Source organism: Periplaneta americana, chromosome 7, assembly GCF_040183065.1.
Source record: "Periplaneta americana isolate PAMFEO1 chromosome 7, P.americana_PAMFEO1_priV1, whole genome shotgun sequence".
In the NCBI taxonomy this organism is placed as follows: Eukaryota; Metazoa; Arthropoda; class Insecta; order Blattodea; family Blattidae; genus Periplaneta; species Periplaneta americana.
In genome coordinates, this window is record NC_091123.1 from 72,964,198 (window position 1) to 73,019,332 (window position 55,135).

Consider the following 55,135-nt stretch of genomic DNA (forward strand, 5'->3'; position numbering starts at 1 on the left):
TTGACAGATACTAGATGGCAAAAGCTTCTCAACCGAATAATAACACGCATTTCCCATATTTATTCTGCGTTTAATTTCCTCCCGAGTGTCATTTATATTTATTACTGTTGCTCCAAGATATTTGAATTTTTCCACCTCTTCGAAGGATAAATCTCCAATTTTTATGCTTCCATTTCGTACGATATTCTGGTCACGAGACATAATCAACATTTGGAAAAAATTGGACTTATGAAGTTTTAAAAGTAAGCCAATGATAAAATTTATTTAACATATTAAAACTTAAACATTGTCAAATTATGTACTCTTCCCCAAAGAAAAGATGGACTGACTCTTGGTAATGGAAAGACTATGTTCTCTACAACGCAAATCACATAATAATCACCGCCTGCTTGAATGTATCCATACATCTGATGGCTGCTTGCTCATTCAGTGGTCAAATATGTAACATGAATAGAAAAAAAAATTGTAGCTAGAAGGCAACTCCTAACAGCCAGTGAAGTCACTAATAATATAATATAATAATAATGTAATAATATTTGCTCTTGAAAGAACAAGAAGGTCGGGAAACTCTTTCTGTGTGGAACTTCCCTACATTACTGAGTAGAAGTTTCACGAATTTAGCCAGAAGAGTTTCTGATCAGGCGCGGATACAAGGGGGGGTCTGGGGGGCTATAGACCCCCCTATCATTTCAAAGACTTTTTTTATTTAAAATGTACAAAGCATTATTTTTTCATTCATATAACTTCCATGATTTCTTCACTCTCTAAACTTCATATTATTTTGCTATTTTACTTTGACATACAAACTCTCTTTACAGTTCGCAGTGAATAGATCAGGTAAGTGGTCGCATTCCTTAGGGGTCGTTACCATGGGGTTTAACAATAGCTCGGACTTCGGAACGGAAATCTAACGGTAACCACCTCTACCACACTGTAGCTATGCTGCTACCAATATCTTTGTTATCATACTTTACAATAGCCACTACATTCGACTTCTGAATTGAGACGAGAAGTGATCAGTCTGCACAGGTGAATTATTTAGTGTAACAGTTATGAGAAATTATAAAATGTCGGAACGTAAGTTTTAAACAAATATCTTACAATTTTTCAAGAAGCCGTGTGGTGAAGTGAAAGAAAAGTGCAGTACGGATGACAATGATACAACTGATGAAGAAAAGTGTATCCTGTTAATACCGTAACAGGGAATCGGTTATGTGCGGTGAAAGTGATGACGCTAGTTCGACGACTCATAATGTATTAGATATTGGTTGCTTAGTGGAAAAAGAAATATGCAGTGACGAGATAAAATACAAAGCTCTAACAAATCCATGGGTTCCAGACGAAAAATATCCATTTCCGAGGACACTAGAATCGGGACAGTCTAGACAATTTCAGCATGCGTGGCTTAAAAGATTTCCATGGCTGTCTTACAGTAAGAAGGATGAAGGTGCGTTCTGCCACGTGTGCGTTTTATTCGGAACTAAAGAGGGAGGGCGAAGCAAACTTACGTTACACAATTTAGTTACGAAACCTCTAAGAAAATTAAAAAAGGCCTCTGAAATATTCAGGAGACATTCAGAGAACAGTTATAACAAAACTGCTCTCTTAAAATGTGACAACTTTAAACGAGTGTTTGAAGGTAAGGTAGAGAACGTTCTGGTTCAATTGAATAATGAAGTGTTACAAACAATGCGCGAAAACAGGATGAAACTTGTCCCAATAGTAAAAACAATTATTTTGTGCGGCCGACAAAATATTCCTTTAAGAGGACACAGGGATGATGGTGCGATTGACTTGGAAAGCGAAAATCAAAACGAAGGTAATTCCAAGGAGCTTCTTAAATATCGCGTTGATGCCGGTGATCAGATTCTGCATATTCATCTTAAAAATGCCCCAAAAAAACTCTTCTCTAACAAGTAAAACAACGCAAAACGATCTCATAAACTGTTGTGGCACCATTATTGAAAAGAAAATTGTTGAAGAGGTTAACCAAAGTAAAACATCCCAGACGACTTCAGCTTCGTTAAACTGTAAGTAACATTTAATCGACTTTCTATTCCAGTCACCATTTCCTTTATAATTAGAACTAACTGAAGACTTAGAACCTAAGAGTGACAATATTGTTGTGGTTTATTTATTTGTTTTTAATCCCATTGTTCTGTGTAATGATTATACTACTGTATTCATATGTTAATTGAGGGGTTGGTGCAAGAAAGGCACTTCTCTCAAATGCAAGTTTAGAGAAAATTGATGTCGGAAACTCAAACCGTAATAATGTTATCTATGCATGCCTTTACATTTTGTGTACCGGTACTCCTGACCTCTATGATTACAGTATTGAACTACAACTTTGTGATCATATGCATAACAGATCAGAGATCACAATAAAGCGTTTTACTCAAAAAAGGGCACATCCTCTAAAATGCCCTTCTTGCACCCAGCCCCTCAATTATTATTAGCCCCCCCTATTATTAAATTCTAGATCCGCGCCTGTTTCTGATGGTTATTATTCCTAACACACTTTAATATGTCACACTGGCACAAAATAGATAGAACAACGTTTTTTTTCTTTTTCATGGTGCTGCTACCTACCATTTCAGAGAAAGCACTGTTGGAATAGTCTTATGAACAGGCAGTAAGCAGCCATCGGATGTGTGGACGTGTTGGAGCAGGCAGTGATAATAATATTCTGTTAGTATTTTGGAACAGCACATGCCTGTGGTGAAACCTAAGACTGGATAAATGCTTATCTCTCCATTTCATTTAGGTGTCTCATATACTAAGTACTTAAATGTAGATGTTGTTATTTAAAATTAATTTCTTAATCCTTGACAGACGTCATAACAAATACATAAAAGGAAGCCACAGATTTGTCCTTCCAATTCCACTCTGAAGTTCAGTACTATATAATATAATATGTACAGTGAGTAAGAAGTATGGAACATTGTTTATAACTTTTTAATTTCTACATGTACTGAAAAATGCTGTGTATTTTAAGATTTATTTAGAGTAAATCAACAAATTTTGGGAATGTTTGTAAATACTAGTTTTTAACTTTATATAGCCTGTATAAAAGAAAACTTATTTTTAATCACACCTTATATTTTTTCATTTTTTGTACTCTCCAGGTCTTAAAATGTAAGAATTCATAAATATCTTTATTTCTTGCATGATATTATTGTATGGGTCCAATGAATAAATAAAGAGGAATAATACATCTGAATATCAGTTTATCACTGTTGGGATTTAGGTAGACATGAATCCAATTGAGAACAGTTGAATAATAATGGTTCCTTCTTAAGTCTTTCTAAAGTTTAACAGGCCAAATCTTACAGAAAAGGAAAGAATTGAAATTCTAATGACGATTGGGTATGGTGATAGGAAGTATCTACTTCCAGCAAAATGGTGTCCCTGCATATTCTGGAATCAAGAATTTCCAGAAAGCTGTATTGACAGAAGAGGATCTCCTGATCTGAAAGCATTAGGTTTTTCTTCTGGAGTTATTTGATGGGAAGGGTCTACCGAAACAAGCCAGACGACCTACAAGTTATTTTAGGGGAATTTTCAAAGTAATGTCCATGGCCATCTGAAGTTTCCTTAGGGAGGACAGTATGCCTTTGTCATCATTTGCAATCTTACATTTCTATGTGAAATGCTACAAAGCTATTGAAGTTAAAACATTAAAAATATACAGTCAGAGTAAGAATTATGAATCCATGATTCTGTAATCAGGCACGTGTATAGATTTTGTGAGTGTATGAGGGCAAAATTGACTTTAATCTCCCTCTGTTTTTGGACGAGGTTTCCCTTCATTTTCATACAAATATTCAAAAGAACAGGTATTGGAACTTCATGATCAGTGTATTTCTTATCTGTAACACTTCCTATCGTATGGTTATCAGATTTTCTTCACAATGCCCGTGAACAGATATCCACATATGAAGAAACTACTTTCAACATTTCTTTTAATTTGTATTGTTATTGTTTTCACATACTTTAAAGAACTAAAATACTCATTCTATTTACACACTAAACATGTTCATTCTATCTAACTACTACCCCTGATCACGTATATAACAGATTGGCCATCCCAATGTTAAAAACGGTAGCATGTGGAAGAGAACCATCACCAGGATCACCACTGTCAATTGGTAACGACCGCTAGATGGAAGTACAGTTGCTCCATGCAATTCAAATCGGAGTTATAACATGATTTCTTCTGCAGTTACTAGATGGCAGCATAGTAAAATTGATAAAAGTTGTAGCTTTCAAAGTCCATAAGGTTGATCAATCTATTATATGTGATCTGAGCTACTATTTATACTACCGGTATATTTCAGAAGATAGATTTTTTTTTTAATCAGATCTTCTCTGGATCCCCAATTTTGCAGAAAATTCCTGACAGCTCATGTTGAAGTTGGTTTAAGATAGCAAGCATGATGGCTCAAATAGTTTCTAAATTTATTCTGGATTTTTGAGATGTCAACATAATGTTCATTGAAAAAAAACTCTCCACTGAAGCATTACTTTCAGAAAAAAAAATAGTTCAATTAATTCTGGATTTGTGCACAGAATGTCATTTTCTCAGAGAACAATTTTAAAATGTCACTCCATTTTGAGCAAAAAGTAGCATTTTCTTCATTTCACTTCGCTATTTTCTCTGAAGTCACATGTTTCTTCAAGCAGGAAATTTCATCAAATTATCTTCATCCAGAACAAGTGAATCTACATTTGTACTTATTTTGTGAATGAATACCTCAAGCATTGAGATCATATCAACAGCACTTTCATAAAATTATACTGTAATTGACACTGAAAATTCGGGGATATCTGGAATCAAATTATTACATGTGAGGACGAATTTTGTTCGGAGAGAAAAAGCAAATTTCGGAGACTGTCCCCAGAAAACTGGCAACCTTATCCTATCACCTGGAATTTATTCACAAGCTCATGGATCCAGAAGAAGTCAATCGAAGGATTTGGTATGAGGTGCAACAGATTAGTGAAACAACACTGCTGAAAGTATTACACTATTTCCGAGATAGACTCCAGCATTGTTTGGCAGCAGTTGTTTAGTCAACTGTCCGAAGATTAGGTCTGAATCTCACAAGTGATACCAACATAGCGCCACTTGTGAGGCAACTAGGCCAGAAAATGGGGTAGGGTGGCAAGTTCCTTTCCCCCTCCATTGCATACATTGGCAATTGGCTATGTATTACACCAATCAGACTTCAGATGCATACAAATAATTTTTGTTCGTCTGACACATATAGTCAAGTGAGATATACTGCCTGATCAATCTTCTTAATGTATCCAGCTGTTTGCTGACAACATAAAGTCCATTGTAGTCTATTCAGTTTTTGTTTTTCATGAGAAATGAGGGATTTTTGATCGGTGTTCATTACAGATGCCTGTTGCTAGTAGCCAGAGGTGGGGTATAGTCAATATTTTATGGATGGACAGTATAGAAGAATGTGTTCCAGATCTTCATCATGATTGTTACACCACAGACAAGTAGGATTATCAGAAAGGTGAAATCGGTGTAGGTACAACTGTGTGACAATGTGACCTGTTCAGGCTCTTGTTAAAAATGTTTGAACATATCTGGGCAAGTTTTTGTACATTTCCAGGTCATTTGGTTTCTTTCGTGCGGACTGTAAAATTTTTCCTTTGTCAGAAGAGAGTTGTTGATCCAAAGGTTTATAAAATGAGACTTTACTGAAGCAAAGGCACTGGATAGAGATATCACTTGAAGAGGTCTTGGTTGCAATACTGCCTAACAATAGATGTACATGTCAGCCAGAACCTCAATCAGAGATATGTTTGTCACTAAATGGAGATCATTTTTAACAATGTTCACGATTTTATATATTATTTAAGACCTGGAGAATACAAACATGTTCAAAAGATTTTTATTTACTTCAAACAACTCTTACAAACAACATTAAAAGAAAGTTACACGAAATGTTCCATAACCTTTACTCACTATGTTTCGTTTAATGCATACAGAACAGAATTTGATTTTTTTTTCTTAACTCTATAAATAAGGGACACTTTATTCACGCTCAGAACCATTCTCTCTAGATTGTAAAAGAATTAGAACTGACATTTATACATCCTACCTGTGGTAAGTAGGCCTACTCCTAGTTACAACAGATACGTATTTTAACTGTAAAACCATTCATTTTCACAAGATATAATTGTTAACATCTCAATTAAATTTAATTATGCAACACCCAGAACTACAGAATAACCCAACTTTTACATTATAAATAGAAGTCACATAGGCCTATTTATTCACACAGAACACATTTTTTTATTACTTCATGTAGAACCTTGAGTGACAGAAAACTTTTTCGTATTTACGTTCATTTTAAAAGCACCAACTTTTATAAAGATCACTTAATTATATATTTGTCCAATTTATTTATATTGTTTTCATAATAAACAGAGGCTCAAAGAAGTGCATCTAGAAATCAAATAAATAATACTAACCTGAGTTTTAATGCAATATGTTACGAAAAAGTGAAAATAATAATAAACAATTTACAAATATTTCATTGTTCCTGTGTGCTGTTGAGACAATAAAACTAACTTCACTTTAATTATTGCATTATCATACATGATACTTTCATTCAATTTATCATTCAATCGACTCAATTATTATTAATGTACTTAATTATATAACATACTATGTTTTCCGAGGCTTCACTTTACGTTTAGTTACGTTCATGATTTGTTCAACCATAACTGCATCTGCCACATTGTGATCAGTCGGCATGTTGTTGACTCTAGTAGTGTTGACACCCGTCACCAAGGAATTACTTAATGACTGTGAAACCCAATTAAGGAATGGCAACACTTTCTGCTGATTCAAGTAAACTAGCAGTCCAATTATCATCAAGGGAAGTGCAAAATAAGAGGAATGTCCTAACTCCTGCTCCATAATCTTTTGTTCTGGCTTGAATGAAAGTTTAACAAGTTTAAATGAGGAATTAGCTTTAAAATGAACAGCATGAGTTGTATAGGAATGAGTTGCATGGGATAGTGAGGACTGCAGTTGCAGGAAATATCCACGTCCATCTGCAGGAAGCGAGGGAAACACGAGCATTGCTGAGCTGATGCCTCTGCTGGGTGGAGACTTTCCATTTGTCGGGTCAACTTTCATGATATGAACCGGAGATTCGGGCGAGTCTTCCCTGCACAGTTTAGCACGTAGTGTTCGTAGATGTTCTGGACTTGTTGCTTGGACATGTACAGTCAGATCCATCTGATTAAGTGGGTGGAATACAATAAGTCTCAGACCAGTTACATCACCATCAGCTGCCTGTAAAAAAATACAAATTAAAATTGACACCAACTTGTAATATGGCTTTATAAAAAGTTAAAATATCAAAATATAACATATACACTTTATAATATATCATCCGTTAATGGCAATATATTTTGTTTTCCAGGTATATCTATAACTCAATAAGGTCTTTAGACTAATAAATAGAATTTTACATATAAAACATTATAACATTGAGCAAGGTCATTATATGAAATATATATGAGAGTTCCATCAATTATACATGATACAACATACACCATTTCGTCATCATTTCAGTCGCACACAATGCACAAACTGTATACTTCCACACTGTCTACCGGTCTTCGTGTTCAGTCAACAGCATCAGTCTCCTCTACAACGTCACAATAAATAATCAATACCACTCTCACTTCTCCGATCTTCACTTGTCATCAAAATAAATAGATTTCATCATAGATTTTTTTGATAAAATAATCTCCAGAATGCATGAAATCATTCATTCATAGTGTTCTGTCCAAGAGCAGGTATTTCACTGCAAACCCAGCATTCTTCAGTCTTTCCTATCAATCATAACATTACAGAAATGTATAGTATTTTTAAAGGAAAGGCTCTGAAATAATAATAATAATAATAATAATAATAATAATAATAATAATAATAATAATAATAATAATCCATGATGCTACAGCCCATGAAGGGTCCAGACCAACCAACCAGCTGCTGGCCTCACACCCACATTCCGAAGCAGAGGTGGACGATCATCCAATCAGAAGTATCGTGTAGTTAGCACGATGATCCCCCCCAGCCGTTATAGCTGGCTTTCGCAACCAGATTTCGCTACCTATCGTAGCTCCCCAAGTGCATCACGATGCTGGGTGGGCACCGGTCCCATACACTGGCCAACATTTCATGAGAAAATTTCTTCCCCCATGAGGACTCGAATCAGTGCGCATTCCGTAACGCGAGTCCTAGGCAGGATGCCTTAGACCACGACGCCACAGAGCAGGACAGGCTCTGAAATAGAGTTCTCTTTTTTCACTACAAAACAGCCTTAGTTTTAATCATATTCTGAAATGCCGTACTGATGTATTCCCACTAAAAAAGAGCCTTAGTTCTAATCATGTATCAAACATAAAAAAAAAACACACAAAAACTTTTACAAAGTTATAGCCACTTCCAATATTTCTGTACAACTTTGAGAAATGGACAATAACAAAACATCGGACTAAATGGACTGAATGTTGTTAAACTGAGGTTTCTAAGATACACTGCAGGATATACACCCTTCTAAATTAAAAAGAGAGATATATCCTCACACTGATACGATAATAATAATAATAATAATAACAACAATAATAATAATAACAATAATAATAATAATAATAATAATAACAATAATAATAATTATTATAATAGTAATTATTATAATAGTAATAATAATAATAATAATAATAATAATAATAACAATAATAATTATTATAATAGTAATAATAATAATAATAATAATAATAATAATATCACTTTCATTATAATTTTATTCTTATCATTATTGTTACTATTAAAAAGAATTCTAAATGAGGCAGTAGAGCAAGTGAACAGTTTCAAATACTTGGGATGTACTATAAACAGTAACATGAGCTGCTGCCAGGAAGTCAAAAGGAGAATAGCAATGGCCAAGGAAGCTTTTAATAGAAAAAGGAACATCTTCTGCGGACCTATAGAAAAAGAACTAAGGCAGAGACTAGTGAAGTGCTTTGTATGGAGTGTGGCATTGTATGGGGCAGAAAAGTGGACATTACAACGAAGTGAAGAGAAGTGAATAGAAGCATATGAAATGTGGATTTGGAGGAGAATGGAACGTGTGAAGTGGACAGTCAGAATAAGAAATGAAGCTGTGTTGGAAAGAGTGGGTGAAGAAAGAATGATGCTGAAACTGATCAGGAAGAGGAAAAGGAATTGGTTGGGTCACTGGCTGAGAAGGAACTGCCTACTGAAGGATGCACTGGAAGGAATGATGAAAGGGAGAAGAGTTCGAGACAGAAGAAGATATGAGATGATAGAGGACATTTAAGATATATGGATCATATGAGGAGACAATAGGAAAGATTGGAGAAAGCTGGGTTTGCAGTGAAAGACATGCCCTTGGGAAGAACACTAAATGAAATGGAATGAATGAATTAAAGAGAATATCCCCTACTAAATTCTCATCTCCTGCATGTCATCTCTCATAGGTTGGTAGGCCTGATGTTACATGTGCTCTGCAATTGTCAAGAATGACATAAAACGTTCAGTTCAGTATTCGCCTATATGGCTGAATATTTAGTCGCCTAGTAGGAACTATAGTCCGGCAGCCAATCGCATTGCAGGTCAGCTACATTTAAACATGTGCGTCTTGTGATTCGCTGATTCATTTCTTAAGGCTCGATAAATACTTAATATAATCGCCCGCCATTTTAGCTCTTTCGTTGGCGTTCGCAGAAAGCACATGAAGACGTTATTTGCCGCTCAATTATTTGCTGAATTACATTGCGCTTGATTTATTATCATAGGAGCTACGACATGATAATGTTTAACGGTGTGGCAAATAGATTCCTCGTATGGTAGCTTGGCACGTAAGAACAAAAATGGCGAACGATACTACCTACCTAGACTTTATAGAGCCTTCACTTTCTAAGATGTAAGCAAAGAGGCGGAGTCACGCCAGAAATAACAGCGTCAGGACTATAATTGTAAGGATAATGACACGAGATTCAATAACACAATGTGGATTTAATTGCAATGATAATGAGTTATTTTTGTTGTTAATAATATTATTATTTATTGTTTTCTCACCTTCCTTTTGGTTTGTTGACAATAGAAATTGTTGCATTCAAGAGTTGGTATTTTTCTATCGCTCACTCTTATTGAAGGTAGTACAACAGAATATTGTACACACTGTGAATATAAAAATCACCAGACTGAATGATTTACTGTCATTCCAGGTCTGCAGAGTTGAGGTTTCCTGTTCATGATGGAGTTGGAATACAAGCAGTACAATTGGTGAGTACAAAATCCCTATTTTATACAGATAGGCTGCCTAATAACCATGTTCTTTTATTAATCTAAACACAGTATATTCTCAATTATTCGTGTGCGGTTTATCCAGTTTGCAGATTACTCGATCATGACTTATGCTCGAAAATATTTTATTACTTATTAATATAAAGTGACGAAAAAATTACACTGGACTTCAAATTAAACAGGTTAGTTGTGAACTAAGCTTTGCTGCTTCGAAGTTAATGGTTCCTTTTTGAGAGAGTGGGAATACAAATTTACTTTTGTTTTCTACAATCTTAAATTGTAAGTGCATTTTAATCTTATGTGTAAAATGATATACACCTACTGTGTGTATTGCAGTAAATATGAAGTTAAATACAGATTTAAAGTATTAGTTCATCAAATAGGCCTATATACTACATGGTCCATGTAAAATAAGAAACTTTCGTATTATCAGTTTTTTCGCATTATCCAGTCACTCTTAACAGTCATTAGCCCGGATATCAGAGTATACTGTAGTGTTATCCTCATGCAGTAAACTAAGAAAATTCATCTCATGCAGTAAACTAAGAAAATTTTTTTTTCTTTAAGTAAAACTGTGTCCAACTGTCTGTGACCGCATTTAAAAAAAAACAATGGTTTATTTAACGATGCTCGCAATTGCAGAGGTTATAATATCAGCGCTGCCGGTGTGTCGGAATTTTGTCCCACAGGAGTTCTTTTACATGCCAGTAAATCTACTGACATGAGCCTGTCGCATTTAAGCACACTTAAATGATATCGACTGTGCTACCGAGGCCGACGTGACCACATTTTATATCTAATCATTTCATATCTTAGTGCAAAGATTATGTATCACATATTGTACAATTTAATGAGAGAAAAAGAGAATAGAATAAGTTCTGTGTATGCAAAATCAAAATGTTATTATATTTATACATTTAAAAAAAATAGCAGTGATACATGTTCTGCTACAAATTGAAATATGGTAAGTCATTCATATGATCCTGTACATAAATGAGAAGGCAAGATCAATCTATGTGCTCTCATTGGCAAGTGCATGGTGACAGTTCAAAATTACGGATATCATACAATCAAAACTTATGCTCCTTTTTCGTTTTAAAGATAAACTAATTGCCTCTATCATATAAGACTTCTCCAAATTCAAAATTACCTTGACTGGAATTCCCAATGGTGTAGCTCGTTGGACATGCTGATTAACCTCAGGACCTTCCTTCATGCGAACAATGTAATCACACTGAAAGTAAGATGGCATATTAGTGTAATCACTCTACATATTTGTCTTATGCAATTATTCTTATGTAAATCAATTGCCTTCATAATTAGAAAATTGTTAAGTGCGATAGAAAATTTCTTCAGAATAAAGAACTGACAAGAAGAAGAATAATAGTAGAAATAAAGTCTCTCGGATGAGATGAAATTAATACAGAATTAATCAAATATGTTGCTGCAGAAATAAAATTTAGATTTTTAACATTAAGTAATGTATTCTGGAACACTTACACTATCCCTGATGATTAGAAAATAATGATAGTACAGTAAAACCTTGGATTACGAGTAACTTGGTTTGTGAGTGTTTTGCAAAATGAGTGAACAATGAGGAAACATTTTTGTTTGATAAATGAGCGATGTCTTGCAATACGAGCAGCACGATTTGTATGTAACCACAGACGAGCTGATGGATCTGCATTGCGAGCAACAGCAAGAGGCAATGGAGGGGATCTCGTCTGGAGAGGAAGAGAAGAAAAGAGCTGACGAATTCCTCACTTCAAATGAGATTAAAGGGGTGTGTAAAAAATGGGAAGCAGTATAAAATTTTCTTCAAATTCACTACCCTTATAAGGTTGTAGCAGTGTGTGCAATAAATCTGTTTAACGTCAACGCAATGTCACATTTCTACAAAATCCTCAAAACAAGGCAAAAGCAGGTGTCATTGGATAGGTTCTTAGTCAAAGCAAAAGATTCCACGTTTTTTTTCACACTTACATTATATGATTGTATTTTAAACCCCAAGAGATACAAAACATCATTTAAACGTTCTAAATAAATTTTGTTTGAAATTAGGTCTGTCGTAAGTGTAATAATGTGAAAATACAGTACGTGTTCATTGTTAAGATGCGGCCCACTTTGAATTTCATAGATATTCGAGGCTGCCCATGCTTGCGTCCAACAATTCTGTGTACTTTAATGATGCTGTTACTGCTTTAGAAATAATGGAACATTTTGTAACACACCATGATGTAACTAAACAAATTACGGAAGAGTTATCACAATCTGAGGGTATGGTTTATTCCTTAAGAGTAAGTAGCCTAAAATAACTGACTCTTTTGTAACATAATCACGTGTTATTAAATGCATATCACGCAGGAAAACAATGTAAGTCAATATTGTAAAATTTTCTGGATTGGAATTTGAAATGTAATATATCAGTGAGCTTTGGCTCTAAGCCGCTAAGATTTTCTACAAATAATCTTACATCCTTCAAGAATACTTACTTACTTATTTACTGGCTTTTAAGGAACCCGGAGGTTCATTGCCGCCCTCACATAAGCCCGCCATTGGTCCCTATCCTGAGCAAAATTAATCCATTCTCTATCATCATATACCACTTCCCTCAAATCCATTTTAATATTATCTTCCCATCTACGTCTCGGCCTCCCTAAAGGTCTTTTTCCCTCCGGCCTCCCAACTAACACTCTATATGCATTTCTGGATTCGCCCATACGTGCTACATGCCCTGCCCATCTCAAACGTCTGGATTTAATGTTCCTAATTATGTCAGGTGAAGAATACAATGCGTGCAGTTCTGTGTTGTGTAACTTTCTCCATTCTCCTGTAACTTCATCCCTCTTAGCCCCAAATATTTTCCTAAGCACCTTATTCTCAAACACCCTTAATCTCTGTTCCTCTCTCAAAGTGAGAGTCCAAGTTTCACAACCATTCAGAACAACCGGTAATATAACTGTTTTATAAATTCTAACTTTCAGATTTTTCGACAGCAGACTGAATAGTATTATACATTTGAGTACTGTATTATAGACTCAAAGCTGGTTGAACTGTCAAGTTATAAATTTCTCTTGTGAAAATTTTACTAAATTAACTTAACTTGTTCTCTCCATTAGTCATCAAATGCTATTTCAGATATTATTAAATGACATTTCAGTTACACTTTTTTCTTCGGACTCCCACAGAAACATATAAATGAAGTTTTACTGTAATTGTATATCAAGTACGAAGTCACAATTTCTACTACACTCCTAATAATAACTAAATATTCAATCATTCCCACAATCGAGAATGGTATGGGATGGTGCTACACCTTCGTACATGAACTCTGCTTACCTCTGGCTGCAGACCTCTAATACGGAACTGCCCACTTGCTTCTGTGCTACTCTCTTCTTGGAAATGGGAACATTTGTCTTGGCCTATTGCCTCCACAACAACTCCTTCTTCTGGCTCACCATTCAGTGATGTAACTGTCCCATACGCACTGTAGGCCACTCGATGTCCACTGAAAATCATGTATAAAATTCTATATCTATATGTAGGGTGACCAGATTCAAATCGATAGAAAAGAGGACACAAAGCTTCAAAACGGAGGACATTGTTCCAAAAAAGAGGACAGAAAATATGCACTTAAATTTAGGCTTAGGCCTATACTATAAATTACGTCAATATCTATTTTCTTACAAAATATTTACAGTACAGATTTAGGCTTATATCATACTTAAAAGTATATTAATATTACAAAAATAATTATAATAAAACTTAATAATAATGCTTTTACAGACTTTACAGTTAACTACATATGAAAGCAAAGGGAATTATTATCAAAATACATAAAAAGTCCGCACAAAATGTGAATTTAATATTACTTTGTGTGCATAAAGAATTATGATCGTTGACAAAGAGTATATTCTCTCGATGCTGCTGCCACCTACAGGAAAATTACTTGAAAAAGGCGTGAAATCAAATAATTTCAAAATATCAGCTATGTTGTTGTTTTCTAATTCCAGGCGTTTGACAATAAAGTCATTTGACCTCTTGCACTCCAATATTTTTCAAAGATATTATCATGACCAGCCACTGAAGCACAGCAAAATATCAGATATAAAAGTTACGAAAAGGAGGACATTTCTTGATTTTTAAAAAATCCGCCCAGACCCTGGACAAAAGCCTAAAAAGGAGGACATGTCCAGACAAAAGAGGACATCTGGTCACCCTATCTATACGTGGCTTTCACAATGGCTGAACTGTGAAAATTTTAAGTCTTTCAAGCAAGTGTTGAGTTTAGAGTAGAAATACTGTGTTTTTCACAACACCCTATCTTTTTCGTACATTATTTCAGGGAAATATGAATTAATATTCTTATCTTTTCGTCATCATCCAACACCAACACTACAATAACTACGAACATAAACAATTATCACTACCTTCATCATAATCACCATCAGCATCACCACACCACTACTACAGATTTGTCACTGTGTACAGGTGTTTGCTTACATAAAGTAGATCGACCGGGTGGTGTGTAACTACCATGCAATACGCAGCAAACTCTGATTGTTTTAGTGAAGTGTTTAGATTCAGAAGTGGTTGTGTTGATGTTAGATTGCGTGTTATTCTATTGATTGTGTTAATGAAGTGTTTAGATTAGCTTACTCATATGGCACCACAGAAACTTACATTAGGGCAAAGGATTTTCACGGTAGAGACTTATCTAAAAATGAGTGATTGCGGAAAGATAAAAAAAGATTTGCAAGAAAATTTAGAGAACGGGGTCAGTATTGACTAAAAGCAGTAAAAGAGCACGGCATGTACTTACTGAAGAAAAACTGGACGAAATAAGGGAAAGAATGGAACACACCCCACAGAAATGTCTCCATCATCCCACGCAAGAAACCGGTGTCTCTAAAACCACAGCATATGAACCCAATAAAATTCTTAAATCTAAGTCTTTTAGAGAGACAGTAGTGCATGAACTGCAACGTAGGGATAATATCAATTGTGTAAATTTTTGCAATTGGGTTTTGCAAAATGTTGCCGATGGTGTTGTGGAACCAGAACTAATTTGGTTTACAGACAAAGGATGGTTTCATTTACACGATCATGGTATATCCTAAAACAATAGGTATTGGAGTACAGAAACCCCTCACAGATGGAGAGATTTCTATAGAAGTGTTCCAATCTTTCCCCTATTTCGTCCAGTTTTTCCTCAGTAAATATGTTGTTGTTGTTTTCTAATGCCAGGCGTTTGACAATAAAGTCATTTTACCTCTTGCACTCCAATATTTTTCAAAGATATTACCATGACTAGCCAATGAAGCACAGATTTTGAGGTGTTCCGAATCCATTTCTTGGTTTGAGTTGCACAATGGGCAGTTAGGGGACTGATATATTCCAATTCTATGCATGTGTTTGGCCAAACAATCATGGCCTGTTGCCAATCTAAATGCAGCTACAGACGATTTTCGTGGTAAATCGGGAATTAACTGTGGATTTTGATGCAGAGAGTTCCATTTTTTCCTTTGAGATTGTGTTATCAAATTTTGTTTGTTGAAGTTTAAGTATGTAGATTTAATAAATCTTTTCACAGAGTAAAACGTAGATTTAGTAACAAGTCTGTAAGTAGCAGTGCTGCCCTTCTTTGCTAAAGCATCCACATTCTCGTTCCCAGGATTCCACAATGGGATGGTATCCATTGGAATACAATTCTTTTATTGAGTGATATTAATTGAGAGAGCATTTTAGTTATTTCTGTTGTTTGAGATGAAGGTGTGTGTTTAGAGACGATTGATAGAATAGCTGCTTTGGAGTCTAACAATATAACTGCATTCCTAAATTTATTGATGTGGCATAGAAGATTCCTGAGACATTCACTTATTGCAATGATTTCACCATCGAAACTTGTTGTTCCATATCCAAGTGATCTATAAAGTGAGAAGAGACAGCACGTAACACCTGCACCGGCACCTTGTTCTATGGAGATCAAGGATCCGTCGGTGTATAAATGAAGCCAGTTTTCCTCAGTAAATATACGCCATAGTCTTTTGCTGCTTTTATTTGATACTGACCCGTTTCTCTGAATTTTTAACGAGGTTACGTATGGTGTTGCTATGTGAAATGATAACATTGGGAAATTTTCTTGCAAATCGTCTTTTTACCTTTCTGCAATCACTTTTTTCAGATAAGTCTCTACCATGAAAATCCTTTGCTCTAATGTAAATTTTCGTGTGTCATGTGAGCAAGGTAATTTAAACATTTCACTAACACAATCAGAAGAATAGCACGCAATCTTATGTCAATACAACCACTCTTACAGAGAGAGACTGCTGAGCATGCGGGAGATGGTTTGCCATATGTTGCATGACTTTTTTGCACTCAATCTACATTATGTAAGCGAATGCTCCGTATAAGCTTCTTACTGGTACTTCTATAAAAACATAGTGATATTATAAGATCATAGTAATGCATACAAAGGAAACTATATGAGTGCAACAATTTACTTATCTCGTTTACTTTTTGAAAATAATTTGTTCTAAATGACCCCCTTTACAATTGAAATACTCCTGTAACTTTCCATGAAAGTTATGCATCACAAATACCACAAATTTTTTGTAACCATTCTTTTAGATCTTATATAGATGGTGACGATTCTGAAGGACTTTAGCCAGCCACATAAGAAGTAGTTTGGTAGATTTTGCTGGTCAAGTAATGATCCCAAATTTTGAAATCAGTCAACCAAGCAGTCAAGTCTGAGGGTAGTCAAGCTTTCTCTTGTGATAACTCTTGTGATGCACTGCTGCATCACCTTATTGAAAGAGAGAATTATTATTTATTCTAAGTCTGTGTACATCAGTTGGTAAGAAGTTCTGTAGCATGCAAACATAATGATTGGAATTAACCGTAACTGTCCAGTTGTTATGGTTTTAAAAAAAGTATGATCTAATTATTCCAAATGTACTTCAAACAAAAAGTTACCTTGCTCTGTGGAAAGACTTTTCACACATTTGCAAAGGGTTATTTGGAACCTACAACTGAAAATTCTGTTTATTTATAACATCTGTTACCTAGAAGGGAGCTTCAGGAGACATACTAAACTGTTATATATGATCACAAAAATTAATTATTGCCCATTTATCTTGCACCTTATGCTGTAAGTGGTCTGAAATTTTTAATAATGCAAAATTCTTCTAAGAATCATTCTCGAAATATTCAATATCAGTGACTAACTATTATATCTCACTGCTGATTGGGTTTAACTTCTTGTCACTGCAGTTGACACTCATTTGATGTTCCAGAGCATATGAGCAGAAAGCATCATTATTGCCACGAAGTGATAACACAACAATTCCACTAACAACGAAAATTGTTTATTCATTTTAAAATCGTGTCCCATTTAAGTATTCTTCCATGTCTTGGAATCTCAAATCCCATTCTGAATATGTATTATATCTTTCGGGTGTTAAATATTGCAGTACCTAGTTAACAGGCTGAAACTAGTTAACCAGTCCTGAAGATGGCCAATAACAGGCTGAAACTAGTTAACCAGTTACTGTAATACTTAACACGCGAAAGATTATATATATTCCAAAGTGATATATTGTTAAAAGTTGTGTAATCTAGATGTATAATCTATTCTGAAGTTTCTTTGTGTTTGCACAATGCTTCTGGAATGAAAAACGTCTCCGAAAACGTAGATTTACCGAAAAATATGCCATGGTTCATCAAACTTCATAACTCAGAACATGAGTTTGTAACAACATGAAATTTGTCAATCATTACGTTCCCATTCCACAGCCTATGAAAATCGACCTGTATCCTATGTAATCTATGTAACGGGCCATTAAAAAAAAAGTTATTTTCAATGAACCAGGACAGTAGAAATTCACTTTCAATGTGTAAATTACAAGGCAAGAGAATTTTCTGCCTTATTTTAACTGCATTCAAAATAAATTCTACTTCTACCATCAAAACTACATACACAGAGTGTCGACCTTTTATTCTGGAAACTTGGGCTCATATCCCAACGAGTTCAAGTAGAATTTTTAGTGGACAGGAAGTCTTTACAAGTAGTGATGTTTTACCTGCTAGTATGTTATTATTTCTCCAATAACAATCATTATTCTGTGTATAATGAAAGTGAAAAATATAGTGGGGAAAAACAACAACTGAATAGACTACAGTGGTCTATAGTGGATTTTATGTTGTCAGTAAACAGCTGGATACATTAAGAAGATTGATTCTGTGTATAATGTAGACCCACCTGACCCATCTCCAATGGTGAACAATAAAAAGTTGGAAATGGCAAAGTGATTTTCAGTTTTAGAGTTTTAATATTCGAAAGGAGATTTAGATTAAATGAGCAAGGATCAAAGCACCAACTGTTGGAGAAGGGGAGCGCTACTTTGAGTAATTTCTTTTTTTGTGTCTAGTATGGTTCATTTATATTTGCATCCCTTTAGGCCGTCTTTGAATTAATCTGATTACTTACTGCAACTGCAGATTCACTGTAGCTCCTTCTTGCACTGTAATCATTTTAGAAGGTGGCTCAAAGCGATACTCTTTCATCATGGGTCTCAGAAAATATTCACTTGGACTTAAAGAACTGAATGTCATTTTTCCATCTGCTGCAGTCTGACTATTTCGTCGAAAGCTTTCACCTCCAGATAGAGACAACAGTACACCCTGTGGAACACAATACATAGAATTAAGTCTTTCTTAAAACAAAATTTGAAAGGCTGAATCTGTGGCTCAAGTGCTAATCCAGGTGGCCTGGATTCGATCCTCGGTAGATTGTGATGGAATTTGTGGTGGACAAAGCAGACATTTCAGAGGATTTTTCTTCTATTTTCCTATTATTTCACCAACACTTTCCATCTCCTCTTCATTTCATCTATCATCTGCGATATTAAAAATGGGCCGTGATGATACTAAAAATAGGCTATGGTGAAGCCTTGAGGGTAGTATGGTTTTCCGATGCTTATTTAGGAAAGACTTCAGGCTCTGGACCCCTGGGGCTTACCTGGTTACTTGTGTGCAGATGGTACCTGACTATCACGGGCTGAGGCAGGATGGCCCACCTGTCAGCTGACAATGACAGGAAGGGGTTGGGGCTCTGGACTCCTGGGGCTTATCAGGCTATTTGTCCGCGAAACAGGACCTGACTCTTATCAGATGCTGTTTTACCTCCGAAATATTTAATAATAATAATAATAATAATAATAATAATAATAATAATAATAATTATTATTATTATTATTATTATTATTATTATTATTTATTCTGGAGAAGTTAAGGCCATCAGGCCTTCTCTTCCACTTAGTCAGAAACAAAAGAAGCTGATACAATTTGCAGTAATACAAGATAATGATTACAGACTAATATATTTAAAGAACACTAATAAAAAATTTATATATTCATACAAGCACAAGTTGAGTAAAATTATGCAAACTTACTAAATAATAATTACAAAAAAATATACTTTAGGGTACTTTTTCATGATCATTTTGGCTAGACAATAACTGTTTTTTTACGTGAGCACCAGCTTTTAAGAAAATTGGCAATTAAATCACCCACTCTCAACCCCCATTATCATGAAGGACCCCACCTGCCTTTGATCAGCGGCTCCATTGGACCTAGCTGGGAGGACTACATATGTAGGTCCATCGGCATTTTCTGAATGCCACTTCAAGGAACGCTTATCGACGCCAAGACAGTACAACGTGGCAAAAGACCAGTGATGCTACCTCAAAATATTTGAATCTGCTTAAATACACCATGTCCTGCTTAGAGGGATCGAGAAATAAGTGCTAATTTAAAGTATAAATAATGGTTTTATAACATAACTTTTTGTATAACTTGATGTAAAAACCCTCCGAGTTTCAGAGAATGGTCAGTGTAACTCAATGTGTGCGCCTCGAGCTACCCTGAAGACATCTGAAAGGTACTCAACCTTCTGCCAAGTGTTCCATAACATTTGTGGGGTGATTAGCACAGCTGCATTTATAATGCATTTACTCAGTTTTTCCAAAGTGTTAACTGTATCACGTTGATACACAACACTTGTCACTAAGCCCCAGAGGAAGGTCAATGGGCGTCAGCTCAGTTGACCTAGGTGGCTAGGCAAGGGTTCTCCTCTTCCGATCAACCTATTGGGAAAGTTTGCATTCAAGAAGTCACGCATTGCTCCATAGTAATGGGGTGGAGCCCCATGTTGCTGAAAAACAGATTCTGGGAGAAGTTGATCAACAACAAAAGTTCTGCAACATGTCCAGATACACATTCCCTGTGACTGTTGCCTCGATGAAGGAGAATGGTCCAATGACGGAATGTTCTATTGAATGGCATCACGCTTGTTTCCACGATAAACGTTAGTGCACATGCGCATGAATATGTAACTTTTTAAACCATTGGTGCATAAACTTGGATAGTTTCTGCATCTTGTCAGATGTACATCAAAACAATATCTTCATCTGATTTTAAATGGTTAGCATTTATTTCTCGATCCCTCTAAGCGGGACACGATGTACTGCATTTCCTCAGCATTAGATAGAACAGCTATACCGCCATGAAAAATGATCCCCAGAGTCTCGTAACAGCTTTTAGATTGCTTACAGGCCATGACTGTTTGGCGAGCCATCTCTACAAAATAAGAATTCTGACTTCACCATCCTGCACTATATGCAACACTCAAACTGATATGAACGAAGAACATCTGAAAACCTGCAGCACACTGTCTGGAGAGAAAGACCTAATTCAAAAGTATTGGAGAGGAAGAGCGCCAGATGCCAGATGTCAGGCATTAAACAATAACAACAAATCTATCAGAGGCTGAGGCAAGAAGGCCCACCTGTTGTGTCGGATTCACGAATGCCCTCCAGACCACTTGTCAGACATGGACAATCATCGCATATATAAGATGCACAATGGGAGAAAGTTTGCCTAAGTGTATGGATCCATCCCAGCACAACCCTCAGCCAGTCTACTTCTGAAGAAGTTCACATGCATAATTTGATTAGTTTCTGTTCTTTAACAGATGAATGAGTGATCTCCTTGATTGTTTAATATCAAATACAGTAATTAGTTTTTTATTTTCAGTCAATCACTTATCATGTTAAGATGGCAGAAATAGATTCTGTTACATCAGGATACAATAATTAATATACGTCACGAATATTTTCGACTTACTTTTCAAGTCATCTTCAGGTGATAGTTTACTGACAAACAAGTACATTTGGACATGGTGAAAAATATAAAGATAAAACACACTTTTCACCATGTTCAAATGTACTTGTTTGTCAGTAAACTATCACCTGAAGATGACTTGAAAAGTAAGTCGAAAATATTCGTGACGTATATTAATTATTGTATCCTGATGTAACAGAATCTACTTCTGCCATCTTAACATGATAAGTGATTGACTGAAAATAAAAAACTAATTATTTGATATGATTACACAAACTTATCTGAACTCAATATTACTTTTAAATTCCTTGATTGTTGTTAAGCTCTGAATACAGCAAGCAACTAATGAATTTGTTTTTGTGGCATGAATTAGACATTTTATATGCACGGAAGTTACAAAACTCGACTTAGCAGCAGAAGAAGGAAACTGATCTCCTTCACGCACATGCATATGTAATTCTTTTTTTTTTGCCAATCGCTAATAAATAACATTTCTCATGCATACAACAGCCACACATGTGGCAGCATGCCATGTAGCCCATACCAACACGGAAACAACTGAGAAAAGAGAACATGGAGCACGATCCACGGTCTATGGAAGTAGATTAACGTGGAAAAAGCTTTTATTAGATGAGCTGTGCAGAAGAAAGAAGACATGGAGACAGAAGTAGGAGGAATACCTCTCAGACCCAGCTGTCACTAGTGGTAACTGTGATTTAGAAAGCTATATCATTTACAGGCTAAATGGGATTTATTACACAGTTTCGTACACAAACTTTGTCATTTAATCATTTGTTAAATGGACTTCAAATTACTTTCAACAACAAATTTACAACCTTAAATAAATATCAACAAATTTGAAGCAATCATGTCCACAGGATAACAAAATCGTTCTCCATATCTACCCTTTTCGTATCAACCAAGAGGTCACCAGGATCTGGAACACCATGGCAGCATTGGAAAGATCAGGAGCATCTTGTGATAATGGTCCTAAACCTACATTCGTTTATGATTATGAAGAAATAATTACTAGACACTTACTTGCAATGGTTTACCATCTGCTTTATCTAGAACTTCAACAATGACTTCAGCCAATTTGTGAGCATTGAAATTTCCATTTGCATCTGGTCCAGTTAGAACAAAACCTTCCTTTTCTGCCTTTACTCTGCAAGCAATCCATAAGATATGACATTTAAGTAACAAGTGAAACGTGTTTGTATTTTGGCATTGTGTTAGTCTGTTATTATTTTACTTAACACTATTTCTAAATTCAATGAGCAGACATCCCACAAAATATCAGCATTTTATTGCTTTAGATGCTCTGTTGATAAGGTGCTCTTCAATTCTATAGTTGATTATTTGTTTGCCAAACTTTCTTTTGACTTACCACATTTCTGACAGTACATACTTGTAATCTATTCCTCCTTGAAGAGGTCCGATCTTGAATTTTCCATCTTCAGAAGTTTCAGTCATAACTACGACCTCGTCATTGGGTCCTTTTGTCACTGTGACCTTGATGCCAGCAGATGGTGGTATGACTTTGCCTTCCACAAGCCGTCCTCTTTCTGCATGCAACTCCACTGCCGAATAGATACAGTCTTTGGCTCCAACTAACGAGCCTTTTGGAGGACTGAAGAGTAATACGCTTGCTGTAGGTTCCAACATCAAGTTCTCACCTTCTGCAACCATTAGTTCGAAGTTATATGCTAGTTTTCCGTCAGCTGGCTTAGGAATTAGAGGACCGAGCCTGAAAAGGAAAAGGAAGATGGACAATGTAAGTTAGTTTTGTAACACAACTGAATTCCACATTTAAAAAATCAAACATTATAACAGTAGTTCTCAAACTTTCGTATTTCGCAACCCGTTTTTTTGCCTTGAATAATTCTTCCCCCCCCCCACCATAATATAAGATAGAAAGATAGATGAGAATAATCCAATATGTATGCGGGAATTTAAACTTGATTAGCAGCACTGGCTATTGCTGCCGATGTAGTGAAGTCGCATCATATTATGGCTTTATTTCCTGTTACCTGAATGTTCGCGACAGATACTGATGAGTCTCGAACTTTCTGGATGAAAATATGCGACTATAAAAGCAGCACGTCTGTGGGTGACTTGTTAGTTGTTCCACTGTGGCTGTGTTGTGAGTTTGGGTCACTTGGAGTTCCAACACTAGTATATGTCTCGAACTTTCTGGATTGAAAATATGCGACTATAAAAGCAGAGTGTCTGTAGGTGACTTGTTAGTTGTTCCATTGTGACTATGTTGTGAGTTTGTTGTTTGGAGTGCCAATACTAGTGTACATGTGTAGTAAATATGGATACATTTTTAATTGGAGGCAAACGTAAGCGTGAAGATGAAGAAGCTTCTACTTCATCAAAAACGCCCAGTACCAGTACTAATAACTTACTTACTTAAGGAACCCGCAGTTTCATTGCCGCCCTCACATAAGCCCACCATCGATCCCTATCCTGTGCAAGATTAATTCAGTCTCTATCATCATATCCTACCTCCCTCAAATCAATTTTAATATTATCCTCCCATCTACGTCTCGGTCTCTCTAAAGGTCTTTCTCTCTCCAGCCTCCCAACTAACACTCTATATGCATTTCTGGATTCGCCCATACGTGCTACATGCCCTGCTCATTTCAAACGTCTGGATTTCATGTTCACAATTATGTCAGGTGAAGAATACAATGTGTGCAGTTCTGCGTTGTGTAACTTTCTCCATTCTCCTGTAACTTCATCCCTCTTAGCTCCAAATATTTCCCTAAGAACCTTATTCTCAAACACCCTTAACCTATGTTCCTCTCTCAAAGTTAGAGTCCAAGTTTCACAACTATACAGAACAACCAGTAATATAACTGTTTTATAAATTCTAACTTTCAGATTTTTTGACAGCAAACTAGATGACAAAAGCTTCTCAATTGAATGATAACAGGCATTTCCCATATTTATCCTGCGTTTAATTTCCTCCCCAGTGTCATTTATATTTGTTATTGTTGCTCCAAGATATTTGAATTTTTCCACCTCTTCGAAAGATAAATTTCCAATTTTTATATTTCCATTTCGTACAATATTCTGGTCACGAGACATATTCATATAGGTCTACTTTGTCTTTTCGGGATTTACTTCCAAACCTATCTCTTTACTTGCTTTAAGTAAAATTTCCGTGTTTTCCCCAATCATTTGTGGATTTTCTCCTGACATATTCACGTCAGCTGACAGGTCGTGTACTTCAAAGCAGACATATTTTAGTGAATGTAAATTTCCCATGTTAATCTTGGCCTTTCTTTGAGTTTCCCTGTATTCTTTCATGTCAGCTATTTTTGGGTATCTATCATTCTCCTTTTCTCAACATGATCAAATAAGATTCAATCCTGATTGAAAGTGGTGCAATTCCTAAGCCCACCCTTATTGTTTGCAGTGGCGGTTCTTCGGGGGAGGGAAGGGAGGAACGTCCTCTTCACATTTTTCTTCTTTTGAAAGTAAATACCAAATAAAATATGTGCCTTGAAATTCGGGGAAGATTCAATAATTTTTAAATTCTCAGCTATAAGAAAACCTCGGTTGAATGAGTTTTAAACAACGCGCACTCGTGTGCTGCTAGATAACTGTGAGAAAGATGCGAGATTGTTTCTGTGGAGGAAAGCCAATGCATTCCTCCTTTACTGCAGTTAACACACATAGGGAACAGCGCGCTAGCGGCCAGAGAAAGAAGCAGAGTTTTAAAGCAAGTAAATGAACGGATAGGGAGGAGATCCTCCTCTGAATCAGCGCATGGGCGGGAAATAGAAACCGACTGGTCGTGCAGCAAGCTCGCTACCGCTGCCATCTAACAATGTTGCATTCAACCAGACTATAACACATCTAGGAGGAGGCACAATAAAAACAGTTTTAACACAAAGCTATGAAAGACACCATATAAACTTTTTTTTTGAAATTATAAATCAAAAATATTATTCATTGCACTTTATATAGGCTACTATTCATGGTTTCAAACTTTCAAGGATATTTGAAAGTTAAAGTTGGGTTAATATAAAACAAAGAGGAAGTAGTTAGTTCTACGTTAGTATCACAGATCTTTTTGGCCCCTGAAATTCACTTCCATTCATTGTCTACTAGACAGGGCAACAGCCAAGTTGTCAGTTTTGTACAAATATATTTGAAATTGAAAGTAGGTACTCCAAACTGCATTATTTTAACATAAAAAATTAATCTGCCACCGGCAGCTTTGAAGAATAATGGTAGTATGACTTTACAAGAACTGACGTTCTTCAAAAGCATGTGATACTGAACTTGTAAAATGTATATGTGGCAACACAGACCACGTGGGTGGGTGCAGTGTTTTCGCTTTCCTCAGATTATTTCCCATTCCCATTTCCGTAAAACAGTTCCGATTACGTGTTAGTAGCTATAATCTCTTCCAATACGTGTAATGCTGTAGTGTGCTCGAAAAATGCTGTGAGGTTGTGAATTTCCTTGTAATTGTTAATTTGTGCAATTATTCAACAATGAATGGAACTGAAAACATAATATATTTTGGAAAATTTAGGAAACTCAGTTTACAGGAACAGATTATTGCTATACAGAAGGGAAGGCCAACCCCAACACTACCTGGTCTTACATGTTTGCATGTTTCATTCAAGAAGGTGTCATTTCGTGCTGTTAATTTCTTTCCTCCTCTTAAGAAATACGCAGGAACTGCCACTGATTGTTTGGTTTTTATCTTAGCATCCAGTTTATAGAATAATTACAAGGATTTTACCCATCAATCCTATGGATCTCTGCCCAGTAGTTTTTCGCAGAATGGTGTCATCAAATGCATTATATAGTTTAAGCAATGATAAAGTAGAGCTTTAGCTGCTGTTTATGTCTAGAACACTGCCTATCTATTATAAATTATGAAAATAATTTGCGTAAACATAACAATTCTGATATTTTCATATTCATATTTTAAAACAACGAACATATCTGTCTGAAAGACAATGGAAAATGTGCCCAGGTTAAAACTAATACTTTTCCTTGGTCTTTCACGACATATGCCCATTCCAATTACCTTCTCCATCTGTGAACTCATACAGGTGAATCAATTTATTATCCAACAACCATACTTCATGGGAATGAGTGTATAAATGAACGAAATATTGAGCAGATGAATAAAATTGTGGCAAATGCAGAGAAAATCTACGGTAAATTCAAACCATTCAGATACTGATCAACTGTAAAAAAAAAACCGAATTATGACTGAATCTATGCCATAATTTATTTTGAAGAAGAAAAAAAAAAAGACAGCTCACCTTGTTTTAAGTTTGCCATCTTCACTAGACAACACATTAATGTACATGTCTTTAACATTCTCAGTTGAGACCACTCTTCCTCCCATTATATGAGCCACAGCTATCAGTCGGATTGGAGTAGCTGATCCTGAAGCAGTGTTCCACCTCACAGATGACTGTGCATAACCATGACAACCGACTGGTGTGAAGTCATAGGTACCAGCTGCGGCAACACATGACTTTGTAGTTCCTCTCTTCACCATTAATTTACCAGTGGTAGCTGGTGTATTACCAGAAAATTGTAACTTATAGTGGACCTAAAACAAGTAAGTAACAAATTTTAATATTCAGTCACAACTGTTAACTGCAACAGAAAAGCACTTATACAAATTTATTTTTCACTTACATTGCCTTCCTTAAGCCTTTGCCTTTTTTCCTAGTATCCACAGTCTCTATCTCTGTATTAAATCAAAGCTGTTTTTAAATAATCTTATATAAGGTCAACTAAGACATCTCTCGAATTCTCTTACAATCAGTAGGAATTTGGAAGAAGAATAAAGCGCATAAGATTTGCTGATGATATGGTGGTGTTAGCAGAAGAGGAGATGATACTAAGGGATATGCTACAAAGTCTGTATTGTGGTACAAAAATCAAAATTAAGATGAACAACCAAACAATGATTTTAGAGTAATATAATAACAAGAGAAGCAAGGATGCCCACTTTCACCTATACTATTAATTTCTATATTGACAAAGTCACTTCTGACAGGTATAATGAAATGGAAATGCTTTTGCAGCATGCTCTTCCTATCCATTGTATTTTATTTGCTGACGATATGGTAATTATTGCCAAGAGAGAAGATACTCTTCAGAGATGTTTGTTTGATTTAAATAATGTGATAGGCAATTGTAATATGGAAACATCGCTTACAAAAACAAAAGTAATGGGATTTAGAGGTAATGAACACTTAAGGGCAAAAATAATAATACAAGATAAAATATTGCAACAGGTTTCTGAATTTTGCTATTTAGGCTATAACATTTCATATTTGAAATCTGCAGATATTGACAATAAATTATCTAGATTCCAAAAGATTATTGGTACAATAAAGAAGACTCTCTGTGGCAAAGTAAGAATAGACACAATCACTAAATTTGATAAAACAATGGCAATCCCAGTATTAACATACGGCTCTGAGACTTGGGCATTAACAAAAGAATATAGGCTGCTGAAACGAGATTCCATTGATCAATAGCAGGATACACTTTAACGGACCATAATACAGAATGAAATCAGAATCAACTGAAACTAAATGGTTTGAATGACATTATACAAAAATATGAAAATAGATGGAAATAACATGTAGAAAGAATGGAACCACATCGTCTACTATTTCAGCTTCTCTATTACAATCCAAATGGAAAGAGGAGAATAGGACGGCCAATTAAAAGATGGCGAGATGTTTTCTTTGAACTTTGAAATCAGAACAGGCATATTATGCCTAAGCCATAAAGAAGAAGAAGAAGATGATGATGATGATGATGATGATGATGATGGTGATGCTATAAGAACTGCATTTGTTATACCTGCTGAAAGGATGAATGCTAACCTGCAAAGGCAAGTCTCTTTTCCCTCCTTTCCCCGTTCCTAAGGCTTCATTTCTAGTCAGTGACAATTACTCTTCCCTTGCTTCTGGTAGGCTACATGTTACAATCTATAATTGTCTTTTTTTTTTAATATGATAATAATTTAATTATCTTGCAATATACTGCAGGTATGTTCAAAAATGTTGTATGTTTATCAATTATTTTATGTTTTGATTCATACTAATTTTTTTTTAGATATACGCATATAGGGTCCTCTTCAATTATTTTGGCATTGAAAACTGGAAAAAAGGAGGTCTTACATGGGAATAAATACAGTAGAAAACCCACATAGGCATGAGTGCTATATGCAAAGTTTGATATGATGTCACGTTACCTCAGTCTCATGTGAAGACATGAAAGCCACAGTGTATCCTACTTGTTTGAATGGCACAACTGTTGATTCTGATGGATCGACAGTTACTGTCTGACTTGATACATCCCAACACCAGTCATCCTTCTCCACTGATACTTGGTATCTTCCTGGTAAGATGTCTTTAAACGTGTAAACTCCTCCTGAATGGTACAAGAGGAATATCTCAATAATAATATATTTTCCTAAGTTCTATAGTTTTATGCCTCTAAAGTGATGTGTTTTACACTAGTCCCTGAAAGAATGATATTAGAGCATTATTGTTTTCTAATCTGCGGAAAAGAAAAAGCTTTCTGTTTAACACTGAATCTGGTGGTTTGTGTATGACTGTTCTGCATCAGTACAAAAAATAGAAATAAAAATTATACTTCTTCAAATTGATTATATACAGTGTATATATATATATCACAGTTTCATTTAATCCACTCTATAATTATTTCAGTAAAGAGTAAGTTTCTAACACTAGCTATCTAATCAAATTATGTTTTTGTACATCATATGAGGAGCTTGGTATCAAAGTTGGACAACTCCACTTTTGCCTTTTTTATAGGAGAGGCGAAAAACTATATCCTTGGAAACCAATGTCACCGTTATACATACATTTTTTTTAAACATTCTCATGGGTCACAGAAATATTTTTTCAGTCTCAAAATGTGATTAAAATTAATATCCAGGTCGAAATTTAAGTTTAAAATGCGGAGTTGTCCATCTCTGAAACTAAGTCATGGAGTTATCTGTTTTTGAAACCAATTGAAGCCATATTTAAAGTGGAGTTGTTTGTTTTTGAAACCAAATGAAGCCATATTTAAAGTGAAATTATCTACTTCTGAATCGAAGTTTTTTTCTAACTCGGTTTCAAAGCAAATTTACGTAAAACAGTACTTATTCATCCACAAACCGATTATATAAACAATCAGCCATATTAGATTCGTGATGCGTGATGGGAAAAGGTGGTACAAATGTGGACTTCTCATTGACTACTGAAGGAATTGTCCTAATTTGAAAGCAAGCCACAGTGGAGTTGTCTACATTTTGATTCTAAAGTGCACAATTAAGTGTTATTTTCGCTCTGTTCTGTCAATTTTTGAACCTAAACAGTTCCTGAATCACATTCAGCACACAAAATTCTATGAGAAACAATCAATATCTAAAAATCGCAAAAAATCTAATTTTGATACTATGCTCCTCATATACTATGTAATATTTAGCTTGGGTTTTTTTTTATAGATAGATAGACGGGAATAGTTCACACCTGTGGAGTAACGGTCAGCGCGTCTGGTCACAAAACAAGGTGGCCCAGGTTCGAATCCCAGTCGGGACAAGTTACCTGGTTGAGGTTTTTTCCGGGGTTTTCCCTCAACCCAATACGAGCAAATGCTGGGTAACTTTCGGTGCTGGACGCTGGACTCATTTCACTGGCATTATCACCTTCATTTCATTCAGACGCTAAATAACCTAGATGTTGATACAGCGTCGTAAAATAACCCAATAAAATAAAAAATAGACGGGAATATAAATGTACATTTGACTGAGACAGATCAGGACTAAACTTTTTTTTTCATAATTACAACACAGTACGAGTTTCTCAAACTTTTTAAAACGGTATAATTAAATCATATGAACTTTTTTATTTCCAGCTCACAGGAAAATATTACCTTTAGCAGTTTCAAATGCTACTGGAACACGAGCTTCATTATTGTCACCAGGAATTGCTTGCAGATGTACAGAAATATCTTCACAGTTGCTGCCTCCTGCCAAACAAATTACCTGACCAGTCAGTTTTACCTTTAGTTGAGAAAATTCTATGCCAGATAATATAGGTCTGTCTAGCACTTCAATTACACGAACTGTTGGGAAAAACCTAGAACAAATAAAAGAATTGTTATACTTAGTGTATGAAACCTCTTTATGTAGCATTTAAAACCCAGGACTTAACTGCTGAAGTAAATTCAGCTACAAAATTCAGGGTTTATCACCAAGCACTAGAAAGCAGTAGACAAACAGACTGACTCCATGGGACAATAGACTGACTCTATAGAACAATGACTACAGTCGCGCTCAAACCTCCTGACGTTTGCAGGTGTGTCCGCTTATCGACGGTAGCCAATAGCATCAGTGCTGCGTTGCAACATATGGGCACGCAGACTCGCCGCTTAGAAAGTCTAAAAATCAAATAAAAAGTGCGGTCGGAAAATTGGTATGTTGTAGGGATCCTCCATGAATATATGACGAATGTTTTATGTTTTCTGAACATACAGAACAAAAATCACATTTCTACCCCCAGTGGTTCCAATTGTATGGGTTAATACAGTAAAACCCTGATAATACGCTGTTCAAGGGACCGCGTGTAAACTGAGTATTAACCGGGACCGTGTATTAGGCATATTAGCAGTTTTCTTTAATGAAATACATGAATCGCACTTCGCTTCTCCCAGAAAAAAACTCTCCCGTGTATTTGAGAAAAAAGCTGCCGAGGAAAGAAGAAAGAAAAACCTTAAGGGGGAGAGAGAAACGGCGGAGTAGACAGCATTCTCCACCTCTTTCAATATAATATGATGGGGCTATTTCAAATTAAGCCTATCATTCAATTTATTTTATCACACTGCACCTTTATGTTATTCGACAACTTTATTAACCTAATGAAAGTAAAACTGTTACAAAAACTGATATAAACTCAGCGAGTATGATTATTTACGTCTGACTCAACTATTTTTTCTATATTTTGTGCCTTTTAATTTCTTTCGATGCAATCTGATGATATTTATTATTATTATTATTATTATTATTATTATTATTATTATTATTATTATTATTATTATTATTAAGAAGAAGCCTTCTGCATCTCCCTATCAAACCAATCTCAGTTAAAGTGTCACTTTCCACAGTTTTAAAACTACTGCCGCTGAGAGACAGAGACGGAGAGTGTAGCTGTGACAACGTCGCGCTCGCATGTTACTGGAGCTCGCGAAACGTTAGGAGATTTGAGTGCGATTGTAATCTTAATGGTTGGTCAACAGGACTGTCAGAATTACTAACATTGGCTTAGCTGCCAATACCAGGGTGGTGAAGAAAGGGTCTTTTTTAAGATTCTGTCAGACCTAAGTAAAAAGATGGCTCAGAGAAAGATACAGCCAAGACAGAGAAGAATCCACAGGAGTCCATGGAAGTCCAGGACACCAAGAAAACAACCAGAAGGGACTGCCTAAACAGATTAAGTGAAATGAACCAATGGTGGAGGTCACTGAAATCAACAGCAAAAGTACATTTTGTTCTATTGAGCAAGAAACTTCCTGATGACGATATTGACATTGCTCCCATTCAAGAACCTTGGTTTTACAAGGAAGTTGAGGGACGTTTGTCTTGGGAGCCATCTTCAGAACTGTGTGGCTCCCAAGACGAAATTAGTCAACTAAGGTATTTTTAAATGTAGTTCAAATTAACACGTGAAAGTAATATATACATTTCATATTCCTAAGTGATACAATGTTAAAAGTTGTGTAATCAATATTTAAAATATATTAAATAATTTGTAAACAAAAAAATTCCTGGCACAACAGCCCATGGAGGGGCAAGGGTGACTAGTTGGCTCACTGAAGCTTCTCAAATTAATTATTATACTGGGTGGGTACTGGTCCTATATACAGTAGCGTAGCGTCAATGTAAGCTAAAAAGCTCAGCTTCCCCAGTAAATAATAATTTCATAATAAACCTGCAGTTTATGAACAAAATTATTTATTAATTTTAATAGAGTTTATATTTATGTGTTAAATGTTGTGATGCAGCAGTAAACAAGAAGCCTGCACACACCAGCTTCCAAGCAGACTGGTTTCTTTCACTCATTCTTTTCTGTAACCCCACAGATTTTCCATTCCTTTCTAACTAAACTACCCTGGTCGCAAGGCTCGCAAGAAGCTAGCTTTTACATTGAAAATAATTTAGTTTCCGAGTTATCCCTTTCGTGAGTTGTGTTCAGTTGAAGTGTTAGTGTGCAATGTGGCTGATATAATAAATAATGATTGAAATAGCAGTTCCTGACACCAATTTACTTGAATTTTTTAGGATAATTCTATTATCAAGACTGACGAACAAAAGTGTGATTTAGAAAACAAATGACTGACTCCCTTGCTGTCAATGAAGGACATAACCAAAACACAGACGCATACTTACGTAATGGTAGTAATACTGTATCTATTGATCGTTAATATTGTGATTTCTCTAAGTATGACAGGGAGTGAGCTAATGTTATACGTATACGTGTCTATTTGTTAGAGATACTGTATGTGTAAACAGTGAAATTATATTTTACTACGTACCATTTGAGGTCATGCCTTATTGGTGTTACTTACGAGGTTCCAACCAATCTTCGGACTGCTGACTTGACATTGACTACTATTTATTTTAAGATTATATGTTTGTAACACGTTTTCTCATATGTGCATGAAAGACAACTTGAGTTAGCTTCCCCTGCTCAAAATTTCATGCTACGCCACTGCATATAATAGTCGAGATTTCATGAAAAAATGTCTTCTGCCGGGAGAACTCAAATCAGCTTTCATTCCATGTTACTAGTCCAAAGCATTTTGTAACAAAACGTTAAATCAAAAGAACTTCCAGAAGAAAATAAAACATAACTGTTAAAAACACACACTTATTTGCTTGCAAATAATGCAATGAAACATGAAACTTACTGTAAACCTCTGCTCTTTTCCAGTTCAGAAACTTTCACTTTTCCCTGATATTTTCCAGGCTCCAAAAAGACACAAAATTCTCCAGTATCCTTCTGTGCATCTACAATTATGGGTTGACTAGTGCTTCCTTCTTTGGTCAGTACAACTGAGCTTGATCCACTGTCAGTAGTTCCCGATATCAGTTTATGAGGAGCTACGTGCCCACAGACTTTGAATGAAGATGGGAACACATCTGCCAACTGTGGAGTGTTAGGTGTGATTTTCACATTCATTTCAGGAAACTTCATGTCACCTAGCAAAAAAAAAATATATATATATAAATACAAATTGAAAGCAAATTGTATCAATCACTCATCTAATTCAAAATAGCTGCATGAAAAGTGATAATGGAATATAATAAGTCCATTGTGTCGAAGAGGTGGGAAGGAATAACATATTATAAACACTCTAGAGAAAATACGTGTTTCTTCAAGAGGGGCCACTGTGGTAAAATGACCTAAAAGTTAAAATACAACATGTTTCTTCAAGAGGGGACACTGTAGTAAAATGACCTAAAAGTTAAAATACAACGTGTTTCTTCAAGAGGGGCCACTGTGGTTAAAAAGACCTAAAAGTTGAAATACAACGTGTTTCTTCAAGAGGGGCCACTGTAGTAAAATGACCTAAAAGTTAAAATACAACGTGTTTCTTCAAGAGGGGCCACTGTGGTAAAATGATCTAAAAGTTAAAATACAACGTGTTTCTTCAAGAGGGGCCACTGTGGTAAATGACCTAAAAGTTAAAATACAACGTGTTTCTTCAAGAGGGGCCACTGTGGTAAAATGACCTAAAAGTTAAAATACGTGTTTCTTCAAGAGGGGCCACTGTGGTAAAATGACCTAAAAGTTAAGTATCCGCCATTAAAATATGTATAATACTGTGTGCAGATAACGTTGCTTTATAGAAACTCATGAGACAACTTAAAAAGAGCAATACATCTATAATATTTGATTGGAAAATAATACCATCTAAAAATAACAGTTGTTAAATTGGAATTCAAAGCGATATAACCATGACGAGCAGAAAGCCTAATCAATAATCCACGTATGAGTGCGGTATTTTAAATATTTCGGGAGTGACATTATTTTTAATAATGAAAGAAAAAACTAATGCTCATACAAAATGTGAAATCATTAGACACAAAGATTAAATTTAATAATAAAGTAATAGCAGTACATATCATTTTGTACTGATGTGAAATGTGAATAAAACTGCATAAAGATGCAAGTTGCATTCATACAGCAGAAACAAAGTTATTATACACTGAAAACAGCTGTACCAATATACAATAAAGACTAAACAAGTAAATTACGAAAGAATTAAAAGTTAATGACTAAATCAATATCAACATTTGCAGGCTTACTCATAAGCAAATAGACTTCTTACTGAATGCATTTGAAAATTATATACCAAACAAAATATTTCATGTACAAGAATAACAATATTGCACATTTGTCTCTGCTTCACATATTCCTTCACCTCACAACAAACCACTTACGTGCTTGAACCTGCAGCAAGTAAGAACCAGCTTGCATGTTTTCCAAATGATAGCTTCCATCAGCCTTAGTTGTACTGCTTACTTTTCCATCCAGCAATACAAGTGCTCCCTCTATTCCTTTGCCACCTGATCGAAGCAACACGCGTCCACTAACACTGAAGCCTTTCACCTACAAAAAGTAATTTGAACGTAAGAATTATACTGTAAGAAACTTTGATGGTATTCAGTATACAGAACAATTTATTATGAATATAATACAGTGCGTGGTTAATACATCTTACTGGCTCATGATGTGCGTCTTTAATGGGAAGATCCAACCACTCTCTCACACTGGAGAAAAAGGTATCAGCAGTGAATGGCAGTAATCTAGGCCTATGGTCCCATACAAATAATGCACCAGTAAAAGGTAATAAGAAAACGTTATGTTGAACTTACCTTTTATCAAAGCATATGTTGAAAATGTCCACTTTTCTGGATGCAAGAATCACATTAGTGTAGAAAATAAATTCTGAAATACCTTCTGCAACTCTATTTGTAATTTCACTTAGCATTCGCCTGATTTCATTCTCCAGCTCTTCTAGAGAGTGTGAATTGTTCACATACATTTTCTGTTTCAAATTCCCCCACAGATAAAAATCAGTAACATTTAAATTCGGGGAAAGAGTTGACAAATGACTGTGACTAATTATACAATCATCAAACACTTTTTATAATGCTCTAACGATATAGCAACTGTATGTGCAGAGGAGTTATCCTGCTGGAAGCAAGCATACTCTTTTTCATCTTCAGTCAATATTGCAAAAAAAAAAAAAAAAAAAGTATCTGTATGTCTCACACATAACGTTGTGAGTTGAGTGTATTGTAAAAAGAAAATGGAGACAATTAACCTGCATGCAGCAATGCCACACCACACATCCACTTCCTACTTGTGAAGAGGAACTTCATATATGTATTAAATGAGGATTTTCAGTGTCCCAGTACTTTATATCCTAAGAGTGAACATAACCTCATAAATAGAACCAACCTTCTCTGTCTTTGATATACATACTTTATATTCATACATGAGGACCTAGTCGTCTTCATTGAATAATCTATGACTATATGTAGTCATACATATAGATACCTATTATTGGAGAAAAATTCGTTCCGGCACCGGGAATCGAATCCAGGACCTCTCAGCCCTGCGCACTGAGTGCTCTTTCCATCTGAGCTATGCCGGGACCCGATTCACAGTGCCAACTGAACTCTTCTCCTTTGTATCATCATTGGCCTACTATCTCAATCTTTATTAAATGAGATGGATGAACAGTACTGTCATAAACAGACTGCAACAGCCAATCACAAAAATTCACGCAAATGGCTGGATCCTCTTGCTGTTATCAATAAACCATAGTCCCTCTGTAAGGATAAAAGTGCAGCATTTTCAGTCCCCTTAATGCTGATCTTTGTGACATCTTACATTCTTTTGGTAATCAGCCTGAAGATTTCCTAGGACTTAGCTGTATTCTTGTCTGAACATAGGCAAGTTTCTCTGATGTGGTTCTTGCATCCATAAAAGGTGAACATTATTTTCAACATATGCTTTGATAAAAGGTAAGATCAATATAAAGTTTTCTTACTACTTCTTATTTTACCGGCGCATTATTTGTATGAAACTAATGGCCTAAATCACTGACATTCATTGCCGATTCGTTTTCTTCCTATGTGAGAAAGCGGTCAGATCTCCCCACTAAACATCTGTGCTACAACCAGCTATAATGCTGAAGGTTGTATATGCCGTGCACTGTAGAACAGAGAGAGAGAGAGAGGTTTTATATTTACTGATATTCTTTCCTCTCACTCATGGCAAAAATAATGAAGAAACTCATATTACGTGTAGTCATTAAGTATGAAAATTAATAACAAGTAGTCAAAGTTGCCATTATCCAAGCTTGAAACAAAACTAGCAGTGGTTTCAGCGTACCAGACAGCATGGCTCAGTATTATTGTGCTATGTTCACATTGAGGCATTTGTCATCAATACTTGTGCCTCAGCACATGTACAAATGTTGTTGTTGTTTTCTAATGCCAGGCATTTGACAATAAAGTCATTTGACCTCTTGCACTCCAATATTTTTCAAAGATATTATCATGACCAGCCTCTGAAGCACAGATTTTGAGGTGTTCCGAATCCATTTCTTGGTTTGAGTTGCACAATGGACAGTTAGGGGACTGATATATTCCAATTCTATGCAGGTGTTTGGCCAAACAATCATGGCCTGTTGCCAATCTAAATGCAGCTACAGACGATTTTCGTGGTAAATCGGGAATTAACTGTGGATTTTGATGCAGAGAGTTCCATTTTTTCCCTTGGGATTGTGTTATCAAATTTTGTTTGTTGAAGTCTAAGTATGTAGATTTAATAAATCTTTTTACAGAGTAATATGTAGATTTAGTAACAAGTCTGTAAGTAGCAGTGCTGCCCTTCTTTGCTAAAGCATCCGCATTCTCGTTTCCCAGGATTCCACAATGGGATGGTATCCATTGGAATACAATTCTTTTATTGAGTGATATTAATTGAGAGAGCATTTTAGTTATTTCTGCTGTCTGAGATGAAGGTGTGTGATTAGAGACTATTGATAGAATAGCTGCTTTGGAGTCTGACAATATAACTGCATTCCTAAATTTACTGATGTGGCATAGAAGATTCCTGAGACTTTCACTTATTGCAATGATTTCTCCATCAAAACTTGTTGTTCCATACCCAAGAGATCTATAAAGTGAGAAGAGACAGCACGTAACACCTGCACCGGCACCTTGTTCTCTGGAGATCCGTCAGTGTATAAATGAAGCCAGTTTTGTGGAGGGTATCTAATATTAATTGTCTCTAAAGACAATTGTTTTAGTATTTCAGTGTTTACTTCTGATTTCAGTATTTCTTCTGTTAAATTTAGATTATATTCCATATTTAATAGAGTTAAAGGGTTTGGTTTAATTTGTAAGTTTTCTTTTAAATTCGGGATATTGATTTTCTGTTTTAATTCTTGAACAATGGATATGAAACTTTTTTGAGTTTTCAATCTACAGAGAGGACTGTATGAATGCCAATTGTTTCCTGGTAATCTAATAAGTTTTTCATATTGAATCAGTGCTTTTTCTTCTATTGTCATTTTGATGCTTTTTCAGAAATGTATTTCAAATGGTTGCTCCATGTTAACTTACTATCGAAAATAACTCCAAGATATTTGGATTCATAAGTCCTAGGAAGGTGTTGGCCATTGTATTGGATATTGAATTCTCTTTCTTTTTTACCAAGTGAAAATATTTGGTAGTTACTTTTGCTTAAATTGAGTGTCATCAAATTTGATGTATTCCATTCATGTAGTTGATTTAGAGCTTTAAGAGCAGAATTTTGAATTTTGTCTCTATGTCTGTAAGATCCAGAAGTCCACAAAACTATATCATCTGCAAATAGTGCTGTTTTCATGTTTGATTCCTCTAGGAGGGAGGGTAAGTCATTTATATAAATATTGAATAAAGTTGTGCTGAGGACAGTGCCCTGAGGTAGACCTCGATATGTTTGTCTGTAACTAGAAAGTGAGTTATTGAATTTAGTGTACAAATGTAAAAGCACAAATCACAGGTACTTAGGATTTATCTCTAGTATCTGTACGCAAATATTCACTTGAAAAATTGTTAGGAACATGTGCCTTGTATATGCTCGGAAAAAAATACAAGGCACATGTCTCGAAGTTCTGCTGAGTGTACATGTGCCTATTTCTTGCCTTGTGCATGTATTATTTGTTTATTACCGCATTTCAAATTGCACGAGAAATGAAGTGGTTGAAAGTCAATACAATAAAACTGATTAAAGAATTTCGTACTATATGTTTGTGGGATCCTACTTACTCGAACAACAGACAATTAAAATGTAACAATTTTGTAGAATTTGAGGCAATATTCAATGTCAATGAATAGGAAATGAAGAATAAAATTCACAATTTGAAATCACAGTCTTTGCAGAAATTTGAGAACGTTAAACCCATATAGGGCCATATTCATAGACATTCTTAGCATGGGCTTTCAGTGTATGATGAGTGAACTAACGTTTTTCGTATTCATAAACCAGTGTTAGTGATATGATATGAATCCTGTTTAGCATGCTCATAGCGCGGGCTAGCGAAATGTCTATGAATAGCACCCTTAAAGACTAGTTCATCAAGGGACGAAAGTTTTACGTCACAATGGTATGGTTTTGAACTGCTGTACTTCCTTAACTTCCTCGGCCAAGAAATAAAAGACAGTTTTAACAAGAAAGAAGATACCTTGGCAATATTTATTGACTTTCAGCTAGCATATGACTCTGTTTGGAGAAGTAAATTATTACTAAAACTCCAGAAATTAGGTATCTCCAGCAATATGTTCAAATGGATATCAGAATTCCTTAGTCAACGATTCATTGCCACTAAATTCAATAACTCACTTTCTAGTTACAGACAAACATATCGAGGTCTACCTCAGGGCGCTGTCCTCAGCACAACTTTATTCAATATTTATATAAATGACTTACCCTCCCTATTAGAGGAATCAAACATGAAAACAGCACTATTTGCAGATGATATAGTTTTGTGGACTTCCGGATCTTACAGACATAGAGACAAAATTCAAAATTCTGCTCTTAAAGCTCTAAATCAACTACATGAATGGAATACATCAAATTTGATGACACTCAATTTAAGCAAAAGTAACTACCAAATATTTTCACTTGGTAAAAAAGAAAGAGAATTCAATATCCAATACAATGGCCAACACCTTCCTAGGACTTATGAATCCAAATATCTTGGAGTTATTTTCGATAGTAAGTTAACATGGAGCAACCATTTGAAATACATTTCTGAAAAAGCTCGTAAAAGATTCTCCCTTCTAAAAAGACTAGCAGGAAAGAAATGGGGATGCTCTAGGAATACTTTGAACACTACATACAAAATGTTTATACAGCCAGTGCTGACATACTGCGGAGAAATTTTAATTACTTCACCTTTCATAAACGACATAGAATATGTTCAAAACCAAGCTCTCAGACTCATTACTGGTGGAATCAAAACAACTCCAATAGATTCTATGAGATTCCTCACTAATATTAACAGCATCAAAATGACAATAGAAGAAAAAGCACTGATTCAATATGAAAAACTTATCAGATTACCAGGAAACAATTGGCATTCATACAGTCCTCTCTGTAGATTGAAAACTCAAAAAAGTTTCATATCCATTGTTCAAGAATTAAAACAGAAAATCAATATCCCGAATTTAAAACAAAACTTACAAATTAAACCAAACCCTTTAACTCTATTAAATATAGAATATAATCTAAATTTAACAGAAGAAATACTGAAATCAGAAGTAAACACTGAAATACTGAAACAATTGTCTTTAGAGACAATTAATATTAGATACCCTCCACAAAACTGGCTTCATTTATACACTGACGGATCTCCAGAGAACAAGGTGCCGGTGCAGGTGTTACATGCTGTCTCTTCTCACTTTATAGATCTCTTGGGTATGGAACAACAAGTTTTGATGGAGAAATCATTGCAATAAGTGAAAGTCTCAGGAATCTTCTATGCCACATCAGTAAATTTAAGAATGCGGTTATATTGTCAGACTCCAAAGCAGCTATTCTATCAATCGTCTCTAAACACACACCTTCATCTCAAACAGCAGAAATAACTAAAATGCTCTCTCAATTAATATCACTCAATAAAAGAATTGTATTCCAATGGATACCATCCCATTGTGGAATCCTGGGAAACGAGAATGCCGATGCTTTAGCAAAGAAGGGCAGCACTGCTACTTACAGACCACCTGTTACTAAATCTACATATTACTCTGTGAAAAGATTTATTAAATCTATACTGTTTTCGATGTAAGAAAAATCCTAATGTAAACACAAGCACGTGGCTGTCATACCCGTGACTGGCTCACAGTCGAAACACTCACATAAAGCAGGAAAATATAGTCCGTATTTGGAAACTATCATCTTGTATTATTTGAAAATAAAAAATTGAATTCTAGTTGTTAAATACAATGAAACATATAACTTCACTCATATGTAAAACGATAAGTAAAAGAAAAGCTACTTTTATATTTTGTTATGTACTATGAACGTGGATGAATACAAACAGTAATACCGAGGTAGTCTGTTCTTGTAACAAGCTGGAGTCACTTGACCTCGTAGATGTTCACGTAAGCACGTGATACTGAAGTATAGCTTCTGCATCCTTGGTGTGTGTGTGGTTATTAATCATAAGAGTAGAAACCCTCTCAAAAGCGGAGAAAAACAAATAGTCTTAAATGTATATAATAAGTTATGTTAGTTTTAATTAGAGTAATTATAAAGTAAATGTTTCCTAAGCAAACGAATGCATAGTAGTGAGGTTAGGTCTACTTGACGAGTAACGAGAAATGTTTATATAAAACAGAATGTACAACAATAGGCGGGAACACGTACTGAGAATCTATGGCGCCAAACAGCGGCCAATGAAGCCTCACTTCAGTCACGTGCTATTGTTTATATTAGGATTTTTCTTACAGCGAAAAGATTATACATACTTAGACTTCAACAAACAAAATTTGATAACACAATCCCAAGGGAAAAAATGGAACTCTCTGCATCAAAATCCACAGTTAATTCCCGATTTACCACGAAAATCGTCTGTAGCTGCATTTAGATTGGCAACAGGCCATGATTGTTTGGCCAAACACCTGCATAGAATTGGAATATATCAGTCCCCTAACTGTCCATTGTGCAACTCAAACCAAGAAATGGATTCGGAACACCTCAAAATCTGTGCTTCAGTGGCTGGTCATGATTATATCTTTGAAAAATATTGGAGTGCAAGAGGTCAAATGACTTTATTGTCAAACGCCTGGCATTAGAAAACAACAACAACTTCCTTAACAAGATATGTCTCAAATTCTGTTACAGACATGTTTAAATTCACGACTATCCTCAAGTTTTTAAATAATTCATAACAAAATCATAAGAGTTTTGACTACTTATTTTTTTTAAGTTGTGCATCCATTATCTGTGGCTTTTTTCTCTCTTCTTTTCATTAATTATACTTGCATTCACACGCAAAAACAAGAGTTCAGCATCTGAAGCCAAAGTATCAGTGTTTGTCCTTCGATTTGTGTCCTGAATGCGAACATCTTACATTATCCGGGAACTCTAAAGGTCCCGGGTTCGATGCCCGGCCCCGGAACAACTTTTCCCTCGAAATTATTCAAATCACCTTTACAGGAAGTTATACCTGAAATCTTGATTTGCATAATACTGTTACTGTTCGTTAACAGAAAACCACAATTTAAGTCACACGGAGTTAGTGTGCACTCGAAGTTGGTTGCTTGACGGTTGTCAGCCCACTTTGAGGTCTGTGGATATAGAGGGAAAAATTGGATCGGTGTCGGGTAGAGTTCCCGGGTAGCTCAGTTGGTAGAGCGTTGGTACGTTAAACCAAGGTCCCGGGTTCGATGCCCGGCCCCGGAACAACTTTTCCCTCGAAATTATTCAAATCACCTTTACAGGAAGTTATACCTGAAATCTTGATTTGCATAATACTGTTACTGTTCGTTAACAGAAAACCACAATTTAAGTCACACGGAGTTAGTGTGCACTCGAAGTTGGTTGCTTGACGGTTGTCAGCCCACTTTGAGGTCTGTGGATATAGAGGGAAAAATTGGATCGGTGTCAGGTAGAGTTCCCGGGTAGCTCAGTTGGTAGAGCGTTGGTACGTTAAACCAAGGTCCCGGGTTCGATGCCCGGCCCCGGAACAACTTTTCCCTCGAAATTATTCAAATCAACTTTACAGGGAGTTATACCTTAAATCTTGATTTGCAAATATCCTACCTGTTTATATATATATATATATATATATATATATATATATATATATATATGTATGTATGTATTTATATGTATGATACCTTTTCATCATAGAATTTGACTGCAACACAAGAGTAACTCACTCATCTGCCAAATGTACAAATAATGATCAATTTACACTTACACTCACAAAAATTGTATAGTCATCTTACAGAAATTGATACAGTATCTATTTATTTCAAAGTATCGGTTTTATCATAGTTCTTTTGCAACTTTTTCTGCTGTAATATTAAATGTTAACTCTACAAATTTAACCAAAGTAAACACATAACAGTATTAGTAACAAATGTGTACTTACTTTGAATTCAGTATCAATTTTAAGACTCTCATGACCAACTGTGAAAACAACTTCAACAGGTCTGACGTCAAACTTGATACTATGGGGACCTTCATAATGTGGAACTACTTTGTATGTGTTTGGTGGCAATGAAGGGAAAACGAACTGCCCCCTTTCATCTGAGTTAACATGACACAACGGAGAAACTCCACTCATCTTGAAGCCTTTCAGTGGACTCTTATCACAGTCTTGAATATCACCCACAGGATGAACCTGAAATACCAGATAATTACAAATACAGTGTAATTAAAAATATATAATGTAATGTAACTTATACAAGACATGTGATATATACATGGCAGAAGGAAATTTATTCTTTCTTTTTCAAGCATAACTTTTTGAAATGAGAATAACAGAGCAGCAGCAGCAACACTAATGATACACATACTTACCCCTTCGGCCTGAAAAAGAACGAAACTGACGCCCTTAATTGGTTCATTATCACTTGTGACCAATCCAGAAACATCATAACCTCTCACAACCAGACTATTTGGTGGAATTTTAACATTTTCCTTGACAAGATGAATTGTTACTGAATTCTTGCTAAGTTTCCATCTAGGATGAGATGCCTTAACCAAATATTTTCCTGGAAGAACAGGTGTAAACTGGAAGTCGCCATTTTCTGATGTCGGTACTTCTTGAAATGGAAGTGAACCACGATCACTGTCAGGATGTAATGATACTTTTATTCCCTTTGGTCCCACGTTGGTTCCAGAACTAACAACCTGTAAATATAAATGTTGGTATAAAGCAAGCAGTTAGAATTCACCATGTACATTCAATGATAGGAGTAACAGACAATCAGTAGCCTACTAATGAAGGTTTGGCATTATGAGTCAACCTCATCTAATTTTCTGGTATATGCTGTGAATGAATTTTTGGCGTGAAATTCTTAATATCAAAATCAAAATAAATATAGGCCTACACATTAATAAAAGTATGGAACCAAAATAATAGAAACACTAGTCCTCACAATAGCAACTGTTCAAGATGCTGCCCATTCACACATAGAAACTCTTGGCATCATTTTAAGAAATTGTCTTTGATAATTTTAAATTCTTAGTATAATTAAATCTTTGCAACTTCTATCTTTATACCAGTATTACTTTTAATTCCTCTGTTGTGTGAGGAATATGCGAGACATTTTTATACGAATTATGTAGTTCAGCACAAATTTATCAAGCTTCTCCTTAGTGGACATACGACTTATTCTTTAATTTTTTTGTCTTTTATAGTCGCAATGCTGTTATTCCCGGCGTGACTCCTCCTCTTTGCTTACATCTTAGGAAGTCAAGGCTCTATAAAGTCTAGGTAGGTTGTATCATTCGCCATTTTTGTTCTTTCGTTGCCGAGCTACCAGACGAGGGATCTATTTGCCACACCGTTAAATATTATCATGTCGTAGCTCCTATGATAATAAATCAAACGCGCTGTAATTCAGCAAATAAATAAGCGGAAAATAACGTCCTCGTGTCCTTTCTGCGAACGCAAACGAAAGAGCCAAAACGGCGGGCGATTATATTAAGTATTTATCGAGTCTTAGGAAATGCTTAACGTCTTCATCAGCGAATCACAAGACGCACACGTTTAAATGTAGCCGACCTGCAACGTGATTGGCTGCCGGAAATTAGAGCGACGGGACTATAGAGATCAAGATTATCGAAACAGGTTTTTATTAATTTTGTTATAGTTTCACAATACTTTTTGTTCTATAGGGCTATTGTGTTCCGAATTTGACATCAACAACCAAGAAGATAAACACAAGATAGTAAATCTGAATATAAGCAGCAATATGACACAGCAGAAATTCTGAAAGTAAACTGCAGTGCTGCTTCTTGTTCTGTGAGACATGATTTTAATATGCTGAGCAGAGGGGATGATATAAATATTCTAATCATCAATGGAGCCAATATATCTTCTGAGAGAACCGAATGCTATGTACAACATAACAGGGTACACAAACTACACAATGTGCAGGAACAGATAAGTAGCAAGTGGCATGTTAGTGGAAGTGAAGATCCAATTAATGACATTAAAATCCAAAGTTTTGAAAGAAATTATCATATATACATCACAAATAATTGTAGAAGTACCATTGCAAAAGGAAAGCAGAAAAGTAATGGTATATGGAACCTATAACAAAATACAGTAGAATTTCTCATAACAGATACAAAAGGAACCAGGCTAGTTCCAGATACGAGATTTTGCTGGGTAATTGAATAATACCGTTATATACAAAAAAAAAAAAGTTCGTATTTCATGGTGCCAAATGTTGAAACTGCATCCATGTGAAACTTATTTCTCTATCACTTGTTCATAACTGAATAAACAAAAAAATGTGTGGATTTTCCTTATTAAAACACATCACACAACACAAATAATACATTAATTCTAGTTTAGAATATTCACCTGAAAATTAAAGTTCGTGCGAACTTCCTAATGTGGCAACACTGACAGTCCGAACATAACTAAATAAACATAATAACTGTGTGGAATTTTCTTTATTAAAACACATCACACAACACAAAATAATAATACATTAATTTTAGGTTCACTGAAAACGAAAGTTCGTGCGAACTTCCTAATGTGGCAAAACTACGTCCCAGACAGTGGCAATGTGGCAGATTTAAACATTTTTTTTGACCCAGCCAAAAGTGCCATTGTTTCGGTATTGCCGGTTATTTGGGTGCCGGTTACAAGAGATTTTACTGTAAACTGAAATTTGAATTCTAAACCTAGAAGAGTGTCTGAAGAATGATTTTATAATTCTTAATACATAATAATACGCACAATAATGTGTCCATTTATGTTTTATATGCAGTCTATAAGCAAGCATAAACTAGCATAGATTAACTGGTTTAATTTCTCTTATGATCATTAGGAGCTAACAAACAAATTTTGCGCATAGCTCCATTAATTTAGGACATTGGAGCAAATATGTTTACAAGTTACTTCTTCCTATCCATATCACCTACATGTACAAAGATCGATAATACCCATGATTTATAGTACTTATCCAAACAACAGTAACTTGTCAGTATCCCTGGCACCACATTTATGCATTTTCTGTTATATGAAACAAAAAATTAATTAAAGTTAAACCATGGATTCGTAATAAGAAATTTCGCCTGTTTCAAAGTTGGTGCTTTCCTCCAAGCATTTTGGAATTTTTTAAGGTAATGATTTTTCATTACTCTAAATCCAGTAGGTCTGTTTATGGGAAAGTCTATAGAGGGCTCTTGTTCAAAAGGATGGTTGAAGTCCAAAACTCCAGCCTTTTTAATATGTGACAATAATATACCCAGAAAAAACTTAATTTACGGTATAGGATAATACCTTGGTAATTTACTGTTGTCACGCCAGGAGAAGGCGGCTGAAGTACTTAGACGGGGTGGAGGGGAAACAGTCGCGCATGCGCACCGTGCTGTTCACTGCAATATTCCTGTTTCACAAACATCTACTGCACATGTCTATGAGTCTTTGCGACTTTGTGAAAATAATAGTGGGGTTTTTACTGTAGTGTTTTATCAGTTTCAACAAGACAATTGTTTTCAGTATACCACAAATCTTGTATTGCTTTAGTTATCCTTTGCTTTTCGTGTTAATAGTGTTGATAATAATATAGTTAATAGAATTTATGTTATTGTATACTGTTATTTAGGTTTATAGCAGTTTTTTGTTTATTGTAAATATGTCGACAAAGAGGAAACAAGGATTGACAATCTATAGTGAAGAAAGGAATATTATTAGAAGTGCAAAATAATTCTGTGATGAAGAAAAAGAACAACAGTGCCTTTGCATTCCTCTTACGAAACTACAGCAAAGGTAGAAAAGTACTCTAATGTATCCACAAGAACAATACAGCGTATAAGGAATGAAATGAAAGACTGCACAGAAGAAAGTGCGTTGTCGACACCTGAGGGAGAAAAAAAAATGTAAACATCCAGACTACCGAAACGCAAATGTAGATGACTTCGACGGGAGATTGACAAAAAAGATATAATTGAGAATTTTTATTTGAAAAAGAAAGAGGGCCACCGGCGTAGCTCAGGAGGTAGCGCGTTTGCCTGCTGATCTGCAGTTGTGCTCGGGAGTGAGTTCGATTCCCATTTGCGCTGACTACCTGGTTGGGTTTTTTCCGAGGTTTTCCCAAGCGGAAGGCGAATGTCAGGTAATCTATGGCGAATCCTTGGTTTCATTTCGCCAAATATCATCTCGCCATCATCAATTCAATCGACACTGAAGAAGCTAGTAGTTATTACAGTGTCGTTAAATAACAAGTAAAAAAATAGTACCAAGCTGCAACAAACGTCTACCCTTTTACAAGAGAAAATTGATTTGAAATGAAAGACAACATTAAGACGAATACTGAAGAAAAAGGATTTCAGGTGGAAGAAGTTTGCAGCAAAAAAAAAAAAAAAATGAGGAAAACACTGTAAATTAGAATACGTGAAGATATCTACAGCAAATAAGAAAGCTTAGGAAAGTGGAAAAACCGATTTTGTATCTGGACGAAATGCGGATAGATAGCCCTACCAATTTAACGTTTCCCAAGGTCTGGTACGATAAAAATGTTACGGGAGTTTTGACTACCGTAAATGTGTCCAGAACACTCATTGTTGTTCATCAGGATGGGGGCGGTGGGGCTAATGGCTTTGTTGAGAGATTAGAATTAATATACACGGCTGGAACATAAACAGACGATTATCATGGACAGATCATACTCCAGAAATTTTGAAAAATGTGATAATGATAGTCATAGCGACAGCACCGAAGATGCGGAATCTTTTATGTCTGACTCCATTCCCGTGTAGCCAAGTAAGTGGACTGAAGTTTTCAGGTCAGAGTGTAGCGTAAAGTTCCCCCGTCCCGCCTATCTACTCCCCGCGCCAACTTGTAGCGCGAAAACAGTACTTGGAGTGATATTATAATCTTCTATCAGTTTGGAGATTATCCTGACTGAGTTTAGAGTCCCCAAAGCATACTAGATATCCATATTTGTACATGATCTTATGTTCTCAAAGTCACAGGCCAGAACAGTATATACATTTGAAAAACTGTTATGTGTAATAAATTTAAGTGAAACAGAGTTTGGTTCTTATCGTTATTTATTAATCAAATGATTGCTTACTTTTCCAGTTATTGCAAAGCCTTTAAATATAAAATTAATATCTTTTCCTTGGCTGCATTGATCTGTGGTGCCATCAACATTCAAAATAACTTCCTTTGGTTCAAAACTCCATCCTGCAGGCGGTTCAATCTGGAGAAAGAAAAAAACACAAATATTAGTTACATATTATTTATTATTTACCAAAACTTTCACCTTCTGATGAAGAGGGCAATTTCAGCTTCCATCATAAAATGTATGTTCTACAAATGCAAGAGTTGGCAACGTTGATATTTTCTGTCAGAGTTAATAATTCTGTCTGCCTTAAATATATTTACTAGTTGTAGCTTGTGCAGCAAATGCTGCAAACTAAGTTCATTAAAAGTCCAAATACAAAATTTTCAGATTTATTTTCAATTAATAATACCAGACATTTTCAAAGTTAATGCAGTAGCTATTTCAGGTCATTGCGGATTGTAGGTGAGAGTTAAGAAAATGTCAGGTTTGTCATGCTTTCAAACAATAGACATAGCATCTTGATATAGTTGCTGCATGTTACGTGAACTACCTTGAAATGTAGAGGGCAGAATCACTTTTTCCTGCTAAGAGATCTTGCTGAGGTGATCAAGAGACTACAAAATTTGTAGGCCTCTTATTTTATCAATAAATAATACCTTTTTCATTACTCTAAATCCAGTACTTATGGGAAGGTCTATAGAGGGCTCGTGTTAAATAAATAAGGATGGTTGAAGTCCAAAACTCCAGCCTTTTTAATATGTGACAATAGTCTATCCAGAAAAAACTTGATTTACAGTATAGAATAATACCTTGGTAAACTTACACTTATGAAAATTTAAAATAGAGTGAACATGAAAAACATGTCAAAATAAGCAAATATTACACACCAGTATTACAGTACACTCATCACATGTTCATAAAGCCTATAATGAAACAGAAGTGCTGCAGAACGTAAATATAAATTATTTCTTACTTTTAAGATGTACTCTCCTTTGTCGTACAGTGGCAGAAAATAGTATCCATTATTTGGTGCACAATCAGTGTGATCTTTCAAACTTCCTTGTTTAGTATACCTAAAAAAAATATAATAAGAGACTATAATAACAAAAAACTGATCTTCCCTTCAGAGTGACTATCGCATTCTTAAAACTCAAAGAATAAAACATAGGTATATATATGGAGCAACAGTAACAAATGTAAGTGACACTCGCGAGGAAATTAAACGCAGAATAAATATGGGAAATGCCTGTTATTATTCAGTTGAGAAGCTTTTGTCATCTAGTCTGCTGTCAAAAAATCTCAAAGTTAGAATTTATAAAACAGTTATATTAGGCCTTTCGGTTGTTCTGTATGGCTGTGAAACCTCGACTCTCACTTTGAGAGAGGAACAGAGATTAAGGGTGTTTGAGAATAAGGTTCTTAGGAAACTATTTGGAGTTAAGAGGGATGAAGTTACACTAGAATGGAGAAAGTTACACAACACAGAACTGTATGCATTGTCTTCTTCACCTGATATAATTAGGAACATTAAATCCAGACGTTTGAGATGGGCAGGGCATGTAGAACATATGGGTGAATCCAGAAATGCATATAGAGTGTTAGTTGGGAGACCGGAGGGAATAGGATCTTTGGGGAAGCCGAGACGTAGATGGGAGGATAATATTAAAATGAATTTGAAGGAGGTGAGATATGATGGTAGGGACTGCATTAATCTTTCTCAAGATAGGGGCCGATGGAGGGCTTATGTGAGGGCAGCAATGTACCTCTGGGTTCCTTAAAAACCATAAGTATATATAATAAAGTCCCAATTATTCAGTCTTCGATTATCCAGCCTTCCGTGTTATCCGGACTGCTTTTTTTTAATTACAGTAGTGTACGTATATACAGTACTGAACTATAACAAGGTTTTGTAAAGTCAATTATACGAGGTTCATCAAGAAAGTAAGTTCCAATCGCGTCCAGAGGTAGCATGACTAGTTTGACAGAAGTGTGCATGCATAGCAGTAGAGAGGGGGTATGTGGGAATAATGCAGTGCAGTTTCAGTCTTGTGAAGGCACTAGTTATTGCACAGCACTAGGAGAAAATGGCTGCACTGATATTGTCTCCCGCCAATTGCGAGATTTGTGCAGTTATCCGATTTCTGCACGCTCAAAAGCAATTTCCAGCAGAGATCCATCACCAATTGTGCAGTGTGAATGGGCCCGACATTATGAGCGACAGTATGGTCAGACTATGGTGCAGGCAATTCACTGAAGGCCGAACCAATGTGCACGATGAAGACTGTAGTGGCCGACCATCCCTGGTGATGCGAGAACTGATGGAAAGTGTGCAGCAAGCAGTTTTGCAGAACCGGCACTCCACAATTTCGGAACTCTCTGGTCAATTCCTCCAGATGTCTCACTCACTGCTGCACGAAATTATCTTTCGGTGGCTTGGTTTTCGGAAAGTATGTGCAAGATGGGTACTAAAGCAGCTGACAGATGAACACAAAACGAAACATCTGGGCACAGCATTGACATTCCTCCAGTAGTATGCAGAAAAGGTGACGAGTTTCTCGACAATGTTGTCACTGGGGATGAAACATGGGTGTCGATGCCACACCAGAAAAAAAACAACAATCCATGCAATGGCGGCCTAGTGGTTCACCTGTGAGGACCAAATTCAAACAGACAATCTCTGTCAAAAAATCATGTGCACTGTCTTCTGGGATCAACGTGGTGTCCTCATGTGAGAGTTTTTGCCACGAGAGGAGACTGTTAATGCTGAGTGGTATTGTCAGACATAGAGAAATCTGAGGAGGGTGATCCAGAGCAAGAGATGTGGAATACTGACAAGAGGCATTATGCTTTTGCACAACAATACATGACCCCATACAGCCAACGCCACAAGGAATCTATTGCTTCAGTTTGGATGGGAGATCTTTGACCAATCACCCTACAGCCCCGACCTTGCGCCAAGTGATTTTCATCTCTTCTATCTCATGAAGCGCTTCCTGACAGGAAAACGTTTCCACAACGATGGTGAGCTGCAGACAGCAGTGACTTCATGGCTCCAGACTCCTATGACACGAGCATACAAACGTTGGTGCACCAGTATGATAAATGCCTCAATAACGGTGGTGACTATATTGAGAAGTAGCCAATGAATCTCTGTAAAATAGTGCAATAAATTTCTCTTTCTTATTGATGTTTTTGTTTTCTTTATCGGCTATTGGAACTTACTTCCTGGATGAACCTCGTATACTGTACTGTATATGAATAAAAACTCGTTTATTATGTATATGTGAGTAACGTCTTTCTACATTACTGGGTTCGACCTTTGTCTCTTTTAAGATTACAGGATCAAAAACCAACAGCGCTCTCACAGGATAATCAGGACTCTACTGTATATATGTGTGTGTGTGTGTATCTATCTCTCTCTCTAAATATATATATATATATATATATATATATATATATATATATATATATATATATACACACACAATAAGATATGATTTAAAGCTCCCTGCCATAGCACAAAAAAAAAATCCTGCTTACCATATGGCCTACTTCAGGGCACCACCCCGGTACTTTTTTCTGAAACCCGGGAGTACCTTTCTTCTTTTTTTTTTTATATATGTCTGTAGTCTTACTCAATTTTGTCCATATGCATATAATTTGTACAGTACCTAATTTTTAATATATTGTACCGTAATAATAATAATAATAATAATAATAATAATAATAATAATAATAATAATAATAAATCTATGGTGCTACAGCTCTTTAAGGGCCCAGATCTATCAGCCGGCTGCTGGCCTTATGCTCACATGTCAAAGCAGAGATAGACGATCATCTAACCAAAATAGGGTTGTTAAAATAAACCAGCATAAGGGATTGCAAGTTTTCTTCTTTAAGAGCCTTACTTCAACGCAACTCAAGAATACAGGTAAACAAACTGTTCCAACATTAGTGACTATGCCGTGTGAGCCTCAAACCAAAGGAAAAACGAAACGTGTGAAGATAAGTACCGGTAATATGACTATTACGTAATGATCCCGAATAATTCGATGGTGTTCGGGTAAAGGGAGTTAAGTCAATTTTTGTGCAAATGGAGTTTTGTTCAGCAGATGATTACACAAGTTAAATTCTATAAGTGGGTGTGCAAAAAGAACAAAATACTACTAGCATTCGATGTTTTATTTGTATAGAAAATTATTTGCAATAAGGTCCCGAAGTTTAATTTTTATTTATCTCAAAACTCATTTTTATGACTCATCTCCCTTTACCCAAACACCATCGAAATATCTCTGGACCAAAGACTTTGGCTGCTGGGTTATTTAGCATTGATGGGATTGGTGATTGCAAGATGGTATTTGGCGAGGCGAGATGAAGCCGAGGATTCGCCAGAGACTATCTGACATTTGCCTTACAGTTGGGGAAAATCTCGAAAAAATCCAACCAGGTAATATGCCCAAGCGGGAATCGAACCCACGCCCGAGCGCAATTACAGTTCGGCAAGCAGCTCAGCCGACTGAGCTATGCCACTGGCTACTTAACATATTGTAAAATATTATATATATATATATATATATATATATATATATATATATATATATATATATATATATATATATAAATATAAGTAGGTCTGATGTTTGATTGGGGCCAAAAAATTGTACTTTCTCTTGGCTTAAAAAGGAAAAAAGTCAGCACATGAAACGTAAGTATTTTTCCTGGAATAATTACCTCATAAACTTCTCTGTCCGGTACAGTGTTGACCTTGATTTCTCGCAACATTATGGCAAGGTTTTAGAGGTAGGCCTAATTATCCAGAAAAACGACAATGAAGGCGATACCGTACAATTTTTCTTTTTTTTTTTCACTGACTTCTGTGAGATGTATATAGTAATAAAAATGTGGTTTTAGATAGCAGCCACAAATATGTTCAATATAAAATAATCTGATACCGGTACTTACCTATAGGCCTACATTCTAATATACTGTTGTAACCAGAGTGCGAATTAACGGGGGGATGGGGGAATTTCGCCCCCCCCCCCGTGGGAAAGTTATCCCCCTCTCATAAATTCATATTAACATCCCTGTCAAGGATAACTTCTATCTCCCCTTACAAAATATAACTTAGGCCTAATTGTTTTAATACGGATATAGTTTATAAAGTACCCTACAGTATAAAGTAAGCAAATAAAATAATATTGATGTATTAACATCACGGCAAGCTGACAACAATAACTTAAGAATTACACATCTTGTCTTAAGCCTGCTCATGGATATAATTATTAAAATAATCAAGATGCAAGACAAGCAACTCAGTGCGACCAAGCGTTGAGCGGAATCGAATGAGGATAACAATAATTTTATGTATGGTATTCTCTATCTAGGATTCTATCCCCCCCTCATCAGAAATCTTAATTCGCACCCTGGTTGTAGCCCGCACCCCTCACTCCACTTGTTACCAACACTCGAGAGGACCAAGACGCTGGACCATTTCCCTACTAATTCGTTCTGGCTCCGGGCCCGTCGCATGTTATGTTAATAAAATTAGTGGGGGGGGGGGGGGGGAAGGCAGATTCTTCAAAAGAACTAGGCCTACCAGTGCACTAAAGGAGGCACATCCGGTTAAAATAATTCTGAAATGTCCTGTTGCTGCTAGGAATACCAAAGCATTAACATGTTTTGAAAGGTAAAGTTATCATGTCACAACACAAATTAATTTAAAAGCACAAGGTCACATGTGTGTATGCCTAAATATCAATACAGTAATCATCCTGTAAACTGTAATGAATGTAGCATTCGCCCCATGAAAAAACCCATGTATCTCAACAAATGTAGAGAAAAATATAAAATGATGATAGAAGTATCCGTGTTCTGAAATTTATCCGTTTATTCTATATGAGTATAACTAATATTAGGTGTCACACTATAGGGACACTAAGCTTATATTCAAAATTCGATTATAGCCTTGTCATCAACTTTATACTTACAATTTTACTTCAACTTGAGAAAAATTTATATCTATATCACTTTTAACAAATCCGCCACATCCTAAAATATCTTCTGAATATACAAATCCCGTAAGATATGATATATGAAAAAAGAAAAGTAATCCTTTTACTAAATATCGGACCATGCTGATAAGTTCAATAATGAGAAAGCATGGTACACTTCTGCGTTGAGCCTCAGCTAATGATATTGGTCAGCTGTTTACAAATGCGAACATGCTCGCCAACTTACAAATAAATTAACAAGTAGTGAGTATATGTAAATAAAATAATATGCTCCATTCAGCTATAGACATTATCTACATATCTCTATCATTCCTGTAAATTAAAATTTCAGAACACCTACATCCATTTCTTGAAAATCATTTTTCATTTCGTACGAGTCATTGTTAACAATAGTTAACCTACGATATATACTTGTCACGTCAGTACAAAGAAATTTAGCGTACAGGTAAAAGTCGCACGGTTCAGCATAACAATTAATAATTACAAATTACTTTTATTAGTAAGCATCACGTTTATCTACTTTTCAGTCATTCTAAATAAAATCATCTCCTTTAAACGTAATGTATTTTCTAATTTCTGTCTCTTCTCAACCAGAAAGTTCCTCTTATTGGCTAAACTTTATGTATATTGAGGAAATATCAGAATCCCAGGAATCCCCAA

At 35.7% G+C, this 55,135-nt stretch overlaps 1 protein-coding gene across 1 annotated transcript; it reads right to left on the reverse strand.

Annotated features, from left to right (window-relative positions):
- Positions 1-6,555: 6,555 nt before the first annotated feature.
- Positions 6,556-54,667, reverse strand: LOC138703197 (BOS complex subunit NOMO1). The gene is made up of 16 exons (XM_069830890.1): positions 54,452-54,667; positions 49,438-49,537; positions 48,471-48,599; positions 43,732-44,064; positions 43,301-43,552; positions 35,079-35,247; positions 33,542-33,833; positions 30,509-30,714; positions 28,818-28,996; positions 26,857-27,152; positions 22,965-23,303; positions 22,598-22,721; positions 18,864-19,057; positions 13,712-13,880; positions 11,523-11,606; positions 6,556-7,327 (listed from the first exon to the last, which is right to left on the reverse strand). Exons 1-16 carry the CDS (start codon positions 54,595-54,597, stop codon positions 6,692-6,694), a joined length of 3,648 nt encoding a protein of 1,215 aa, XP_069686991.1. The 5' UTR covers positions 54,598-54,667; the 3' UTR covers positions 6,556-6,691.
- Between the last annotated feature and the right edge of the window lie 468 nt (positions 54,668-55,135).

Bases quoted from the DNA above. Each gene is read 5' to 3' on its own strand.
- LOC138703197 (XM_069830890.1), bottom strand. From the start codon at position 54,597: ATGGTCCGATATTTAGTAAAAGGATTACTTTTCTTTTTTCATATATCA. The intron at 22,722-22,964 runs GTATGTACTGTC...GATTGCTTGCAG, and splicing joins CAAGGAGGAATAGATTACAA to AGTAAAGGCAGAAAAGGAAG. The intron at 19,058-22,597 runs GTAAGTGTCTAG...TGTGTTCCACAG, and splicing joins CAGATGGTAAACCATTGCAA to GGTGTACTGTTGTCTCTATC.